Source organism: Tubulanus polymorphus, chromosome 3, assembly GCF_964204645.1.
Source record: "Tubulanus polymorphus chromosome 3, tnTubPoly1.2, whole genome shotgun sequence".
NCBI classification, from domain to species: domain Eukaryota; kingdom Metazoa; phylum Nemertea; class Palaeonemertea; order Tubulaniformes; family Tubulanidae; genus Tubulanus; species Tubulanus polymorphus.
In genome coordinates this window covers 19,682,148-19,754,236 of record NC_134027.1, presented here as the reverse complement: position 1 = coordinate 19,754,236, position 72,089 = coordinate 19,682,148, and the positions used below count along the sequence as shown (strand labels likewise).

At 35.8% G+C, this 72,089-nt stretch overlaps 3 protein-coding genes across 5 annotated transcripts; 1 reads left to right on the top strand and 2 right to left on the bottom strand.

The window, feature by feature from the left end:
- The first annotated feature begins 12,899 nt into the window (after positions 1 to 12,899).
- Positions 12,900 to 13,693, top strand: LOC141902148 (uncharacterized). The gene is made up of 2 exons (XM_074789788.1): positions 12,900 to 13,192; positions 13,297 to 13,693. The coding sequence occupies exons 1-2, from the start codon at positions 12,900 to 12,902 to the stop codon at positions 13,691 to 13,693; spliced, it is 690 nt and encodes a 229-aa protein (XP_074645889.1).
- A 5,282-nt stretch (positions 13,694 to 18,975) lies between these two features.
- LOC141901088 (uncharacterized) lies at positions 18,976 to 19,759 on the bottom strand. Its single transcript, XM_074788165.1, has 2 exons — positions 19,423 to 19,759; positions 18,976 to 19,180 (listed from the first exon to the last, which is right to left on the bottom strand). Exons 1-2 carry the CDS (start codon positions 19,641 to 19,643, stop codon positions 18,976 to 18,978), a joined length of 426 nt encoding a protein of 141 aa, XP_074644266.1. The 5' UTR covers positions 19,644 to 19,759.
- Positions 19,760 to 45,515: 25,756 nt separating this feature from the next.
- On the bottom strand, positions 45,516 to 64,290 carry LOC141901448 (GPI-anchor transamidase component PIGT-like). Of its 3 annotated transcripts, none has more exons than XM_074788677.1 (9): positions 63,939 to 64,290; positions 58,485 to 58,662; positions 53,780 to 54,017; positions 51,954 to 52,128; positions 51,400 to 51,494; positions 50,959 to 51,163; positions 50,477 to 50,629; positions 48,144 to 48,390; positions 45,516 to 47,109 (listed from the first exon to the last, which is right to left on the bottom strand). In XM_074788677.1, exons 1-9 carry the CDS (start codon positions 64,123 to 64,125, stop codon positions 46,836 to 46,838), a joined length of 1,752 nt encoding a protein of 583 aa, XP_074644778.1. In that variant the 5' UTR covers positions 64,126 to 64,290; the 3' UTR covers positions 45,516 to 46,835. The 3 variants fall into 3 exon arrangements, with proteins under 3 accessions (XP_074644778.1, XP_074644779.1, XP_074644780.1); XM_074788678.1 differs by having other exon boundaries at positions 53,780 to 54,011; XM_074788679.1 differs by lacking the exon at positions 45,516 to 47,109 and adding an exon at positions 47,157 to 47,315.
- Positions 64,291 to 72,089: the final 7,799 nt, after the last annotated feature.

The window sequence follows — 72,089 nt, the reverse complement described above, 5'->3', positions numbered from 1 at the left end:
ACTATTCAGAGAAATACTCAGACGAAATCAAAAGCGACAATTTTAGAACCACTTTTTTTGGGCGTACATCGGAGCACCTGATAGATATGGTGACTGGTTCTTGTCCAGATGTCGTCTACCATCGTTAATCATCATGTTTTTTATCCGTTTTATTTTGTAGGGATAAATCGGCCAAAGTTAAATGTATTTACTGTGCGCGAAGAGTCGATAAAGAAAATGTCCACGCGCACAATCGGTATTGTGAAGGCCGGATCCGCGAGGGAAAGGTTTTTGAGTGCGAAAAATGTGGTAAACAGTTCGCCACCAAACTGAAGGCTCGCGGGCACGTCAAATATCACGAAGAGAGAGTGCGTATTCTCGAAGTCGCGGAAGACTCATGGGACCGAGACCCGCCTGCACAAGTCTTGTCCGCGTCGAATGTTAATTTCATATATATGAACATCTCATATATTTTAAAATTTCATATATTTTAAAATAAATTTCATGTTTTAAAAGTGAGAGTAAAATGTAAGCATAATAATCTAGAAAAATAAGATCAAATATAGATTTCGAATAAAAAAAAATCAATTTTTAACATAAAAAGTAATGAGTAATTAACGAGTGAAATAATTCATATTTAAATCATTGAATATTTAAAAACTAATAACATAAGAGATGATTTAAAAACATTAAAACATCATTTTGATTTCAGTAATTATCCTAAAAATCATGAATTGTTTAACAATGATAATAAAAAGGTGCCAGGTAAATTCAAAGATGAATTAGGAGGTGAAGAAATGATAGAATTTACAGGTATTAGATCTAAAATGTATAGTTATAGACCTAAAACTCATGAAGCTTAAAAGTTAAAAGGAATAACCAAAAGTGTAGTAGAAAAAAATATTCATTTCAAAGATTACATCAATTGTTTATTCAATGAAGAAGTTAGAAAACACAAGATGAAATGTTTAAGATCTGAGTACCACGAGATGTTTATTGAAGAAATTGAAAAGGTTAGTCTAAACCCATTCGATGATAAAAGATATATTCTGAATGATGGTATACACACAGTTGCTTATGGTTGAAATTTAGAAGAATATCTAAAATTTAAAAGAGAAGAAGAGAAAGAAAAGGAAATAATGAACAGGATTATAACGTGTTAATCAATTTAACAAGGAACAATTACAAACTATCAATATTACAAATAGAGTTATGAATATATATATATATCAGAAGACATGTTGCAAATGTAAAATAAGTAAGCCATTTACAGATTATTATAAACGTAAGATTGGTAAAGATGGTTTACGTCATAATTGCAAAAGCTGTTATAATCAGAATAATCAACAATATTATAGAGATAATATTGAAGTACGCAACGATAGAATTAAGCAATGGAAGGAAAATAATCCAGAACGCGTTAAAGCGTATCAAAATAAATATCATAAAGAAAGATATCAAGCAGATTTTAATTTTAAAATGAAACAATGTCTAGGTAATAGATTATCACAATTATTCAGTAAAGAAGCGCATTCAGTTACACTATCTAATTTATTGGGGTGTTCAGATGAATTTCTCAAATCATGGATTGTATATCAATTCGACGATAAAATGAATGAAAAAAACTATGGTGAATACTTTCATATTGATCATGTGTTGCCGATTTCTAAATTTAACATGAATGATGAATACAATCAGAAGTTAATATGGAATTGGAGAAATGTAAGGCCTCTTGAAAAGAAGAAATATAATTAAATCTAATAAACTAGACTTTCAGTTATATTTGGATCAATTAGATAAAGCAAAGAAATTCATTGAATTATGGAACAATGATCCAAATAATGAACAATACGTTGAGGAATTTGATATCAAGGATCCGAAATGACTTATCTGGACCGTTATAGTTACTGCTCCTATAGATAGACCAAAGTAGTGAGATATCAAATAGAATGCAAATAAAATATATTAAAAATTACATACCTTCAACTAGCCATTATTTTAATTTTAATTTTATTAAAATTCTAATATTTCTTTTCAAAAAGAGAATATTTTATATTTTGAATAGATTTGAATAGAAATTCTTTAACTTAAACTAACCTAGTCAATTTACTATCAATAACTTAACTAACTAGTACCATTTGAAGAATGAGAATAATATTTCTTTTCACTTTTTCTCTAATATAAATGTCAAGGAAATCGAATAAGAATAATATTGATATTGAAAAAACACTAGATGATTTAGGATTAACCGAAGCTAAAGTTGAAAATGATAATGATAATGTAGCCACTAATTGTGCTCCAGTTATTAATAATATTGATTATGAATACGATTTGGCATGTAAGCACCATCGTGAATTATTGATTGCTGGTGGAAAATCTAAGGATTTCCTGGGGAAAATGATAACTTTTCAAGAATTAGATGCCATGAAACCAGATAAAGTAATAAAACATTTCAAAATATATGAAGAAGCTAGATTAGCTAGAATAAATGATTCTTTAAGTGATGGAATAGTAAAATTTTACTCTAAGTTATGTAACCGGATTATACCAATTGATGATGAAAAATAAATTATATAGTGATTTAAAAAATGATTATTTAGTTATGACAGAACTTCAAAAATGGGTCGGATACGCTTCATTCCAATTAGGAGGAATTATGACATTAATTTCCACCGGAGTTATAACATTTTCTAATATCAAACCTATAGAATATAAAGATAAAAATAAATCAGAAGATATTGACTCGGAACAATAATTAACTAAAATAAATGAGTGAAGATGTTAAGCCTAGATCTGAGAAACAAATTAAATGGGCAAGGGAATTGGGTAAAAGATCGGCAGAATTAAAAAGAGCCAAGAAAAAGAAATTAACTGATATAAATGAATCACAGAAATTATCTGTTATTGATTCAAATAATAATTCATCTAATGCTTCTAATGCTGGAAGTAATAATAAATTATATATTACAATTGGATTAGTAACAGTTATTATATTCTCCGGTGTAATACATGAATATAAGTATAAATCTGATGATAAAGATGATGATAATAATAAACCTTTTATACCAGAAAATAAGTTAAATGATAAAGTCATTGAAAATAAACCAAGATTATTATTAATTGATTAAAAGAAGATGAAAAAAGAACAATATTTAAGAGATTTATATTATAACCCAGAAAGTGAAGTATCATATTCTAACGTTACAGAATTATGGGGTAAAATTAAATCTGATAAGGAAAATGGTAATATAAAATATAGTGAATTGAAATCATGGTTACAAAATCAACCAACATATCAAATCCACAAGAAAATGGATAAAACTTATTTAACAAGAAAAGTTACGAGAGTGAAGTATCATATACTAGTGTTACAGAATTATGGGATAAAATTAAATCTGATAAAGAAAATATAAAATATAGTGAATTATGATAATGGTTACAAAATCAACCAACATATCAAATCCATAAGAAAATGGATAAGAATTATTTAACAAGAAAAGAAATTGTTTCATATATTGATCAACAATGGCAAGCGGATTTAATTGACATGAAGAACTTAGAAGGATACAACAAAGGCTATTTTTGGATAGTAAATGTTATAGATATATTCAGTAGATACGCATGGTCAATACCAATCAAAAATAAAACAGGTATAGAAGTTACTAATGCTTTTAGAAATATATTTAAAGAAGCTATCCCAGATAAGATACAATTTGATGAAGGTAAGGAATTTTATAATAAACATTTTGAAAAATTATTATCTGATAACGATTTAGAGTATTTTTCAACACACTCAGATAAAAAAGCATCTATTATAGAAAGATTTAATAAAACATTGAAAACTAGAATGCGGAAAAATTTTACTGCTAATGAAACATATAAATATATAGATGTATTAGATGATTTAGTGAAAGGTTATAATAATTCTAAACATTCAAGTATTGGTACGAAACCGATACAAGCTAGAAAAGAAGATAATTCAGAAATAGTTTGGAATAATTTATATGGAGCATTTGTTACACATGATTTTTGAGAACCTAAATTTAAAATAGGACAACATGTAAGAATATCTAAATATCGAAAAACATTTTATAAAGGTTATACTCCAAATTTTACCGAAGAAATATTCAAGATTAAACAGATAATATTAACTAAACCTTTTGTTTATAAATTAGAAGATTTAAAAGATGAAGAAGTATTAGGTTATTTCTATGAACAAGAATTATCACTTGTGCCAAATCCAGATGATATAGAATATAAAATAGAAAAAGTATTGAAAACAAAATCTCTTAAAGGAAAAAAGTATTCTCTGGTGAAATATAAAGGGTACGATGATAAATTTAATGAATGGATTTTATCTAGTAAAATTGAAAGAATAAATGAACAAAGATTTATTTATATTTGAACTGCATAATATTTTAGTTACTGGAGTAACCAACAGTGGTAAAACACATTTCATATTAGATTTGTCAGAAACTATTTATAAGAATCATTTGATAATACAATATTATTCTGCCCTACTTATGAAATAAATAAAACGTATAATAGGGATATAGTTAAGATAAAAAAGTTTATTATATTAGATCCTAAAACAGTAAAAGAAAATTTAGATAATTGTATAAACATAGCAATTGATATTTATAAAGGATCAAATACATTATTCATTATTGATGATTGTGCAAATTTACATGATTCAAAAGTTAGAGAAAGTGAGTTATGCTATTTAGCTTTCTCTGGTAGACATTTTGGGATAACAACATGGGTTTTAAATCAAAAATGTAATTCAATTGTTAAAGATTTTAGAGAAAACATAAGATTTTTAGTTTTATTCTATAATAAAGATAGAAAATCGATGCAACAATCTTTGGAAGAAAATCAAATTATACCTACTGAATTACATGATGAATATATGAATAAATTAAAGAATAATTAAGGTTCAAAATTACGTCTGAGACTACAATATCCCTATGAATATAAATTTATAGAATAACTATTCATATATCTAAGTACTAGACGTATGAGTAAGAAACCAAGATTCTTGCTAAGAAAGTAAGAATTCTTGGATTCTTATTCATACGTCTAGTATATAGATATATAAATTAGTTTTTATAAAAATTATAAATATAGATTATTAAATGAAATATATAATAATGTAATGAATAAATTACATATTAAAACTATGTTTATAATTTACGTTTACACAGGGGTACAAATATATATATATATATATAATTTATATTTATAATAATTACAAATATAAATTATTAAATGAAATAAATAAAAATGAATAAATTATATGTTTTCACTCAATAAAAATAAAAATAGATTATGTTATAACTATTTCTATACTTCAATGAATAATTTATATTTTTAATGTTTATAAAAACTTATTTATATATGTATGTACTAGACGTATGAGTAAGAAAGTAAGAATTCTTACTTTCTTGGATTCTTGGATTCTTACGTACGTCTAGTACATAGATATATAAATTAGTTTTATAATAATTATTCTAATTTTGTTTCTAATAAATTTATAAAATCATCTTGGTTTATATCTAATTCATAATAATACTTAGGTAGATTTATTAATTTTAGTTGAGCCATCAGATAATAATAATTAGTATGTATCTTACCTTCTTTTCTTAATTTTTCAAAGTATTCATCAAAATAGATATCAAAATGATATCCAAAATTTTTTGTTAGATAACTTAAATCTATTTTTCTCGAATATAATAATTTATATATTTGTTTAGGATTATCTTCTGCATAAGCTAATAATTTATCAAATAACAACTTATAGAAAATATTTGATATATTTCTTTGGGTTATTCAACAATGGTGTCATACTTTCATTTTTATAAACATTAATTAGATGTAATTTTGATTTATAATAAGTATTTTCATCAACATGTTAAATTTTCTTATTACAATATTGACACGTTTTATTTCTTTCTATTTCTTCTAATTTCTATACAGTGAAAGGTGTGCGAGGCTTGGCTGATGGCTCGGAGTATTCATGCAGTGACACTGAGCGATGTTCATTCAAGGAAAAGCCTTGTGAGGGTGGGGGCATGTTCAAAAACAGCTGTCAAAGTCGAAGCATCGGCTTGGTTAGAAATACCTGAACGAAAATGCTTAGCATGCAACCCACAAGGCTGATAAAATGGAAGAACCGAGATCAACATAACCTGGCATACTTAAAGCGCACTTCATGCTATCAGTAATGGAAATAATCATTCCCAAATGTTGAAATCTGGAAGGTATGGAAGAAGATATTAACTTAAACTATTTAAATCACTTCACCCTTTCAGTACTGGCCATTCTATATGGTATAAGACTGACAATGATTTTTGGGTGATACTAGTGTCTCCAGTTAACTTGTCATTACTCAGAAACTACTCAACCTAAATAAACAAACTATATACCAAATTTGAGATATGAATCAGGGCTACATTATAGAATAATTTTCCATGGTTCAGATTGGTGCGTTGAGGTCATGTGACCAATGTCAGCCATCTTGGATTTGGAAGTACCATGGAAAAATTTCTGGAATCGCAGCCTGGAAAAAAAGTAATCCTCAAAATAGAGCCATTTTCCATAAAGAAAAAGATAACTACTTCTTATCTATGATATGATGACAAAAGAAATCTATTTGAACAAAATGTTTCATAGAAATATGGTACGGAAGTACAGTCATACCTCGATTTAACGCCACCCTTGGGGATTCCTGATTTTGGCGGTAAATAGAGTGTGACGGTATATCGGGGTTTATGTCAAGTCACTTAAATAACTAACCTATTATCTGCACAGTAGGCTACGATGTATATTAATGTGATGAATATAGAAAAAAATCTGAAAAAAAACATCCTTTTACAATTAATAACTTTTTACATAACATCGGGGCACATCATCAGGAAAACATCGTAGGCTAGAATAGGAATCATATCACATGCAACATTTATTGTTCATACTACGATACCAATCGCTGCAGATCGATTTGTAAATAGACACGCCACTGTACGCCGCCTTTAATGCATATATCGCTGTAAATCACTGTCTTATTCCATCGTATGTAAAATAATGGTCAGCCATTTTCTATTGCGATAGATCTTTATTCCTTCCTTTTATCTTTTACCGCTAATTCAATTGGTTTCGGTGTCCGTGCCATCTAATGAAATAGTTTTAATTACCATAACTTACTGGTGGACTAGACTTGCAACAAAGTGAGGTGGTCATGGGATCGATGAACCAGGTCATCGGTATCGTTTTATGGTGGCGTATCATAATATTATTAGAGATCAAGTTACTCAACTTTTACGATGGCAACAAGTCGGGAAATATTGTAATACATTTGTAAAGGATTGTAAGGAGATTAAGTTGGCAGTGGCGGTATGCCAGGGGCGGTAAATCGGGGTTTTTCCTGTACATGTACAAATTGCGTCCTAAATTGTACGATGCAAGAAACAGCGGATTTACTGATGAAAGCATTTCAGGAAGCTACCCAAAAATATGTTTGAAATATTAGATAAAACAAGAAGCAACTTTCACTGCTTCTGTCCCCAAAAACTGCCTCAAATTAAGTAAGTTCGAAACCTATTGAGCGAGCACTTGAACAAAAATGAGTCATACTCATTTTCGTTACGCTGACATCATTTCGACAGGTCGTCCGCTTTGTCTTGCTTGTCTCAACGGTGGACTATCAGTTGTGGGTCAAGGAAAGAAATGAGCAGATTTGTCAACCAGTGAAGCTGAACTGTTTTCACTCTTTAGTGATTGTTTGTTCTTTGGTGTTTCAGCTCTAAAGTCTATCCCAGAGGTTATGACCGCGATGCATCAAAAAGTTGTTATCATAACACATCAGGATCCCTGTGGTTTCTATCGCTCAGTCTTCAGAGGAATTGAGTTCAAGCGACTACTGCTTTCAAGAGTGAATAATATCCCATCAACTGGTCATTTTTGACTTAATCCTTTCTTGAATTTTTAGTTTCATTTTAAGAATTATCATTTCATGTTGCACACAGATTTGATTTGCGTATAAATAATTCATCAAATGATAGATGAAGATTTTCATAGTCACATTCAAAATCTATAGTACATAAGCTTTGTTCGCAGTTTTTTAAAATCACCAAACCATTATGTTTGCTGAGATACTTAATGGTAACACTAATTACTCTTTATTATCCATTGTCTGAGCCCTCTACACATGGATCTAATCACAATCCTTTTAGATTGGGTTTATAGGTGGAACCAGGGTCAGAATTCCTCAGACTCAGCTATGTACTGCTCATAGCAACATTGGAGTCTAAAAAAGGGTTTCTCTTTGTTCCTGTGGATTTATTTTTTTCTTGATCCTTCAATATATGATGCTGGCCCTGCTACACCATCTTTATCTACTGGATTTAAATAACAATAGCAAAAAACACCGATTTACGAGTAAAGAGAGAACAGTGATCCTAAACGTCTGGGACCGGTGTTAGTGAGTGTTCAGTGCAACAGTGCAAAGAAAGAGCATAAAGAAATGGAAAAGTGGCAACACCAGGCAGGCCAAAATCTGAGAAGCTGAAACATTGTACCAAATTAGTTGTGAACGAAATTGTGCTATCTGCAATCTGACAGAAAGTTCACGATTTTTTTCCACGCAAAGGAGCCTCCAAATTTAAATAAAGTGCTCCAGAAAATTAAAAACGATGACACATTACCTAATATATTCAGGACATCACTACATAGAATTTTGCGAGAAATTGGCTTCAAATTAAAAATAAATTGCCCATGGGCAAAGTGTGGTTTACCTTGAAAGCTAGAGGTTGATTGGAATAAGGGCATTGCTTGAAAAATCTTTTTTTTAAATTCGTGACTTCAAAGTTCTGTAACAAAATTTCATTTCTCAAGACAGATACCTCTATCCCCTTGGTTATCAGCGACCGTGCAGAAGATACATTTCCCCTTACTTCAACTCCGGCGATAACCCGCGGCTCCTTAGTCCCGAAATTGTTCCCGGTGGTAAATAGTACCGCCGCTGTATTTATCTCGCCTTTTACACACTAAATAATTATCGAAAGTCATCATGTACGATACCGTTTGAAAGAGGAATATAAAGTCCTGACTCGGTGAAAGCATCTACTAATGTCATCGTTTTTTTAGGCGACACGAGTTGTAGTTTGGTAGATGAACCGATTTCGCCGGTTTGTTTACTTCCGGTCCGGCCACATGATCCGCTCGATAAGCGGAAGAGTTAAAGTTTCTACGATGACGTCTTGTTACTGTCACCATAACATATCACCTTAGTATTTAGTCACATAAATTAAGTTCTTAGATAATTATCATTATTACAAATCTAGAAGATGATTTCGGCACCTTCGTGCCTTAAAGCTAATGAGTATTCGACGGTTGAACCTGCGATCTCGAACGCGGTCACGCATGACGACAGCCTTTCGGGACCTCACTTGTCTTTACGACCGAACTATCTGACACGAATTTCATATCATCGGAAAGTACAAGTTCCAACCTTTTTAATGGTATATTACTTCGATAAGAAGACAACGTAGTTCAGCAGCAAAGCGGCTCGGAAGAATCCTAGGAAGCACATCCGACGGGGCGGCCATTGTTGAGCGACCAGTGAAGCGACGCGGAGTAAAGATGCAACACATCGGAGTCGGCAATATCAGAATATAAGGCGCGCAGTTTTTCTCTTTCAGTTAGTTACTCGGAGAACGTCTTTAAGATGTAAGTCGGTCCGGGACAGCGCCGCCTGGCGGCGTTTCGGGTCTTGTACCCGTTCGTCTCTGTTCCTTCTTTCTGAGTTAGAAATTAAGGGCCTCAGGCCCACAGAATCCCCCTTACTGTAAATACGTTACTAGTCTTGAGTATTACTCTTTGTTAAGCATTAAGCTACGGCAAAATCATAGTACGATTTCCTCACCTATGGCCATAAGCCATTGGGCATTACGTTTACCGTCCATACTTATGTATTATTGACGGGCCCTGTGTTTCTCGTTTGTCCTTAGGATCGTTGAACTATATATAATCCGTCAATACTTATGTATTAGGTATGGATTCTTGATACCAGGCCTTGGGTTCTTGTGTTTCTCCCCGTTTATACTTAAGTATATAGAGACGGGTTTGACCATTACTTGTGCTTATAGCTTTATCAAACTATTATTCTGCCTTCATGTATGTGTGGTATAGGTCCTTAAGACCAGCTTTCAGGCGCGTATCTTTAAGTTTCAATAAATTTTATATAGGTATAATGTTCGCGGTCTATATGTTCGTTGTATAAGTTTGAAGCGTAACAGCATGTGTCAATCGCATTATCTTTTCCCTTTGTAAGTATGTAAGCATTTGTGGAGTATGAACCTGTCTTGTATTTGAGCATGACGTATGTCAGTTTCTGATAGACGAATAAAAGCTGCTGTCGCAGCACGTAATGGTATTAACGATTTAGTAATAGATGTTGGGTAGTAAAACCGTGGAGTTGGTCGGAGCGTCCATGGTCTGTATAGAGGCTTACTCTCAGAAATGGTAGAGTCCAGCGGAACGTAGTGCAATCCCGTTCGGGTGACGGGCGGTTTCTGTTTATTCCGCTATCCAATTTAGGCTCAAGCGAGGAAATTCCACGTCGGGGGTGGGTGACGTGGTGTGTGATACGGTCGATTCGGGTTCATGTATAACTACGAGGTCGTATGTTATTGGGTGAACAGAAGGGTGCGCATCGCTATCTGTAGGTTCTAACATAGGGTTGGGCCCGATCCTTAGTTCCCGGAGGATAGTTTTCGAATCGACCCAGTCGTTACGTTCCTGGATCTATCAGCAATCTACACCCGGGGTTGCGGGAATTGCTTACTCGTGTGCTAGGTCGAGTTAAGCCTGAGAGTCATTTATTATTCTACACACAAACATAACTTCCTGTGGTGGTCGTAGACCCCTTCATAAACATCTTTCCCGTTGTTTACGTGACACAGGCGGACCCTTTGTAGCGGCGCCATTTTACATACATCTATTACATAAGTACACATTTACATATATACACTCTGAGGACATATAAGAGGATCACGCTACCGCTATGATCGACTCTGGTGCGAGTGAGTGCACACACTCGCCCGGTGAGTATTTTCAGGTACTATGTGGATGAAGAAACATGCTAAATTGTTAATGTATTCTAACTACGAAACGCTACAGTTCCACAAGTTTATATTGTATTTTATCTTTTTAGAATTATTTTGTAGTCAAATAAGACCAAAGATATACATTTGGTTACGGTCCACGTCCAAAAATTTTGTAGGGTCGGGTAGGCGCGGCAGGGAAACTATTCTATGTATCACAATATGAAAAAAAATATTCAAAAAGGGCCATCCCAAAATAATTATCTGTTTGCCGTAACACCGACTCAACTTTTCAAGATGAGTCGGTAGGTAGGTAGAATTTTTTTTGCATAAATTTTGGCAAAAAAAAATTAATCATCTATTTTACATGGAAACAATATCGCAGGTTGTGCACGGGAAATTTGTCTATTAGCGTAGATTTCGAGAATAATTCTAAAATTATTCGTCCAGAGCGTCATAGCTGTGTTAAAAATGAAACAGTACATTGAATATGTGCGAGCTTTTACGTTACCAGCTTTAATATAGTCACTATGAAAATGAATGGCAGCTTATTGGAACACTGCCAGTTTCCTGGAAAACTTAAATTAGGCCACATGTCAAGGCATGTTTTCACACGATGCACACTTGAATTCAAACATACGTAGCTCATAGTCGGGTCGGTCGGTCGGCCCTTTTTATCAAAAAAAAAATTTATTACAATGAATCGCAGAAAAAAAGTTTTCACTCGGTCCCTTTGAATTCGGGTCGGTCGGGTTACGGCAAACAGACCATTAATATGGGATGGCCTAAAATTCATATGATGTCACATATCAGTGGCTGAATATTGGGTCTTGGAAACCTTTTCCAATGTTGGCCGCGGAAGTTAAAATACCGGTACAGAAGAAATCGGCTATTAGATCGTTTTAAATCCTGGAATTTACCACTACATTATTCAGACCTCGAACTATACTAGTAGTTTGCTGCTTAATATTTTCAGGTCACAAGAAATTACAATTTATTACTAATTCTATAAAACAGAAAACAGCGCCCATCTTCTGCTGCGATTATTCAGCCTATTTTCATGTCAAACGTGCACACGTTACAGCATCACCTTTAGTAGTGTACTGTCCGAGCTTGTGTGTGTGTGTCGTGTAGCACTCCGCACACGTGGAGGCCTCGTGTAAGTGAATGTTTGATTACACTTCAATGTCAATCAAAACAATTACCAAGTATTAAAATGAAACAATACCTATGGCAGATGTGTGAAATAACTACATCCTCACCAGCAATGAGAATTTGAAATTCGCACGTATACGGCTCCTAAATGAAACGTAAGCCATTCTATGGCTTTCCCATAATTATTTTAGTAGCGCCGGAAATTCTCCGTGTATTCCCCGTATATCCCCGAAACAGCCAATCCCATTCGCTCGTAGAGACGACGCCCCCCAATCGAGGTCATTGCAATTTCATACGCGAGAGCTAAGAATTTTTCCGCCAAAAACAGCTTTTCGTAGAATTTTAACTCAGTTGACCATGTCATCGATGGAGGTTCGCCATGTCTTCAATCGCATCGATTATACGTCGTTTAAACCGAGAACCAATAAAACAAATGCTCACATAAAAAACGTACCGCGATTTTACATGAATTGGCTCAATGCCAACATCATATCGATGACAAAGGTAAACCAAAAAGAAGCAGGTATTCTCTACTGATTGAAAGGATGAAATCGTAAGCTGGCACTATAAATATCTAAGGGACGTATAACAATTCAGGTGTGAAGGTAGAAATATATATTATTTGCACGAGACTTGGTTAAATGCAGGATCAGTTCCAGATAAGATATGGTACGACACAAAAATAATGGACTGTCGTGCAGTTTGAAAGACCCTACTGGAAAAGGACTAATCATTCTACAAGTTGGCAGCACTGATGGATTCGTTGATGTGGCTGATTTAGTGTTTAAATCTGGTGGAAAAAATGCTGAATGCCACCAAGACATGAATGGAGACAATTTTGAGCGCTGGTTCACGGCGAAATTATTACCAAAGCTGCCTCCGAATAGTGTTATCGTTATGGACAATGCCAGCTACCATTTTGTGCAAACTGAGCGAATTCCAGCTAAGAAGACATGCAAGTCTGGCTCAGGTCAAAATCAATTTTTTGGGCTCCTGATATGCCGAAGCCAGTCTTATACAAAAAGATTCTTCAGCGCAAACCACAATATCTATCATCCTATAGAATAGATGTTCTGGCTGATGAAAATCGACACCATGTTTTAAGACTGCCTCCGTACCCCTGCAAACTGAAACCCAATGAGATGATTTGGGCTAAAATCAAATCGTATTATTCATCAAACGATACTACTTTTAAATTGGATGACGTGAAAATTTTGCTGATGGAAGCGATTGATGGTGTTACTGCGGCAGACTGGCTCAAATATATCAATCATGTCATCAAAGTTGAAGATGAAATGATCGTGCTCGAAGGAATCTTAGATACAGTGATTGAGAAGTTTATTATTCATCTTGGAGACAGTGACACAGACCAGTCAGATTCTAATGCAAGTGACTGGGGGGAGTCCTGGGATTACGATTACGATATAAACACTCTTGGAATTCAAGCTTTTGTGGATTAATTTCGTCTCTTCAGAGTCCATGGATACAATATTACTTTTACAAATGTCTAATATATATTCGTGGACTGGATTTACTTATAATCGTTATCTGGAAGAGTCGTGTGATAATATTTTGCTTGAAAACACCGTCTAAAGTCTTAATATTATCTCTCAACTTGGAAATTAGTTCTGATACTTGGTAATGTAAACACTGACTTCAGTATACTGCGAAAATATTCACTCTTGAATGCAACAAGACTTCAAAACTGAAATTTAACAGCTTATTTCTTTATTTTCGTGGGTAAGTTTGGAAAAGTTTTGCTCTTTATTCACTCTTGCCGGTAACCATAGTAACAAGCAGCTGGGACCGGCGATGCTCAGTGTGAGTTTTGCCACTTACAGCTGTTAGTATCAATTAAATTGTTGTTGATACTGGCTCTTTGAGAGTGAAATGCTGCGGTCATAACCACTGGGATAGACTTTAGTACTGAATGACCATATGTCCTATTAAGCACGTACTCTTGTTCATGCCTCATTGTCTTGTGCAATAAAGTTCAGTACAGCATATATTGTCTATCTCTATATCGCTATTTTGTCATCTTCTCTAAAACTTATCATGCTGTGCATAACCACATTTTGGTGCCGTTACCAGGATAGATGATGATACGAATGCTGTTAAAACTTCACCAATCAATCGACGAAACTATGAACAACGGATGATCAACTACACAGCGCAAACAAACCATAAGACAAGAAATCAGCTCTACTCAACAAAATCAGAGGGAAAATCAGCGTATATCGAACGAGGAAATCATCAACTAGCAACGCCAATCTGGAAATCACGAAAGCGGATGCAGATGATTTTAATACCAAAGTGAACAAAAAATAGCCGTGGTTCACTTCAACGTGAGCAAGCCTCATTCCAGTTCCAGACCAAATTCAATCCGCATGCTGACGCCAACGCAACATCACCAGAACACAAAATTACAGAAACTTCAATGACCCAAATTGAACGGAGATATCACGAATCGACGCATTTAAATTGGCAGTACACGACAACAACCAGCCTACGGACAACCAAAACAATTTCAATATCTTCAAGCTCGACTCGATGACGAAGCAAGCAAACGATATCGGGACTATCACTGTTGAACAACAATCACAAACAATCTCTTGAACTCTTGACAAAAGGGTATGGGCAAAATCATAAAATCATAAATGCCCGTATGAGAGCACTTTTGGATACACCAAGGCCAGAATCGAACGTAGATATGCGTTTTAATGATGTACTGGAAAGTCATACTCGGGGTGTGATCTCATTAGGAAAATCAGAGGAATATTACCGCGATTTCTAGGGCTGGTTTCTTTAATCATGATAAAACTGTCGAACCGTCTAAATACACAAATCACTCACTGAATCTACTGTATCGACATTACAAGAACTCAGAACGTTGATAGAAAAAGAGAAAGGTTCATTTTATTGAAAATTTTCCTGTAGATGGACAGTGTTACTGGACGGTGATGAGCTAGTGGATCCGTTTGTCATAAAAATCCCTTGTATAGTTCTACCACATTAAGATGGGATGGTAGATATTTATTGTTTGTTTAAGTACAACCATAGTGAGTCTCTGTCAGTTCATATGATTAATGTGATCTAAAACCTGAAACGGAAAATATTTTGTTAGTCTGATAATGAATGTTTTGTTTGCCAATACTTGTTGTTTATATGTGAATGATGATTGGTAATCACTACATACCATATTCACGATTTCTGGTGCAGTAACATACTGATTGTCATTCCTCCCCCATCCATCATTTTTAGGCAAAATTCTCCCTTGCATGAATGGTAAATGGCGAGGTTGGGAAACACTGAGTGCCTTCAATATTGCCAGTCGACAAGCATTTTTGAAATCTCTTTCTTTCATTTGGCAGGCGACAACATTAAAAGGATCGCTTTCCGTTGGACAGTTTTAAGTAATATCTTTATTCTACAAGGAGAAAAAAACAATTTCATGTTCATTGTCTTCCTCACTCACCACTTCGTATCCACGTAGCCTCAAACAATCTGCGTCACAACACTCCAAAACATTCAACCAATTTTCATTGTTATCAAAAATAGTTTGAAATGGACTGTTAACTCTGGATGAATTCATTTTTGGTTATAATGCTGCAAGAGCGCTTTGAATGATTATTCAGAATGAAATAATAACTGGTCTGTTGATGCAGCAGAGTTTGTCAAGAAAAGAATTCTTTTGAAATAACTTATAATGTATATGAAGAATATGATGACCATGAGGTTCAAAGTAATTATCTGCCTATATGTCTAAGTGCAAATGAAACACAGCACGAGCATCCGGTCAGTCATTAAAAATCTGAAATCAGAATTATGGCCACTATAGCCATTCCTCCAGCTTCGAGGGGCAATCATTGCAATACGCCCAAGAAACGAAGTTTCAAAGAGACAAATGTTCAAACATTCCCATCTCCCTGTACGCCTGTCAAACGAGCCTCTCATTTAATGAGTACACCGATTGATTCGTTCCAATGGAGACAAAACACAGATGTGAGTTCCGCTTGTTTGGCTGCAAAGAAGCTAGTAAAAGCCTCAAAAATGGCCCAGTGATGAAAAAATATATTGGTGAGTACAGTCTACCTCGGATGTAACGTCGTTGGATATACCGTAGATTTACTTATATCGTATTATTTCCCAGGTCCCAATTTTTTGACGCCTTATAAAACGTTACCATTATGAAACCTAAACAATGATAACCATTCAGCGTCATTTTACAAACGACAACCGTAAATCGATGTGCAAAACGTCACAGGTTTATGTGTACACATACAAGCTATTTGGCAAAATATTATTGATAAAGATGTAGAATGGCTCCCTGGGATTATGTAATGACCTCTATTTGAACGTTGAAATGTTATATCGCATTGAATATCACGAGAAGACGTATTGTAATAGTAAAGGATGTATGATTATATCAGGGGCGGCAGGGATAAATAGAAATGATAAGTAAATCGGATTATTCGGTTAAATGGCGGATGTATACACGATTTGGAAGTCTGATATAAAAGTCAGACCCTGACATGGGGATGCTAGTGGAATGACGAAGCTATCTACAATCTGAGTTGGGCCGGCGTGAATTTCATCGGCGGCTACAAGCGGTCTATATAAAAACGTGTAAACATATAATTTCAATATTCAAATGTTTTAGAAAATATGTTCGATATTAGACGTATGCAGGTTTCATGAGATTAGCAATTTATAATAGCATAGCTGTCATATACGGCTCCGCGTCCACTGATGGCATGTGTATAAGATGACAATTAAATTCAATACTTTATTGATCCTTATTACATTGAAATTCCGGGATAAAATTCCAAAAATCAATACATTTACAAATTTTAAAATAAGAAAATACAAGACACACGGGTAATTCATACAGAATAACATGAATAAGTTAATTATATGACAATGTCTACTTCTACCCAGACTCAAGTCTAGGATATCAAGTGACAGCCAGACCGGGCCCCAGGACCGGGCTGGCTGGCTACACGCTATATGCTCAAGTCATGATGAAGCAGGCATCAGAAGAGCTCTTTCTTTAACCATGGAGGCAATGAAGTTGCAGACCAGCTTAGAGGCAAAAGTGAATCGAAGTCACAAGTTGACAATTTTTTTTAAAATTAGACCAGTCGAAGACTGTATCATCTACCCAATCGCCAAATCTCATAATTCCCGAAATTTCTTAAAACTTCGATTTCAAATTTGCAATTCCACATTAGCTTATACCAGAAATTCTACATTTTTTCGCGGGCGTCAAATAATTTATTAAAGTTAATTTTCTTGTTTCCTTCTATTAGGCCTTAAAAAGACCTCGAATATACTGTAATTTTTATATCGTAGATCGCTTATATCGTATAAATTATTTGGTCCCAATTAGTCAAATCACGTAATTATCCTCGCATACAACGAATCGCAAAAATCTAAAAAAATATAACAGTTAAAATCGAAAATGTTAGTACAATGCAATATCCCTACTACTGTACGCACTCGAGCCATGTCGAGTGATCGATATTTTCCATCACAAAACTCACATATAGGCATATCAAGGCGGGTGTGCTGGCCTAGATAGATTTCACGCACGCTAACTGTTACCAGGGCTACCAGGCATACACGCAAGCTATTTGAACTTCATTGGAAGTCAGATAGATGGCATATGGGGGTACTGTATGTTAACCCACTGTGACCTGCCGACACACCCGCAATTCTCAGAGTTCAATGACTGTGTCGTCAAACGACTGTCACACCTCGCATCAGTTGAGTTTTAAAGCACTACAATGGCTTCTATAAAAAGAAAGGTGATTAGTTATCAAGAAAAGAAAAAGGATGTTGCACCGAGGTTTCATAAAACAGCGGGAACAGATCTTTAAAGTCGTTGAATCTCCTGATGATGCTAGAAAGGGAAAAATTAAACGGGCTCGTAAACCTCAATATGAAGATGTTGCTGCCGCTCTGTATTTATGGTTCAAACAGAAATCATCTTTGCCGGACATTAGAATTGATGGTGATGCCTTACTGAGTAAAGCACGAGATTTTGCTTTGGAATTCGGATATACAGAAACCATGTCTGCCTCATGGATTGACAGATTTTAAAAAAGATACGGGATTGATCAAGTTTCAAAGTGTGGAGAATCAGCCGGCGTCAATAACAAAGTAGTTTCTGAGCGGAAAAATGGAAAACTAAAATACTTGCTCGAACGTTATTTGCCCAAAAATATTTATAACGCTTACGAGACCGGGGTATTCTGGCAGATGCTCCCGGAAAATAGGCTGGGCTTCATAGGAGAGAAGCATCACGGGAAAAACAGCCCAAGACACGACTCACTGTTTTCGTCATCGACGGAAGGTGATGCGAACCAGAATAGCACTGATGATTCACAAACAGTTGACAACGAATTCCGAAATTTATGGAGTAGCTTTAGATAAGGAATCCTCTTCCGATGATGAAATTCCGACTCCAGAGCCCAATGCAGTCCCATCAACGAAAGAAGTCAATGCCGCCATCGACATCGTGCGAAGATTCTGTCTAAGTTGCGAAAATATTGACGTCGAATCATACTTGGGGATGGCAATGAAGTTCGAATCGCTCGTAATGACAGAGATACCTAAAAGAGCAAAGCAATCCACTATCACAGACTTTTTTCAAGGCGCGTAATATTTTAATGTATGCCTAATTGAATATGTAAGCTACATGTACTTTATTTCAAGAATAAATTCATGTGCATGTATTACACTATAGATTAATTTTCTCCAAATCTAAATTCTTAATGTTCTTGTTGATTATTTCCTGAATGTTTCCCCTATCTTCAAAATTGTATTCGGCAGTGGATTCGCATGCAAGTTCCATTCCTCCACCTTCACGATCCATTCTTCCACTTCTTGATCTGCGATATGATGTAAACTTCTTTTTTCTGGAAAACACTTCCTCTGTGTAGACGCTGAAATTATAAAAGAAAAGTGGTATTAATAAACATAGTGTGACAGGACCTGTCAGGATCTGTCAATAAAAAATAGACATTACATTATTATCAATTCATGTTAATTGATAATGATAACGTATGTGTCTACATGTTTGACATCTGCAAAAATACTAGAACACATTTGGATCATTAGGGCCTATTGTACCCGACCCCTTGCGCTGATAAAAACCAAAATAAATTTTTTTTAAATAATACCGTACCAGGTGACTTCATCTGTGTATCCGGCTTGTAACATGAGTGCGAAGACTCGACACAGGTTGGCTGGCACTCTTCCGACAATCTTGTCATTTACTGTCTTTACAATCATCGCATCCTTTTCGTGTTTGTTTCCGACTTCAGGATATACAATCAGCTCTGTACCCACAGTTGGTCGACGTCTGTAGATGTGGTAACCCTTGATTGACCAGCAGACTCGCATCATAGCAGACAGTTTTGTTATCCAAAATCCAGCAAAGTAGATTTGCGTAGTAAATTGTTAGCTGCTGGTGCTTGCGCAAGCCAACTTTATGACGTTATCACGCGCTAAATACAGTATAAGCCTGCATTGTATATAATGTATCCACCATACACGTGTGCGCAGCTAGGAGACAAGGGATCAATAATTGACATTTCATTCGTCCTTGTGCCGATTTATGGTAGTTAAACATCGGGGAGTTAAAAGACTTTTGGGAGGTGTATTATCTAATCAAAATTATCGGGTTCAAAATTTCTTCCCTTATGTACCTCGCTAATCGAATTAAATAGGTCCAATCGTGAAAAAATGATTTCAGGAAAATTGTCTGTCTAAACTTAAAACACCAAGGTGCGATTTATATTTTCTTTGTTATTTCATTTCTTATTTCGACCAACTTGTTATTTCATTTCATATTTTATTTCAATGATCATTCAACGCATTGAAGTTTTTTTATGCACACCATAAGAATGCATGGATATCCCTTGGTTTTAAATGACATTCGGATATAACGAAGTTTCTACGGTATATATTATCTGGTCCCAACTGCTAGTTAAATCCGAGGTAGGCTGTATCAGCATTCAAAATTTCAGTGCACAAGGAATGTATCTCAATCTTGTTTCACTTCGTGAAATATTCATAATTCATTATGCGGAATAATAACAAGATAACTCTCCCTATCAGAAAATTTTTCACTCAACAATAAACTAAATGAACCTACAAGAATAGGAAAGAAGAAACGCACCACGCGTGAGAAAACAAAAGAGTTTGTAAATAGTGTAAGTTTCTGTTTTTTACTTGGACGTTAAATTTAGGTGAAAGTCTTTGGCGTGAGGTTCAACCCAGTTTTCTGCTATTTTTTCAAATCGTCAACTTTTGCCTAATTAACTCAATGACTATGTTAAGCCGCTCGCCGTTACCGTTGCACACGGAAAGCCGCTGAAAGCGGCATTCATGACGTCACAAATGTAAACACTGCCTACGTTCAAACTACACGTGATTTTAACCAATCAGAATGCAAGTAAACATTATTATCATAAATTATGTGAGGGAATTCCATGGAAGCCCCGACGCAACGCGTCACAGACACTATTGATCATGGTAAGTACCAGAGGGGAATCCCTGTTAATCAAAATGGCGGAAATTCCGTATGCTGCGCGCGATTTTGAATTTGGATATTCCGGAGTGAATGAGTTAAGAGGTAGAGGGTATTCATTTTACAAAGGCTTTGTATGAAGGGGTTGATCGTCCAAATCTAATCCCTCTTTATGATAATCAACCTTCATCGGTGTATAGGTTACATTGTGTGAAGATCGAAGCCACGCCGTACTATTGTGATTGATTGGGCTGGCATGGTAAATTTTTCTGGAAATCAATATGGAATGATGTAACGGCCATTGTAAAAGCACAGTGCAATATAACGTACGAAGATAATGTATCATACAAACAAATACATACCCAAGGTCAGAGACCCAAGCATAAACACAAGTGTCTTAACACCTGTGGCCATGTCTGAGGTAGTCTAGTGGTTTGGCATTTCACATATTAATTGAATCATACTATTCAAAGTTAATTCATCCAATGTAATAGAAATTTGTAGCCGGTGTAACTATGCAATCCATAATATGATTAAAAGAACTACATCAAATTCAATAGTTAAAAACATGATTTGTTTAAGATCCGAATTTTCAAGGGGACAATATTCGATGAGATATCAACATATGAGCGAATATGAGGAGATTCTTATTACAAACACTTTGAAAATGGTCACTACATGTAGAAGTGACCAGTGACCATTACAAGTCTGAAATGTCATGTCTCTTTAGTTTTTTGATTTGTAAATTTTGTTTCAAAATAATATTTTGGGTTTTTTTTTTTAATTTTCAATCTATATGCATGTATTCCACGGGTTCTTGAGAGTGTAGGATTATAGAAATCAGATGGTCACGTTAACACCATTATTAAAGCAGGTCAGCAGTACCTGAAACAAAAACCCTGCAAAGAGAGACAGGTCATTCAAAATACAATGTATTTACAATCTCTATCGCCAATTTAATCATAAAAGAATAGATTGAAAATTTCATCACTTTATAATACAATATCTATTTGTTGGCATGTACAATAATGTGTTTTGCATTCAAATTATTGCAGCAGAAAGGTCAAGTCTCGCTTTGTGGATGAGGCAACCCACACTGACATCGATGGCCCCAAAAGGTATTGATTATACGCATGACTTATAGAGCAGTTATTTTCTACACGTTATTTCCATGCTCAAGTTCGAATAAAAAGCGATTTAATTTTCCACCATTATTTCAACATGATAAATCTGAAAATTATGTTTGGAATTTTTCAGACAGACAATGGCTCAGCAACTTTATAGGCCTATGTCCATAGAATATTCATACCAAATGTTATTCCTGGGCATGATAAATTTACATCTTTTGATGTTGCAAGCTTATTCACTAATGTTCCTTTAGAACCTACTTTGGACTTTCTTAGGAGAAAGGTACCTACTTTAGATTTTCATTTTGACATACCGGTTGATTGTCTTTTGGACTTAATTGAGCTTTGTACAAAAAACTTATATTTTCAATTTGGTTCTAACTTTTTTGAACAGATTTTTGATATGGCTATGGGGAATCCACTTTCCCCTGTTCTAGCTGGTTTATTTTTGGAACATGTCGAATGTGAAATTCTTCCTCTTTACACCGAAAGTAGACCCAAAATTTGGCGACGTTACGTTGATGATATTCTTTGTTCAGTTTCCCCCAATTTTAATGTGAATGGGTTCTTACATTATTTGAACTCTTTATATCCTACTTTGAACTTCACTTTTGAGTGGGAAGAAAATAACTGCATCCCGTTTCTCGATGTACTCATTCATAATTTCAAAACAAATTTGAAATTCTCTGTATATAGGAAACCGACTAATGCTGAAGCTTATCTTCATTTTTTCTCATTTACTCCTTTGAACATCAAAATTGGAATAGCCCAAGGATTATTTCTTCGAGCTCTACGTATTTGTGATCAAATGTTTTTAGATAAAGAAATCGAACATATAAGAACTGCTCTCAAGAAACTAGCCTATCCAGACAAAATTTTGAACAAAGCTTATTTCAAAGCCCGAATTTCTCACTTTGGACGTAATGACCTGATAACAAAATGCAGAGCTCATAAGAATATTATAATCCCGTATTTACATACTTTGGAACGCTTTAAATCCACATTAAGCACCATCGACACTAGATTAGTCTTTCAGTATAATAACAAAGTCACTAATGTTTTAACCAAAAATAAACCCAAAAGTGAGCTGATTGAGTCCGGGGTCTATAAGATACCATGTAAAGACTGTAATATGATGTACATCGGCGAAACGGGACGTAATCTTAGTCAGCGTATTAAAGGACACAAAATACATATCAGCAACCAAAAGCCTGAGAGTGGAATAGCAAATCATGTCTTTACAACCAAAACTTATTTATCCTTGTAAAGATATTCATAAGAGACACATAGTGGAATCAGCCCTAATATGTAAGCTTTCGAAATCCAATGTATCTACTAATTTAAATACTGGTTTTTCTCCACATAATCAATTATTATCCAGACACATCAACTCTTTATTAGATTTGGGTTAATGTCACTATGTGTCACTCTGTTATCGCTAACCTCTTCAGTCCACTTCACTTAGTTACATAATTTGTTTTTACTCTGAACTGTTTAGAATTGCTGTGGTTTCTACGGTACCCCTTGATGTTTTATTGCTTGGTCTGCTTATCTTTAGTTTCGACACACTGCTTCTATTTTAGATCCTGTGAGTTTATATGCTTTGTTACTTGTTTTTCTGCTCATTCCACCTGATGATGGCTGTTAGTCAACAGCCGAAACGTTGTGGTTTCATTATAATAAATTTGATTGTATAATTTTAAAATTCGAACTGTGGGATTTCTTCATTTATTCATACCAAATTTGGAAATGATCTCATTAAAACTGTAGGACAAGTAGCGATTAGCGCGTAGTGAAAGAATAGAAACTCCACCCCCAGGTGCCCCCTGGAGGACGAATCCAAAAAATGGCTTCGTAACTTTATAGGCCTTGGTCCATAGAACATACCAAATTTGGAATTGATCTGATTAAACATGTAGGACTGATAGCAATTTGAAATAGAAACTCCACCCCCAGGAGCGCCCTGGGGGACAAATCCAAAAAATGGCTCAGTAACTTTATAGGCCTAGGTCCATAAAACATTCATACCAAATTTGGAATTGATATCATTACAACTGTAGGACTGGTAGTCACGATAGGTAAAAACACAATATCCGTGTTGACGCGATGAGGAGAGAATCCCACAATGATAATGAAAAGTCCGAAAATGAAACTTCGAGATAGTAGTTTATTCAACGTTTCGACTATATCCTAATAGTCATCTTCAGGAATAATGAGATACTACAGAAATTATGAGATATATATACAATCCAGGGACAAAGAGACTAATTCAAGTAATCAGAGTTGATACAAACTAAAGGAAAATTAACGTAGAAACAGTTACACGCTAAAATAGATTAAAGGGAAGCAAACTAAGGGGTGATTATAAACAACAATAGTGAGTATAAATATAAATGAAACTTAAAGTCAGTAGTAAAAAGAAAGACAAACTAAGGGGCACTTAAATTAAAACAAAGGTGAATACAAGTTAAGTCAGAGACGAAATTGATGAGAGAACAAATAACAAATAATCAAAGGGGAAACCAAGTGTTGAGTTTAACCAGTTTACAGAGGAATTTTGATATAAGTTTATTATGGGGTGAAAAACCATTGTTAAGGTTTACAACGTTGTTCGAATTTTCAATAATTAATGCAGATTCCAAAATATGTCTTCTAGTTTTATCGCTGCAAGGGTAAACTAATTCAGCATTAGCAAAATCAAAATTGTGTGAAGTCTGAAAAACATGACTAGCAACTCCGCTTTCAGGTTTAAAGTTTTTTACATCTAATTTATGCTCTTTTATGCGTTGATTAAGATTCCGACCTGTTTCTCCTATATATACTTTGTCGCAAACTTTACAAGGTATTTTATAAATTCCACAGTTTAGGGATTCGGTTTTCGGTTTGTTGTTAATCAATATGTTACTAAGTTTATTATTGTATTTAAAGATGAGTTGTTTATTTAGTGACCGAAGAGAAACTTTAGAATTCTCGAGGAAAGGTACATACGGTACAATGATAGGCTGTTTATCGGTAGCCAACGTAGGAGTTCTAAGGTTGTTATTTCTAAAATGCGTAGTACGAGCTTTAAGTAGAGCTTTTTTCAATAGGAAATCGGGGTAGGCAAGTTTTTTGAGAGATTGGTTAATATGGTGAATTTCATCGGGTAGAAATGAGGGGTCGCAAATTCTCAAAGCGCGAAGAAATAATCCTTGAGCTAAACCGAGTTTAATATCCGGAGAAGTAAAAGAGAAGTAATGGAGGTAGGATTCAGCGTTGGTAGGTTTCCTATAAACCGCGAATTTCAAAAAGGATCCACAGTTAAAAATCAAAACATCCAGAAAAGGTATTTTACTATTAGATTCCCATTCATACGTAAAAGCCAGAGACGGGTAAAGGGAGTTTAAATATATAAGAAAGTTATCAACATTGAAGTCAAAGGGAACCAAAGCCAGAACATCGTCAACATATCTGAGCCAGATTTTAGGGTGAATATCAGTGTAAAGAGGCAATATTTCAGATTCAACATGTTCTAGGAATAAATTAGCTAGAATAGGAGTCCGTCGTACAAATAGAGATAAGGACTCCTTTTTTGAATTCAACAATTGTTTTTACGAACAGACATTCGGTATCGCTATGGGAAATCCTCTAAGTCCTATTCTAGCTAATTTATTCCTAGAACATGTTGAATCTGAAATATTGCCTCTTTACACTGATATTCACCCTAAAATCTGGCTCAGATATGTTGACGATGTTCTGGCTTTGGTTCCCTTTGACTTCAATGTTGATAACTTTCTTATATATTTAAACTCCCTTTACCCGTCTCTGGCTTTTACGTATGAATGGGAATCTAATAGTAAAATACCTTTTCTGGATGTTTTGATTTTTAACTGTGGATCCTTTTTGAAATTCGCGGTTTATAGGAAACCTACCAACGCTGAATCCTACCTCCATTACTTCTCTTTTACTTCTCCGGATATTAAACTCGGTTTAGCTCAAGGATTATTTCTTCGCGCTTTGAGAATTTGCGACCCCTCATTTCTACCCGATGAAATTCACCATATTAACCAATCTCTCAAAAAACTTGCCTACCCCGATTTCCTATTGAAAAAAGCTCTACTTAAAGCTCGTACTACGCATTTTAGAAATAACAACCTTAGAACTCCTACGTTGGCTACCGATAAACAGCCTATCATTGTACCGTATGTACCTTTCCTCGAGAATTCTAAAGTTTCTCTTCGGTCACTAAATAAACAACTCATCTTTAAATACAATAATAAACTTAGTAACATATTGATTAACAACAAACCGAAAACCGAATCCCTAAACTGTGGAATTTATAAAATACCTTGTAAAGTTTGCGACAAAGTATATATAGGAGAAACAGGTCGGAATCTTAATCAACGCATAAAAGAGCATAAATTAGATGTAAAAAACTTTAAACCTGAAAGCGGAGTTGCTAGTCATGTTTTTCAGACTTCACACAATTTTGATTTTGCTAATGCTGAATTAGTTTACCCTTGCAGCGATAAAACTAGAAGACATATTTTGGAATCTGCATTAATTATTGAAAATTCGAACAACGTTGTAAACCTTAACAATGGTTTTTCACCCCATAATAAACTTATATCAAAATTCCTCTGTAAACTGGTTAAACTCAACACTTGATTTCCCCTTTGATTATTTGTTATTTGTTCTCTCATCAATTTCGTCTCTGACTTAACTTGTATTCACCTTTGTTTTAATTTAAGTGCCCCTTAGTTTGTCTTTCTTTTTACTACTGACTTTAAGTTTCATTTATATTTATACTCACTATTGTTGTTTATAATCACCCCTTAGTTTGCTTCCCTTTAATCTATTTTAGCGTGTAACTTTTTCTACGTTAATTTTCCTTTAGTTTGTATCAACTCTGATTACTTGAATTAGTCTCTTTGTCCCTGGATTGTATATATATCTCATAATTTCTGTAGTATCTCATTATTCCTGAAGATGACTATTAGGATATAGTCGAAACGTTGAATAAACTACTATCTCGAAGTTTCATTTTCGGACTTTTTATTATCATTGTGGGATTCTCTCCTCAGGACTGGTAGTGATTTGAAGAAATAGAAACTACACCCCCAGGGACGCCCCTGGGGGATAAATCAAAAAATGGCTCCGTAACTTTATAGGCCGTTTGCTGCAGGAAAGGCGCTGAAATCACTTATAACCGCAAAAAAGTATATTCGTTCAGACTGTCAAGCTGCAGTTTTAAATTTAATTACCAAACTGATAGCCAAATGTCCAGCAAAATATCCATTAGTGCATGCTGTAAAAAGTCTCGATTCTAAAGAACTTCTTCACAACAAAAGTGAATCTAGGGAATATTTCGATCGTATCCTCAAGGTCCTTGTTGATTTGAAGAAAGTGAAAATTCAGGATTGCTATGACATAAAATCCCAATATGTATTGTTCTTAGATGAGATTCATGAAAATATCTCTGAATTCCAACTATTTGACCACCTAAGTGATAAATGTCGCATTGATGAATTTACATATCAGCTTATAGCAAAAGATCACAAAAATGTTGAATTATGGTGTGTATGTAGGGATTTGCTCCTGCTATCGCACGGCCAGGCTGGCATTGAGCGAGGATTTTCAATCATAAAAGAGCAATACCGATTGGTGGCATGTTGAACCTTAAATTTTCCAAAAAAACTCATCATGTCGGGTCTGCTTCACGGCAGAGATACAATGCTTATCTGGACGCTGAGAGACAGAGAAAAAAAGTCTTATGAATCAATGAAACGCAAAGCCTAAAGAGATGACATTGATGAACTGATGGTTAAGAGACGTAGGCTGTTATGTGAGGCAGATGCTTTGATAAAATCTGCTGATGAATTCTCAAATAAGGCGGAATCGGTGAAGAGCTTCAAAGCTCTACAAAACTTAGTAGCAAAATCAAACAGTCATAGGGCCACATCGAAAGATAAAGTCAGTGAAGCTGAAAAAATAAATGTTTTGTTGGACGCTTAACTGTTAGAACGGATGAACTCATGAATAATAACAAATCATCTTGTTGGGTGAACCGAAATGTATGATCTTATTACTGTAACAGACAATAGATTTTGATGTAAATGATAATATAAACTTATAATACACAATACATTTTTTAATTGTTTCTTTATATATCAATACAGTCCTTTAGTTTGTGTTGTGGTTTTTCTGCCATCAGTTATCCGGCTAATGTATCCATTTTGAGTAGTTGGTAGTAATGATATTTCTACTGGAAAAGTAAATGCTGGAATTCAGCTCCACCAGAAGTCGACTAAAGAATACGGGAGTATAGCTAGCGACGAGGTAACACAGATCCTTAGTGATATAAACAGCAAACAAAAAAGGGAGAAGCGAAGCGTGGTTTCATGCCCCACATCAATGTGCAAATGTAGATTTTCGAAGACCGAAATGTCCATCAGAATTTTGAATAAGCACGACCATTATGGACGATATCCTTATTGGGCAGGGCGATGGTTTCTGGAACTGCTTCTTGGTTGAAACTTCAAATCTGCACACCAGCTCGCAGACGAATGTTGCCATAGCTTAAGATTCTTAGAACATCTACACGGGAAGTTCACGCTAAGCAATCCATCTAAGAAAATTATAATCTTAATGTCAAATCCTAATTTTATGAGATAAAAAGGTGCCCATAATCATTATCATAATAGGAGATTGTTAACCACTAATTCTTAATTAAACTTATGGGGTCATTAAATAAATTAATAAACTCATGGGTTCAATATACGGGTTCAAAATATGGGTTCAATATATGGGTTCAAAATTATACTTACCGTACAAGAAAGAGGACTAGTAGTCCGAAAAGCGAAAAATGGGCGGGGCACATGATCCCTCAGGTCTGCTGCATGTAAAACAGCGTGGTGTCGTGGAGGATTTCAGTCAAGGGACAGGATAACTAGTAGAAGGGGATATAGTTATTGCTAAGTGCACAGGCTTCCTTCCACTAATCATACGCTTGATTGCAGGAGGAGGAGTTCACTGGAGTAAATTCGTAAAAATAATGTAGGGTAAAATATAAACTGAGAACATATTCTATCTCAGAATTATTGACTCATTCACAATATCAATATATCAATATGAAATAGAAGTATTTTTAGACAAAACAATGATGATGTTTAAGTTTGTTACTTGATGAATACTAATCAAGATCTAAACATATATTGCAATCACATGTAGGTTCATCAAATCCTAGACCAAACTTACTACAGAAGAAAATAGCAGCAAAGCAAATAGCATGTGCTTTAAAGCTTTGCTGTAAATAGAAGCACTGCAACAGCTTCTTGAGAGAAGACATTCTGGAAATTCCTCGAAGCTATTGGTCGAGATCGTGGCGAGAACGTCATCAGTTTATCAAAGATTCATTGGGCAGTATGAAGAGTTATTCAGTGAAAGGTGTGCGAGTGTGTCGGAAGGCTTGGTTGATGACTCGGAGTATTCATGCAGTGACACTGAGCGATGTTCTCTCCGGTAAAATCCTTGTTAAGATCGGTGCACGTTCAAAAAAAGCTGTCAATGTCGAAGCATCGGCTTGGTTAAAAATAGCTGACCGAAAATGCTGAGCATGCCCCCACAAAGGTGAAGCATGGCTTCCATCCGCAACTCGGAAAGTCGACGTCTGAAAATTTTACCGGAAGAAAAGAGATCAACATAACCTGCCATACTTTAAGCGGACTTCAGTAATGGAAACAATCTTTCCCAAATGTTCAAATCTGTAAGGTAAGCGAAGAAGATATTTACTCAAACTAATTAAATCACTTAAGTTAGTTATATCCAGCCAATTTCATCATTAAAGTGCAAACCATTTCACTCATTTGGAAATTCGTAATTGTTGATAAATTCTATATATTTCCTAGGGAAATGCCTTCAAAAAATTTACAACTTGCGTCCTAAATCAGAAGATGCAAGCAACAATGGATCCAGCGATGAAAGATCGTATTAAAAGCTTGAGACAAATTCAATACAACCAGATAACATATGCACATATAAGATAATGCATTTCAGACCCATTGCCTGTCCTGTCTTAGGGCATTGGATTTTGAGGAAAGTTTGTCTCATATGGGATGAATACGCCACATAAGCATGTAATGCCACGCCAGAAAATCATTAAAAGATTAGATGAAACAAGGTGCAACATTCACTGCTTCTGTCCCCAAAAACTGCATCTAATTGAGTAAGTTTGAAACCTATTCGAGCGAGCACTTACAAAAATGAGTCATGCTCAAGTTTTAGGCTGACATCTTGAGTGGAACTTAATGAATAAGTGAACCCTGACCCTCCTTAATACGGGCATGCATTTCTGTTATGTATAAGATTATGGGCAACTAGATATTTTTCCACATTTGGCCAACATTCCAATGGTGGCTGCATTTGAGAAGGAACGTAGGCTTTTGAAAGGCACTGTCATTAGATATACATAAACACGTTTTGTTGAATTTGAGTAATTGATGCTCTATACAGATTTATTCCAGATTCAATGATATCAATGATTGACGTCGACATTCATAGTATGGAATTGAATTTTATTTCGAATTGATAGACGGGCATACATGGTCAGAAGTAATCGTGCGAAAGCTAATGCACAATGCTATATTATCATTAATTATCTATGGGCTGGATCAGAAGAAAACTTACATTCTTTATTTTAACCGGTTCAGTTCCTAAGGTTAGTTTGAGGTCGTCGTTAATTAAAACAACAATCTTTCCAGATGAAATTTACACATTCTTTTAATGGTTAACACTATTTGCAGGAATTTTCCCCTAATGAACTGTTGAAAACTCATGTAACGGGTGCCATATGCTATGCCTTGCAGCGGAGATATTAATCAGGGTTAAGTTGACTTTCAATTTCGAAGATTCAATGCATCCGATATTCTTGTGATGAATTCTTTGAAATACTTTTCAATCCATCCTTCCAAATTTCACCCATAATTCATAGAAACCTATGTTGTCTTCTCAAATGACAAGACAAAGTGTCATCAAACTGTTTTGAAAAAATATCAAACCACAAACATGTATTTACCTGTAAGGATTTATTCATTTACAGACTATAAAACCAATCATAACTTTTTTTGCCTTCAGCTAGCATTTGCTCCAGATTTATTCAAAATCAATCATAACTTTTTTTGCCTTCAGCTAGCATTTGCTCCAGATTTATTCACTACGGAATAATAATGAAGATGTTCAATCAAAAAGTATAGGTAGCAGTCAACAGTCAGCCAGAATTAGTCAAGATCTACGAGTCATTGAATGAAATACAGTCTACCATGGATTGTCATGATGATATTGAAAAGCGTTTTCCAGATGTTACTGAGAGATTGCTTAACCTCTTCGCTACCATGCGTGACATATATTTACGTCGCAAATATATTCATTTACTACAATTGCTGGTGTGGTGAGCCATTGCACCGCTGGTGTGTGGCCGTACTATAGGCTTGTCTGCCTCAACTTAGTTCCAATTTTTACTCATAGAGTGAGGATTAGTAACTCTAACAGCCTCTAATACCGATTTCATTTGAATTAATTGATGACATTGGGCTCGAATCCTGGTGAGGTGGGTTACATTATCTGCGGTAGTGAAGAGGGAGAAGAACAAAGTGAGGAACGACGATGATTACAATACTGTTGACTCCAAAATCAATATGGTTATGAGTAATATACAAAAGCGGATAAAAGATGATGATGAGAAGAGTTCTGTATCGTCATTAAACTCAAGTGGAGGATTCCCTGGTGACCAACTTATACGGATATTGTCCACAAAGTCCCTGTGTTCAAGGGTGTGATCCCAAAAGTTCAACAATGGCTGGAGCTGGTCACGGAAGAAGTGAAAAAGCTAGGATACAAAACTGCAGAAAAGATACATTATATCTCTTGATGGCGAACTGACTTAAAAATTGTGCTAGCCCAATCATATGAAGATGTGCAGAGACATAGGTGTCTCGATACGGTGACATTACAGCGGAAATCAACAAAGTTGTATTCGACAAAGCAAGCATATCCCATACGTCATCGCCGGCGACGGAGGATCTGGATAGTCTTGAGTAGTGTAGTTGGTTTTTTACTAGCTCAGTTAGGCCCAAGTTACCCAAAGTAATCGTGAGAAGATGGGATTCTGAGAGTCAAAAAGACAAGGTGGTCTGATGCCTACATCCTCCCACGGCAAGAATTTGAACCTGATGGCATCGAGATTGCCACGGTATGAAACCCTGCCACACTAGACTGAGTGTGCAGCTACATGCGCAGCTTAGATGATGTAATTATTAGCCAATCAGATATTCCGTTTCATTTTAGCCCAGGTTTTCCCGTTAATAGTTCTTCCGTGAAATTTACCTCAGGGAGTGGGGTCAGAGTTCATCTGAATCTTTTACATCAGTTCTACGTGAAACAGGTGGAAAAGTGAATATTCCATCCTCCAGTGATCGGCCAACTGCTTCCGTGCTACAGAATATCAAACTACGCCGAGATTCAATTCACAATTACAATAACGATGCAATTTTGGCGGTGACTGAAATGACTTTTTCAAACGACTCCTGTCATGACATCCAAAGGTTTTCTACTGATCCAATCGAAACATGGCGTTCATCTGAGGATACATCATTCAAATTTGGTAAATACAATGTGACACCCATCACACATCATCACGTACATTTATCAATGTCTTCAAACAGGGGAGTGTAGAGGCAATATAATCGTATGAGTAAGAAAGTAGGTGTCTGCAGTGTGGAAAATAGCACACACTAGTTGTGTGCTGGTGCCCAAATGGCTCAGATCACAAGGTGGGAGTTTCGTTGGAAAAGTAGGAGCATTTAATCGCTATTATCAAAATATAGGGACTCGTAAGAGATGGTTAGCGTTGTTCAGGAGGGAGTTGAAAAGAAGGAGCCAGACTGAACATACCAAATAGGGTTAGGTTAGAAGCGGGTGGGGTCATGGTTTAGGAACGTCAGAAATGTACAAATTAGTAAGTCCAAGGTTTTTGGTTCAGGGAGAGAGCCGGAGGGAACAGGAGAGAGTTGAGAAGAGAGGGAAAGAAAGCAGAAAGGATGATAGGAAGAAGAATACAGTAACTGTAAGATCATAGTTCATGCTGGTAAATAGTTTGTCCTTTTTGTATACGTGCACTCAACCGGAAATAAAGTTGTGTTGTAAGATGTGAGAGAACCTCAGTCTTTGTGTTTGTTTCATGAAGCGATCTGTCCAAAATGGCCCAAGGTGGAGGACCAAGTTCAACCGGTTATGGGCCCAGGATACAAACTCCTTTGCTCGACGTAGATGAATCGAAATACGAACTTTGGAAGGTAAAATTCCTTGGTTTTATGCGCATTCTGAAATTGCATGACATCATCACGAGCCAGGTCGAGCCCACCAACGTCGAGATCAACAAAGACTGTTATGCAGAATTAATGCAATGTCTAGACGACCATAGTCTATCACTGATCATACGGGATGCTGCTGATAATGGTTGAAAAACATTGAGAACCCTGGATGAGCATAATTTTGGTAAAAGCAAACCGAAAATTATCCCATTGTATCACGTATTAACTTGTCTCAGTAAACGGGATGACGAATCCATTACTGACTATGTTCTTAGAGCAGAAACCACAAGGGCCTTGTGAAACAGTGTCGGAACAGTGCCTGCTAGTTTCGATGGTTTTGAAAGGCCTCCCAGATTCATACAAACCATTTGTAACTGTTATTGTTCAAAAGGAAACTGTTGATTTCGTCGAGTTTAAGTTGGCATTACGGAACTATGACGAGACTGAGCGTCCACATCAGTCCTAACTTGATAAGAATAGTAGTCCCAGCGATGATAACGTATTAAAATTCCAAAACCACGGAAAAGCGAAGTATTATGGTGCCAGGCCGAAGAATCAATACCCTGTTAATCATGGGAGCGAGAACCGCGACTATTTTATAATTGCCAGTAACCTGGTCATTTCGTGAAACAGTGCAGAAATCATAGACCACACCTAAGCTCGAAAGTGAAGTCTGTCAACGATGAGGATGACCGTAAAACATATCACTTCAGTGGGTTATGAAGTAGGACGCAAGGATCCGTTGTTAGTCGATTGCGGCACTACAACACATTTTAACTGACATAAATAAGTTTGTTAGTTGAACATCATATTGAATTAGCCGACAGTAGCCGTATAAACATCCTAGCAACCGGAAGGGGTACTGCGAAAGTTAATATTCGTGATTCGAAAGGCAACGACTGTGAGGTTAACATGAAAAACGTGCTTTTGATACCTTCGTGGAAGCAGAATATCTTTAGCGTCCGAATGGCTGCTAGTCACGGAGCCAGTGTAACCTTTCGTGGTGATTCAGGTGCACTTGTAACCAAGGACGGAACAGTGTTCCCTGTTAGAGAATAAGATCGATTATATTATATGTATAACACAATTGCTGCGTTCAATAAGTCCCATACTTTAGAGGAATGGCATAAGATAATGGGTCATTGTAATATCCATGATATTGTAAAACTTGAGAATTGTGTCGATAATATGAAAATCCGAGTTATTCAGATTTTCAGTGTAAAACCAACACCAAAGGTAAAATGTGTCAGTTCCGTAATAGGCGGCCGGATGTAAAGGCGCAAACGTTTTTGAGTTTGTACACTGTGACTTCACCAGAAAGATTGAGCCTATGTCTAAAACTGGTCATAGTTATGCTATAAGTTTTGTTGATGACTATTCAGGTCTGATTGTACCCTACTTTCTTAAGCACAAAGATGATAGTGTACATGCGTTAGAACGATTTCTTGCTGATATTGCCCGTTATGGCACGGTTAAATGCGTAGTGATGGAGGGGGAGAGTTTATCTCTAACGAATTTATGGCAGTACTTGTGAAAAACAAGATAAAATTTGAGAAATCTGCCTCCCATCAAAATGGGACGTCGGAAAGGAGTTGGAGGTCATTGTTCGATATGGCCAGATGCCTTATCATTGATGCGGGTATTCCAAAAGTATTATGGACTTACGCTGTCCAAGCACTGCATTCATTCGGAATAGATGTTTTAATAATCCTTTTGGTAAAACTGCTTTTGAAGCGGCCACTGAAAAAGGCCAGATTTGAGTATAATGCATATGTTTGGAAGCGTGTGGTACGCATATGTTAAAAATAAGAAAAATCTTGATCCACGCTCTCAAAGAGGTATATTTATTGGGTATGATAAGAAAAGCCCTGCATATTCAGTATTTTTCCCAGATACTGGTACAGTTGGAGCTGTAAGATGTGTTATGTTCACGGTCTGATGTAATTCTAGCGAGAAGGACATGTCTAGAGATAGAGTACATGTACCCAATATTCCTAATCCTACTCATTATGAGTCCCATGAGATGCCCAAACTGATGGGAGTAAAGAAAGGTATCCCACGAAAGAGAGGACGAAGCCTAGGTATTTAGAGGATTATGTGGAAGATTTAGATGAGAATGACGTAGCCAATTGTTGTATAGATTACTACTACGCTGTAAGTACATCCCCTAGCTGTTATAGTGAAGCTATGTCATCTCAAGAGTCAGATAAATGGCAGAGTGCCATGGATGAAGAAATAAGGGCACTTAGGGAAAATGACACACGTTTATCTTATGTACGTATGCTACTGCATACAGCTGTACAGAACAATATGTTTGTACACCAGAAGGATGTCAAATCTGCTTATCCCAATGCTCCATTAGATACAGAGTTGTTTATGTATCAATGTTTGTACACCAGCAGGATGTCAAATCTGCTTATCTCAATGCTCCATTAGATACAGAGTTGTTTATGTATCAACCTGAGGGTTCTTGTTACCGATGAAAATGGAGAGCCATTAGTACATAAACTGAGAAAACCGCTATGTGGATTAAAACAGTCTGGTCGGAACTGGAATAATGTATTGCATGGTTATCTGTTAGACCAAGGTTTCATCCAGTCCCAGGCCGATTATTGTCTATATCCTAGAAACACAAGTGAGTGTAGAATGATTGTTCTAGTTTGGGGTGATGATTTGATAATTGTCTCTAGTTACGTGTATGGATTGAACAAATTCAAGACCTCGATGAGTCAAAGATTCAAGATGAAAGACTTAAGTAAAATCTCTGTGCTTCTAGGTATCCAATTTACCTATGATCCTGACAATTCTGTTGTAACTAAGTGTCAGTCAGATTTTATTGAGAAAATCCTGGTAAAGTTCAAATTGGAAGAACGGAAGATTAAACATACACCATGTGAAGTGTCAGATCTTAAGATATATCGTGACAATTCTGAAAGTTGTATACCTCTGGATAGTGACGATGTAACATTGTATCAGAGAATGGTCGGTAGTCTGATATACATTATGTGTGCAACTCGACGAGATTTGTGCTATATTGTAACTTACCTGTCACAATTCATGAAAAAACCTACTAGTGTTAAGAGAAGAGAAACATGTGGTTATTTGAAAGCAACTAAAGACAGATGTTTAACACTGAGGAGGTCTGATCACTGGATTCTGTGATGCTGATTGGGCATCATCGTGTGACAGGAAGAGTATCAGTGGATACTGTTTTAAGTTGTCTAATGATAGTAGTTATATTTCCTGGAAGAGTAAAAAACAGCCTACTGTTTCCCTTTCTACCTGCGAGGCAGAGACCGACTTACTGTTCACAAATATCGGAATGAATTATTTCGGACTCCCCGACATTAAAGCAGGGCACAGCATAGCGAATGATTACAGTGTAGTCTTAACATGAATGGCCAGCAGAGCCATTCACCTGGAGTTGCGAGTTCTTTAAAACAGATACATACATTAATTCTATAAGGATTTTTAAAGCCAGACATGGTTCGATTGAAAAAAAGCAGGAAAATAATGGAACCAAATTAACCGAAAGCCTGATGTCGGTGCAAAATCAGTTTTTCATTTGGTTCATACCGCATTAGTGGGACCATTCACACAGACTTAGCTGGACCAATTGATCCCATCTCAAAGTTTAGGGTTTCATTTACCGATGACTATTCTGGAGCAGTTTGTGTTTATTTTTTCAAATGCAAAAAAAAAGACAGCAATTGTTACTGAACGCTATTTTGCTGATATGGCTCCTTTTGGGAAAGTTAAAAGAATATGCTCCAACACCGGCAGTGAATTTATTAGCAATGATTTCATATTTGATGAGGAAAAATGGAATACACCATGGAACTAATGCTCCTCATGGTTTAACCAAATTGTCACTTCTGAAAAGCATTGACGTACATTGTTTGAAATAGGTTGTTGTTTACTTTTTGAGAGTTCATAACCCAACGAAATATGGCCTTATGCTTTAAAGGAGCCGACACATATGAGAAACGGCATATATGAGATGATCACAGACTAAAACAGACCCTATTTTAAGGTATGACTGGCAGGAAACTTGATTCAACATTTTAAGATTGTTTGGATCAGAGTGCTTTACTTATCAGCAAAGGAAGACCAAATTAGAATCCAGAGGTCTCAATGAGATGTTTTAATCACAGGTTAAAACAGACCCCATTTTAAGCTATGACTGGCAGGAAACCTAATGATTCGAAATTTAAGATTATTTGGATCAGTGTTTTGCTTATCAGCAAAGGAAGACCAAATTAGAAACCAGAGGTCTCAAAAGGTATTTTTGTCGCATATGATAAAAAAGCCCATCATTTCTTGTGTACTTTCCTAGTACAAATAAGTCATGAGATAAAGGATTGTGAAATTTCGTTCTAAGAAAAGTGCTGAGGTGCAAAATCGACTAAATGAGTTATGAAGATGATTAATTGAATGAGCGTTCACTGAAACCAAATTGTGAACAAACAAGCACCAGAGATGAAACAAGGCAACCTCGGAGAATGAATCACAAACAAGACATCCTCACAGAGAGCGCCAAACACCACACTATTTAAAAGATAATGCACTTGATTCTAATGATAAAATGTTGTCTGACAATATGTTGGGTAATATACCTAAAGTTAATGATGAATACCCTAGTAATTACCAAGTTGCTATCAAATCCCATGATTTAAAACAATGGTAAGAAGCCATGTAGGAAGAAATGGACTCCCTGCAGAGATACGAGACCCTAGTAATTACCAAGATGCAATTAAACCACATGATTCAAAAACGATGGTTAGCCACGCAGGAAGTGATGGAATCCCTGCAGATAAGCGAGACTTTCTCTTCGACAAAACTACCAGCAGGTAGATCAGCAGTCGGGAGATGGGTATTTACAATCAAAACCAAGTGGTTTGGAGCTGTAAACGGCTAGGTTGATTACAAGGAGACATTTTCATTAAAAAAATGGCAAAATTATCTTCAGTTCAGATTTTTATGCAATAGCCGCTCAAAATAACATGAGTGAAATCAAAATAACTTCAGTAAAATCAATGAATGCTTCTATTGACTTTGATCTTTGTCTGGAACTACCAGAGGGTTTTGAAGTTAAATCACAAACAGGAGAAAAATTGTATTGTCAATAGCAGAAATCGATACATGGGCTTAAACAAAGTTAAAAAAATTGACCAATTCACTGCAGGAGCATCTCGCCAAAAACCAGTTCAAACAAAGCCTAGTCGATCCATGTGTGTATACTAAGACTATAGAAAATCAATTGATTATTCTACTGATCTGGGTCGATGATGTATTAATTGCAGCCAATTATGGATCAACGTTGTCCAAAACGAAAAACATGTTGAAATCTAAATTCAATATGAAAAATTTGGGCATATTAGATGATTTCCTGGGTATGGAGTTTGAACAGGATGATGTGTCTATATTTATAAGTCAAAGGTCATACGTTAAAAAACTGCAGAGAAATATGGTATGAGTGATCTTAAGCCAAGGAAAACCCTGTGTGAACAAAAGCTTCAATATAGTAAAAATGATGAAAAATACCGACAGGCTGTAGGTTCATTAGTGTATGCTATGTCATGCACACGCCCTGATATTTGTTGTAAATAACCAATCTTTCTCAGTATTTAGCTAACCCTACGATTGCTCACTGGGTTACAATGAAACATATGTTAAGTTGTATTTGTTTTTATTCATATCTTTAGGTTTTGGTGTTTTTGCTGGTCAAGACTTGAATTTATTGCAGAGTACAGAGGGGAGACAAAGTTAACCAGTGACTCATTCACAGAAAAAGTTGATTATATCTATTTTTTCAATAACGATACAATCCCCTAAAGAATGGTGATGAAGTATGATTTCATCTATGTCTTGTGTCAGTATTGATGCATCACGTAATGACGGCAGTTAGGGAAGACTGATAAATGATGGCTGGAACGGAAAGGAGAATGCAAGACCAAAATAAGTTAGGGATGAACATGGCATACCGCATTTTGCTTTCTTTTGCAATGCACGAGATTTTGTACGACTATGGAGGGTATGATATGCCTTGGAGAAGGGTCAATTTATTGGTACATATAAGAATATAAAAAGCGCCAATTTGAAAGTCTAGTTACCAAATTCTTGATTACTTAATGCAGGTCTAGGGGCCCATCAATGACGTCATCCTGTGTAAAATATTAAATTTTTCACCTATTGCAATTTACACATATAATGTGAATTTGCGGGACAGGACTCAATATATGTGTCGCACAAGGAACTTTTCTTTAAAAAGTAATTCTCTATGTACGTTGAAATGATGAAATGAAGGGACTGAGAACCACTGTAGAGCTACGTAACTGAATACAAAACAACCTCCACACAGTTTTAGACTGGTTTCATAGAGCACTGCACGCCATTCAAACTTTCAAGGTGTATTTCAAAAAGTTTTGAATCAGTTATAAATGAAGAATAGATCTTAGTATTTGATATGAAGATACCTTACGATTTGGATCAAAAGCCCACTGAAAGGCCCACTAGCAGCATAAAACCCTTATGTCAGAGGATGCCTTATCACACAGCTTATTCTCTTAGGACTGAGCTACGGCGCTTGGTTACATATTTTCCTCGTTTTCTTTAAAACTAGGTCAACCACACTGAAATCACAGGCCGATGACAATAGCGAATAAGACTCAAAATTCCCTAAATAGCATTTTATAATAAGTCCATGGCCAAATCCAAAGTTAATCTAACTGACATTTAGGGATAACAGATTAGTGCATTTTCAATCTCTTTGAATTAACTCAAAGCTAAGACAACCTTTTTTTCAAAATGGAAAATACTGGTGATTCAGCAAAAAGGTGATCGAAACGTTTCAAACTCGAAAAACCTGGAGATACCGTGGAAAAGTACATTTTAGAGCAAAATTAAGAAAGTGAAGGATATCATGTTGAAGCAAGCGAATAAAATAGCCAATTTTGCTACTGTAATGGAAAATATGTTGGATCACTGGCTTGCACACAATTCTCCAGATACTGCCAATGTTGATGTAGTGAACTATGTGAACACAAACAAGTGAGACATCGATCAAAATTTAATGGTTACTTGTGAATCTGCAGTTGAAAAGATTGAGATGGCAAGCATACATGGGCGCTTTTGTGACTGCCTGATGCAGTTCAAAAATATGCAAAACACTACTAGGCATGTTGCACGAGTAAATCTTCATTGTCAACAGACTTAAAAAATTCCACTCATTGTCCTCACAAATGGTGATTTCTTGGTAAACGCTGGACTGGTACATGGATTATTGGCTCCAAGGATCATAAACGTAGCCTATCAACTTGTTACAGAAGCCAGTGGTATCGGGAAAATTTCTAGAGATTCAAAAAAATTAGGTAGATGCCATGCAGGAAGAAAATGATTCGAGTTTTAAAATTTTCTCTACTTTTTTTGTCAAGGAAGATAAATGAATGTTGTGCGTGGCGTTATTTAATGTCGTCTCTACCTCAAATGCAGCCAACCAGCCAAAAATTTGAATTTTGAAGTTGGATTTACTAATATTTGGAACCACTCAAGCTCCTCCCACTATGGCTGAGGAAAGGTTCATAAGTCGTTGTTATCAGTGTCTTGACAAACAAACCCATCACGGCCTCATGTGGTTCTCTGCATGATTTAATATGATCCATTAGGCATGGATACTGGATACTAGCCAATGAAATGATCCATACAGCGTCCCATAGTAAAAGTCGTGACATACCTTGGAACTATTTTAATAATTATCTAATGCAATTCATGTAAACTACTATTGCAGAAATAATTTCAAAATTGTAAATAATAATAAGAATAAGATAATCATTGTAAGAATTGTAAGAACATAAATAATAAGATGATTTACTTCCACTAGTGCCATATATGGATGATCAGCAAAATTTGGATACAACCATCGTACACATTTTAGCGCACAGTCTGGTAACATATCTCCCCGATGCCAAACAGCAATTTTCGGAGGATGGTACTTCATCAATATCCCAACAGTTGAAATTTATGAAATGGCGTGTAGATTCTTTTTGTTCTGGGGTATACCATTATACAAAACTTACGCTTCTGTGAGCCATTTCCATTATTTTCTGTTTTATATAATCACTTTCTTCACCGGATCCAGCTAATATATGCATTTACATTAGAAATTTGAGCAATTATCTCACTTGGAAGGGGCATACTTTAACACTGACTATATGCAACCACACTGAAATCACAGGCCGATGATAATAGCGAATAAGACTCAAAATTCCCTAAATAGCATTTTATAATAAGTCCATGGCCAAATCCATAGTTAATCTAACTGACATTTAGGGATAACAGATTAGTGCATTTTCAATCTCTTTGAATTAACTCAAAGCTAAGACAACCTTTTTTTCAAAATGGAAAATACTGGTGATTCAGCAAAAAGGTGATCGAAACGTTTCAAACTCGAAAAACCTGGAGATACCGTGGAAAAGTACATTTTAGAGCAAAATTAAGAAAGTGAAGGATATCATGTTGAAGCAAGCGAATAAAATAGCCAATTTTGCTACTATAATGGAAAATATGTTGGATCACTGGCTTGCACACAATTCTCCAGATACTGCCAATGTTGATGTAGTGAACTATGTAAACACAAACAAGTGAGACATTGATCAAAAATTAATGGTTACTTGTGAATCTGCAGTTGAGAAGATTGAGATGGCAAGCATACATGGGCGCTTTTGTGACTGCCTGATGCAGTTCAAAAATATGCAAAACAATAGGCATGTTGCACGAGTAAATCTTCATTGTCAACAGACTTAAAAAATTCCACTCATTGTCCTCACAAATGGTGATTTCTAAGTAAACGCTGGACTGGTACATGGATTATTTGCTCCAAGGATCATATACATAGCCTATCAACTTGTTACAGAAGGCAGTGGTATCGGGAAAATTTCTAGAGATTCAAAATAATTAGGTAGATGCCATGCAGGAAGAACACGATTCGAGTTTTAAAACAGCTCTTTTAGAAGATATTGCGATGTATGAGGACCCATACACGATCAATATAATGACTGACGCACAGCACAGGTGGCGCAAAGATTCCAAAGACATCTGCGTTGTGGCAGTTCATGAAAAAAAGTCAAAACGTTTTACACTGTGAACATCAAATCAGATGATCTAATGTCTCAGCATCATGAGGGTTTAGGTACAGAGCGCATTTATAATTACATAAGATCAACAAATGACAACGAAGGTTTCTTTGAAGATAGGATTTCATTGCCATGACAATAGTGCATCAGTTAATAAATTCGCGAGAAATCAAGAGGCTACGAACCAAAACGATATGTGGCACGAAATAAAAAAAGGCCTTGAAAAGGATTGAAAGTGTCAGCCATTGTTAAGAAAAACCATGGAAACACTTGGCATGAACAATTCCAAGATAAGGCCAAAGCAATTGGAACCCACATGCAGAGTAGGCAATCAGGGAACTGTCACCTGGATTCAAAAACACCTTGGACAATCCAGTGAATCATTGTAAAAAAGAACATTAAAATTATAGCACAGAATCGCGCTGTTACGAATTATCAATGGTGGTTATTACATCAACAGTGGCAGAAAATCCATTGAGAAATGTTATCCACAGTTCTTATTTGAACAAACTTCCAGCATATTTCATCTACTGTAGGGATTTGTTTTATGTCGAATCCTTCAACAATGTAATGAACTTGTTTCAAGACAAATGCATATCATTCAGCGATGAACAATGTAACATGAGGGCAAATCTTGCTGTTTGCTACTGGAATGAAAACGTTGACCAAGCTTACACCATTATCAGAACTCTGCCAGGAGACAGTAAAAACTGTAGAAAAAACAGAAAAAAACATAAACCGGTAAGAGTTGCACATTTGACTATTCAAACTATTATCGTACTACGGTTATAAGAGTCAGTGTTAAAAATTGTTAAAACTTGATTTCATTTTATTCTTTAATCCTCTAGTCTGATATAATGTGAACAATTTAAATTAGCCATGACAGTTTATTAGTTTGAATTCAAGTGGTAACTAGGGGTCCAGGGACACCATGCCCATTTGGCAAGTGGTTTCAAATGCTCATTAATCTTACAATTTCAATATTCAACGCCCCCTGGTGACCATTAACAAAAACCAATGACCTTGAAACTCTCCACAATCATAGAATATGTCAGCAGCTATCATTTTGTAATTGATTGCGATAACAAAATATGCCTTGTTACCAATTTAATATGGAATTAAGTTATTCTACTATTCAGCGCCCCCTGGTGACCATATTCAAAACCCAATGACCTTGAAACTCACCAAAATCATAGAACATGTCATGAACTACAACTTTGTTATTGATCATGCTAACAAGATATGCCTAGGTACCAATATAATAAGGAAATACTAAGTTATTGTACTATTCAGTGCCCCCTGGTGACCATATAGAATACATAATGTCCTTAAAACTCACTACAATCATAGATGATGTCATGAGCTACAACTATGCAATTGATTGTGGTAACAAATTATGCATTGGTACAAACATAATATTGAAATACTAAGGTATTGTATTATTCAATGCCCCCTGGTGGCCATATACAAAAACCATTGACCTTGAAACTCATCACAATCATAGAACACGTTATAAGATACACTTTTTGGTATCATTGTGGTAACAAAATATGCTTAGGTATCAATATAATGTTGAAAAACTCTTTCCCACCTACGAATGAGTACTAATGACACCAAGATGGCCGCCAATTGCTTCATAATTGGCCGATCAAAAATACCTGTCCCAGGTATAAAACATCCCTTTCCAAAGGATACCCATCAGCAATTGCAATATGAAATGGCAAACCAGTCGGAAGCTACAGGACTCAGAATAAGTCCCAAGAGGCTAAAAACAATCACTACAGCATCACACTGACTCAGCTGTAGTGGGAGGGGCTGACTGTTTACCAACCGGTTATCTACTGCTCATACCAATGGACCTTTAAAAGAGCATGCACAATATTAGATCTAAGGTACCCCAATAGAATATATACTTCAGAATTGTTGGCATTGAATAAAATTGAATTCGAATCCAGTTATACCATTGAATAAAGTGGCATTGGTGTTCCGTTGCGCCATCAAAGAACTTTGTTTTTTACTCAACTGCAAGCTTTATAGGTGAACTACATAAACAAAGTGAAGGATAAATACATAACTAATAAAGGCCAATTAGTAATTGTTACGGTTATTCGGTTGTAACTAACTAAACAACAGTGTCATTTGATTAATTGATTGAGACTTTCACAGAGGTTCGGGCCCCTTAAACCAAAACTTGTAATTGTTTCCTAGTGTGGCATAAGTAAATAGTACCATACCATATGATCAAAAGGCTCTGTATGATGTTTATGTTTGTTATTTGTATTCTATTCACATATCTGTTAAATGTACTGCAATTTCAGATGAATGATTATGACAATCATATAAGAAAATCAATGTATGTGAATTCTATCTTGTTCTTATAGATACATGTTTAAATTAAGATGCTGTAAAAACAAGCATGAAGAGATTGGGAATACAAGTTTTTATCGTGTAAAATTTTCCGCGAATGCCTAAGTTGCCAGTTTTGACAGTTCCCAATGAAAATGCGCCCCCCCTAAATTTCTACGCAGAAAGAATCTGATGTTAATGATAGGAAAACCAATATGCTTCGGCTAACAGAGTTTCCGTGCTGCTGTTTTTGTTTCTTCCGTTAAGGGACATTTTCTCCTAATTCTGAAAAATTCCTCTAAGGAATTGAGAAAAGAAATTCATTTTTCAAGACTTTACAAAGTTCATTTCAATGCAACTATTTGTTTTAATAATAAAATGCATGGCCATAGATGTAGTAGCAATAGCACATAGGCCATACCTACCTTCCTTACAAAGCATAGTGTAATCGCCGAGACAGTAGTCCAACCCACACTATTTTCCATAATGGTATAGTCCATAAACGTTAGCCAATAAACTCTGTATAGGGCGGGTTCTCTCTGCGAGTGATATCTCAATGAATGAATGAATTGCACGAGACACGAACTACTCCGTGGAAGTTTTAATTACAGCCTAGACCACATGTTAACATTAGAATGGCTGAAAACCCTGACTGAACAATATGCAATCCCACCATAAATGCTTGCAAATCATTTCCATCTTGTGCAGCATTCCTGAAGAACTCATCAAAGAATACGACAAAACAGAGAAGTTTATCATAACTTGAATTATACAAAAATGTATTTGAAAATTGACAGAAATTTACAATCATTACACAAAAAATTTGTTAATTGGTTCTACAGGCTGCTGCTATCTCGGAAGCAAATTATTAATGTTTCTGTCATAAAATAATGCCTGAATCCGACCGACGATATACATCGGCACTAAAAAGCTCATCTGACAAGGGCCTACAATTTTAAGTATGAAGATGTAGATGATGTATTGGTTCGCAGAGTTCATCCAGCAGCAACCTGACCTACTGATCAATGGAGACACTTGATGAGTAAGAGCAAAAGCACAGCTCTTTACTAAAGAATTTGTTAATGATGATAAAACTGAGATAACACAAATGTGAACTGAATGATTAAACCGTGCCATGGAATAACCCAGGTCAAGAAATGTTACGATGCGATAGGTGTAAGGTAAGCAGATATTGACAAGTGGGATTTCATGACCAAAACCCTATGACCTATATGAATTCCCATTTCTATGACTAAGATGAAACCAAGTTGTTCTGGCATATGTTACCAGAACAAATAATGATTTTCATTGGAAATCAGATAAACATGATCGAAGTAGTTAATCATTCTTATTGTCCAGGTAATAGCTTTATTGCTATAATAACCATATTAAGCCAACAGTAAGCCAAAGTTTTCATTGAAAATTGGTTTATAATTCCATTCAGGTTCGGCTTGATTTGAGTCCCAAGAGATTCAACTTGAGTCGAGAGTATACTGTTGCTCCACTTCCACTTTCCAAGAACAACCCCCTACAATAGCTGCTATGCCCAGGATACATGAATCTCTAACAGAATGAAGGTTTCAGATGAACCATAAGGTTATGTGATCAGTATCTGAGATTCTAGTCAACTGGATTCTTCAAACTTATGAAAGAGCAGTGCAATAGCTGATATAACCGGCATCAATGAATCAAGGCATTACACAGAAACTGCTGTTCAAGTTGGATCTAGTCAAAACTGTTTTAACAATCTATGCTTCTTGAAACATTTACAGTCTCAAAAGGTCAGACTTCAGCAGTGTCAACTTCAACTACTTAAACTACAGAAACCTTAATCTTTCCAAAATTGGTATCCTGAAAATTTTATAATTAATGAAATGCTTTTCTTTGTCCTTCTTCTTGCCAGATCTTAACCTTTATTTCATGTGTCAGTGGCTTTGGAAAAGTAGGCTGCAGATACAAACACTCCCTAAATTAAGGATCATTCTAGATTTGTGAAACATGACGATATGCTACTCTTACAGTCTAGTGGTTTCCTTGGTCTAATTCCAAAAAACCTGACTCCGTGGGAATGTAATTTTCCACCTATTGAATTGAGACATATGGAATGACATTTCAAATCACGATTGCTTTTCCTTTGATTCAGTCATCTCTTGCTCATTTGGTTTTCCCATCAATTTCTTCTTTAGTTTCGCAAAAAATCCAAGATTATCATTTTCATCAGCAATAGTAAATCTCCTCGTGGTCATATTGTGAACCGAGCCAAATGCGATGGCTACCACTGTACAAACTAAACATATAACGTTGTAAGGCATACTAAAATCTGGTGTTGGTAGTGACACTAGCAAGCTTTCTGTATGTAGACGAACAAAAAAAGTTGAATTGTCCTCAAAACTGAAATGAGAAATAAAAAATCATAATGAAATGAATTCAGACTGTAGCATTATAGGATTTAGTTTGTGGCAAGGGAATATCCACCAGGTAAGGTACGCTAGTCAATGCTGAATTTTCCAGTCATACCAGCCATACGGTCGTACCAATCTATCCTTAAGATGCCATTATCCTCACCCCCCCATTTTTTTCAACGGATTTGCATCGATCTGAGAAATGATAAAAATTGATTGAAAAGGCGAAAAAACTGCCGAACAGCGGAAAATTATCATCCCTGTTATTTAGCCGTGAATAGAATGAATTATCCAAGTCATTAGAAAGGGTCTAAACGCTGTCACAGATTCTTAATTTTGATTGCTTTCTGTTTGTAATTAGGATGCCCAATAGAAGCCATTGTTGTTGTAAAGCCAGCTGCCATCCAACACGGTTGAAATATAAACATCAAGAAAACGTAAAATTAGCAGAAATTCTTCCAATTGTTTCGCCGTGGAAACTATAACACGATCTGAAGTCTTAAAATGTTCAATCAACATAACAAAAGCGCAGTTTTGACAAATAGGAAGAAAAGAATATAAATATCACAGGAGTCAAGGTTGAAAATGCCAAAGGACTGGACTTAGCGGGATTTGTCTATACACATGTGACTCCAAACAACCATTCTTTACCACTCTAAGTTACCAGAGAGGATCTGCTATTTTACATAATTTACATTAATATTCTATTTCAATTGATGTTATAGTTTATAGTTGTCCCTCAGTGAATACCGATAGTATTCATTTCTAAAAAGTCTAAAACCTGTTTGTTAGTGTTTCATCCCACCAGGGGGTGTTTCCTTTGTGTAAATGATGTTCTACACAAGTGTTACCATGAAAGTAAACTTTATAATGTCAAATTGATCTAACAAACCAATGAATACTATGAACTTTTAATTTTTGCCCAAGCAGTTTGCTAAAATGAGGTTCCACTAGACTTTGATCAGGGCAGTAGGCCAAATAATTCAGTAAGGCCCTCTAAATTATTTCGATACATTTATTCACCTGTTTGCCATGATTGAATTATGGATCGACGCTGCCTCGTAGAATCTTCCATCTGGTAATATACAACTTATCACAGCCGAATTGATGTAAAATCCATGATTAGCATCCGGTGGGTATTCAGTCCATTTCAATAAAGCCCTTTCGAATTCGATACTGAATTTTGTGACAGATCGAGGGGGTAAAGTAAATACAACTTCTAGTAGATATGGCTTTTTTCGAGTTTGCCCTGGTTCATAATGAATTCTCGCTGAAATACAAGAAAGATATTCAAAATACCTTATAAGTGTATTGAATCCAGTTAGCAGATCTATTGAAATATACAGAGATATATATATTCAAAGGAATTATCCACTAAAAATTCCTGGAATCATCATTGCAGTTATATCATTATCAAGGTCAATGCAAAATTTAATTTAAATACATAATTCACTGCCTTGGCAATTCATTGCGATTCAAAATATAGGAAACTCGGGTCTAACGACACCATGCCCACTTAATGAAATGCTTGACAACTTCAAATTGCACTATACAAAACCAGCTGCTGAACAAATTCAGTAATCCTTGAAACTCACAGCATTAATAAAACATGCTATGAGTTACAATTTTGCAATAGATTGTGGGTACAAAATATGCACCATTGTATATAGGTACCAATATATGGAAATATCATGTTATTATTACGTTTTCAATGCATCTGGTGAACGAATACAGAAACCAACTAGTCAAGGACAAGGCAAGTGGCAAGTATCATATGAACTGCACAGCAATAATATGGCTAAATTCAACATGTGGTAAAGCAAGCCATATACCAAGTCATCAAAATAAGAGGACCATAAGGTCCATATGGTCGAAAACACTGTTTAGAATTGACTACATAGTAGTGAGTGGATGCATGAGTGTTCTTATTTTAGTTTATTTCAATGTAATGAACTGTTTCAATAATAAAATGCGTGTCTGACAATGTAGTTAGTGTACATGTTATAGTAATAGCGCACTGAAAGGTAAGCCCTTCAAAACTTTTCATAATTCATCACGATTTTGGGAACCTAAATACAACAGGCTATGATAGTCATAGCTAGGATCATGGATACAGGCAAATGACGCGTTACAGTCCATTTTTTATCAGATTATCAGTTATATATGATATAGCATTATGGGACTATATCCATGGCAGTAGAGATAGTATGGTCTTGGACATGTATATGTCTTCAGCGTATTTCAGGTTTCATATAACATGTATTGGAAAACCAATTAATTTCCCTAAGTTAAGCAATTGAAAACCAATTAATTTCCATTAGTTAATTCACTGATTTGTCTATAAGTTTGCTTTAATTAAGGGTCTTACAAACAATAGCACAATACACGCCACTGATGTGCGAGAATGCTGTAAACTTTCATTGCTTAGTGGTGGTACAATATACGTATAGACTCACGCGCATATATAGGCCTACAGATGTATTACATTGCTGCTGTGAGGTGATGATAAAAGGAACAAAACAGTTCAAACTGATAAATGGTAGTAAATATTGACCTCAAATTAATACAGACTGTTTTCTTGATTTTGATTTTGACAATCATTGGAACCATCTTAAGTGATTTTTAGGTCAGATTGCAGCTTAGGCTAGATAATCGGCTTATCGGCCGGTAAATACGGTACGTAAGGTTTGAATCCACGACAATAAACCATAAATTTCTATTCCCCCAGAGGCTATATCAATGATACTGCTTCACATCACAAATATGCTATATATTGCATATATTTTTGTTCTAGAATCACTCTATATGCTCTAGAAAATAATGTATTCTTTTTCAAATTTTCTCGGGGAGGGGCTTGAACCTACGGCACTTGATATTTGTGGATCATAGTATGTACAATGCCATCGGCCTCATTGATTATACATGTGCATTTTGCTTAGCTCTTCCCATTTTTTTGGGTTCTGGATCTGCCCCTGCAGATTGCCCATCACTGAAAAACATTCGAATGAGTATAATGAACTTGTCTGTGAGGAATGTCAAAGGTGTATATAATGTTTGAGGGAAACAACATTTGAAAACAAAGCAAAACAAAGATTCTAAAGTGGACATCGCATAATTTGGATCAGTCCAACCTTCATGAAATCCATCCAGAAGAAACATATAAGTAGAGATCGACCTAAATGACATTCGGATTTGATTAAAATACAGATTAAACTGATCCGGATTAAGCGAGTTTCACTGTTTGCTTAAAACTTAAAACATAAGTTCTGTACAAGATGATCTGCGTCAGATGAATCTTAGAAGGGTCTCATCAGTTAAGACTGAATATAGTCAGCCAGTATTGCCAGCCAACTTACTTGCATTGATTATTTGTCCATTGCTCTCAATTTTCATGGTATGTAAGAATACTTGTATATACCATGGAGCTGATTCCATATAAATTATAGATAACTCCTGATCATTATTATTATAAATCTGTGTAGATATCCCTCCTGTTTCCTGTCCATATCCTAAAGCAAATAGAAAAAATAATACGATAAATTTCATACGTTGTAAGGATAAACCAGGATTGCTAGTATTACCCCTTCTTCCAAATCCAATCTGATCTACATTTCAGTTAAAATCGAGCGCACATCTCTCAATTCTATAAATCAATCGATATTGAGTACCATACACTGAGTAGAAATTCATCCGACATTTTTAGACAGTCCTGACAGTATTTGGAGTCAGAAGCCTTAATATTCAGTTCAGAGTTGAGGGCTTATGAACTGATTCTGACAAGACTAAGCGCTCACGCCATCTGGTGGAATAGCTGGTGTCATAGCTTCCCATAATTTACCTGTAGTAAAACGATGCGCGTATAAAGGAAGTGGTTTAACATCAACGAATTTTACTGCATGGTCAAAATTAGCCCCAAGATTCACTAATCGTTCTCGACCAATAACATCGTGTATGTCATAAACAGCAACTTGTCTAGTGTATCCACCCCTGGTAAATGTTCTTCTTAATGTTGGCTCTACTGTCAAATGATAGGGCGCTGAACTCTGCAAAAAAGGAATATAAAAAAGATCGTTGCAAGGCATAAGTGCAGTATTACATTCTCTCCAGAATTTGTGGATGCTTTCAAAACGCAAATGATACCCGATTTACGTTAAGTAATTCTAAGCTGTTCAACATATCATTCATCAAGTTTGTAGTAAATTGCAGAAATATGCAGTATATAATGCTCAATATCTGAGTTCGATATGATAAAATTCCATTTCCACATATTTCACTTTACCTGATTATTTGTTGCATCGACATAAATGTAACTGGTTTTTGCTAGAGGGCAGGTTGATGCTAACATTCGGCCAAACAACTTTTTGAAAGACCAATCTGAAAAGAATATTACAGTAGGTCAAGCTTAAAGCTCGACCCAGACTAAATAGCCTAACAATAATTTTTTAGGTAAATTCTCATTAGGGTAATGCAATGATGATAGAACAAAACAAAAATGCATGGACAATATCTTCATCAATTAAAGTTATGGACCTGAAATTGACAAATCTAAACTTAAAGATTGAATCATGTACTGTTAATCATAAGGTATATTTCAATTTTCATCTCACATTCCCAAGTTACCAATATTCTATTCTTTCATCATAACCCTAACCCTATGAGGCTAGCTCAGCTTTATAAGCGCTAACCTTATGAGACATGAAATAGCTATAAATTCACAGTCAAAGTTCGACAATATTTACTACACTTAGCCTATAGCATTCAAAGTGGTGAATTATTAGACTTATTAGGTCTATTAGGTAATTCGACTTGAAAATACAAGAAAAGTTTCCTTACCAGCTCGGCCAAAATTTTTAGCAGGAAGATCGAAAACAACAGCCAAACTTTGGACAAGTTCCAATGAAGTTTGTGAACAATTCGTATTGTGACAAACAGATCTTACGTTGATACTTAATGAGTGATATTTACTGTCATACAACTTCACAGCGTTGAATAAAGTTGCTAAACCAACCTGGAAAGAGCAAATTCTCAACAATTTATCATAACTTGAATCAATCCAAGCCTATAGGCTGTAATCTGAGCTGTGATTAACCAGCTCCAGAATCAGGGATTCAGATATGTAGCACAATGATACAACACAGGCTGCGCACCTCATACAGGCCAAAAATACTTTCTCAGACCAGTATATTTTGGAGCAACGCTGAGCCGATATTACTTTAATCTATTACGAAAATCTACCTCACATGTTGTGATTTTAATGAGGCAGAGCAATCATCACCAGTTGCAACCTGCACAAGCTCCTTACAACTGATGATTGTATATTTACCATGCGATCGGTCTCCATTGATCTTGGCACATATTTTGTACCAGTGTTCTAGACGTATTGGCCCCACTCCATGCGGTTGCGCCACCGCGCGGGATTTACGAGAAGCAGCAGAACACAAACATGGCCACTCTCTCAATTTTCAATGATAGAAATCGTGTGTGCATTTCAATTATTTCGGCTGTTAGGGTTTTAAGGCACAATATAAGTTGATGATGTGATATGGCGATGTTAATTAATGATAATTCCGCAGTGAAGCTAGTCACGAACGGTGCCGATTGAGTGTACAGCTGCCAAAAACACTGAAATGTGCGTAGTTGCGTAACTATTTGCAGTGAATTGCAGACGAAACATGAAGCCTTAACGGCCGTTTAAAAAAAAATTATACCAAAAGCAATTGTAAAATAAAAATGAGATAGAACCCAAGTTAAAATTCTGGCCATTTCTAAAACGTTATTACTAATTTTTAGTCAGTGGGGAACGTTTAGTTTTCCAACAATAATGAGGGGTGGTAGGTAGTCATGCAATTCAAGTCATAATTTATTACACGTTACTTCCGTGTTGTTGAAAATCTCGCGAGTCCTGGACCAAACCCCAATGAACAATGTGATCTGTGTGCTAGCCACAAATGCACACAGATCACACTACACTACCCATTACACACTCCAGTACCCACAGCTTTCATATATTCATCCAAATATTTAGTGTCTTTCTTCCTGGATTTGCCTAAATATGAGTTGTTTAAAGCAGGTATTAATCCCAGTGTTCTCCATTAAACTTTTTATGGGACAGATTGTTTCCTATATAAATCTAAATCTCACTACCTAAATTTCCAGCATCCTCTATAATTGCAAGCCTGAAAATATGTTTGTATTACTTTTCCAGCCTGATCAGTATTTTTATGAACGTATCTCACCAATTGTAAAAATTAAAAACTTTTTACCCTGCAGCGCTATTGATATTCAAACCATAATGTATTTTTTCCATCATTGTGCTACGCAAGGAATGGAAAACACTGCTCTCTCTAGAAACTCTGGGCATAAGGTTAAGCATCAGTCACGATCACCCGCAGATGATTTGGCCCGAGACTAACAGGCCTGGACCAGGCCCTAGTCATATTTAGCATGTGTCTAATTTGAAAACTAAATAACTAACTTTTTAACAATTCAATCAAATAACTAGCCACAGACTGAGTTGACGCTAGTGTAAACGATTGGCCCTGTCCTCATCTGAAACAGGCCTTTATTTGACCCAAAAAGACTTTTGTGTGATCGCAACTTCAAAAAGCAAACAATCAAGTAAAATCGGGACCCAGTAAGGTTTGGAAAATTTATTTCACCTTTGACGAACATGGAAGCAGTTTTTTCCATGGCGTTAAATTCTCTGTACAGACGACTTCACGTGGTAGAGCAGCGTAACGAACATGACGAAATAAGCGCTTGTAATTCTTGTGCGTAGCTCCGCGGGGACGAAATGACCACTTCGGTATGACTGTTGATTTAGCGTCCATGAAATTCAAAGATGCGCAAATCTGTCCAGACAATGCGTTATTCAATTCAGTCCATATCTTACTGAGACTGCGATGAAATAAAGAATACATGTCAACAAGGGGCTACTTCTGAAGTCAGAGATTCTTAAATAGAGCATATTCTTAACGTTTGTGGGCATATTTTGATGAATATTCTTGCACAGTGAAGGATTTTCCACCAAATAATAAATGGCAGGCTGGCATATAAAGTTCGTTTTTGTTCATTCATATTTTTGTGTTCTACGTCAAATTTAAGATAAATACATGATTCTTTCCTTGCAGGCTGCTTTGAACATTTTGAACACCTGATTCATTGGTCCACATAATCTGTTAACACCTAAAGGGCCTCTGCTTCTACTTTGCAGTTGTTTTGGCAAAGGTACACCAAAATAGCTAGAATGTCACAGACAACGACTAATACTCCCACATCAGGTGAGTGTAAAATTGTAAATACACCCCAAGCATATGGTCTCTGCGCTAAACCATCCATAAAATTTCAACACATTATCTCAACTATTTGTGATTTAGAGCCCGGAAATGGAAAATACAAAACAGCTTCCGGTGAACTTGACCTTTGATCTACAGGACCTGGAATCATACCGGTATAAGTTACGCTAGTCTCTAGGATAACCCATCCAAAAAATGTCTCCAAATTCCTATGAGTTAAAGCCCGGACATGAAAAATACAAAACAGCTTCTGGTAAACTTGACTTTTTTTACTTACAGGACCCGCAATCATTTACCTGAGGTCAATTGTTGAATTTCAGAAAAATCTGTCAAAAGGTTTAGGTGCTAGGGTACAGAAACCTTTGCGGACAGACAACGAAGTGAATACAGTATGCCCCCCTCATGAAAAGGTGGTCGGATATATTTCATCTGATAGCTGTTGATTCTGTTAAATGGAAATCCATGACTTTCCAGCAGGCAAGCAGCGTATATAATATTTTTGTAGGTATGAAAAGGAAGGTATAGCTCAGAGTCAAAAATTATTAATAATCCCTGAACCCTCCACTTGAATTTCCAGATTATCCTCACTTGCTCTGTTTATTCACGAGTGGTCCCTTGTGCCATTCAAGCAACAACAAAGACATCAAAAATTAAAATTCCCTGAGGGTGACTTTTGCTGAAAATCCAGGATTCTCTGATTTCCCCGATCTTTAAAATCCTGTTTGAAGAAGCAACACCGAAGACAAACAGATCATGCTACCAATTTTACAGAAGAGGAAGAAAATTAAATTGTTGTCCAATGAATTTGTGGGTTTTGTGGGCTGCCCTGTAACTTGACCTGCGTGATCGTTCCTGATTATCTGTGCAGATGAAAACAAAGAGTATCAAGAACATACAAGTCTATTTGGCGGGGATGGTTGCCCATAACTGGGTGCTCTTTTCAAGGGTGCCATTATATGTCTCAAAAATTGTCAGATAAAAAAAATGGCATGTGTGCAATGAATTAAGCATTCATTAAATTCCAAAAAAGGGCGATATGTCGTTAGTGATACCGGATCATGAGGATGCGATAAATCAAGCCTCTTAGATCATCACAAGACAAAGCTAGAAGTCCAGGGACACCATGCTCACTTGGGAAATGGTATGAATTAAACGCTTGACAATTTACCAATTTCAATAGTCAACACTCCCAGTGATCACAGAAACCATTAGCTCAAAGGGTGACTGACATTCTTTTTCTAGCTCTACAGGAATAAGAAACTATTCTGTTCAAAAATATTTAGTCTCCGCGATATTCATGATTTTGATAATTTTTGTCTTTACTTTGATGTATACAAATGGACTACAAAACGTTGACAATCTTTGTCATTCTCGGGCGCTGTAAAGTAAGCATGATCCTACTCTTTAAGAAAAGTGGGGTTCATTTGCAGGTTTATAACAACTTAATTGGAAGGGTCCAATGATGAGCAGCGTTGTGTATTACCAGCATTTACCAATGATGATTTCGTTCATAAGACATGTAGTATGGTACAAAATTTGTAAGAAGTAACTTTATTCAGTCAGTAGTTTATTCATTCAACACCATTTGTAAGGTATTTGTGGAAAAGGAAACATCTTTCAAGTTCAATTCAAATCAGTAAAATCAAATTTCCGTGTTGCGAAGTATACAACTCATATTACATCAGCTTGCCATTTATGTTGCACTTTTGTTTGCCTAGAATGATTGTAAAGTCATGCCTTCTAGGTGATACGAAATTGTTGACATGTCAAAAACAATAGAGGTCATCCTCCTTTTACCATAAACCACAGACCAAGTAAGAAGAAAGTTCTGTAGACTGTAGATTGCGAACAACCGCCTAAGTTGCTTTACACAACCAAATGATAGTGGCAGGCAGCCATCTTGGATGACTTATATATGTCAAAAACGATCCCTCATCCTCCCTCTATCATGAAACCGTAGATCAAGTAATAAGAAAATTGGTCTGAAACTGTAAATAGTAGGATGGGAACAAGCTCCAAAGTTGCCATTTCACACACCAAAATGACTGTGGTGGCCATCTTGGATGACTTATAGGCCTATACGTCAAAAACAATAGGGCTCATCCTCCCTCTATCATAAAACCACAGATAAAGTAATTGGAAAATTGTTCAGATACTGTAGACTGTAGAGCGGAAACAAGCTCCAAAATGGCTATTTTACACATCAAAATGACTGTGACGACCATCTTGGATGACTTATATATGTCAAAAACAATAGGGTTCATCCTCCTCATACCTAAAACAAACATACCTAAGTCACAAGAAAATCAACCAAAAACTTAAGCCCCTAAACAGCGGGAACAACATACAGCGACGACAATATCCCTCGCCTCCTGCGACCAAATTAAAGCATACAAACATACATAGGCCTATGTGCTAACAACACACAAATATATCCCGCACGGTCCAACCTGAAAAATGTCTCTAGTTGAGTCATAAGAAAAATATTCAGCAAAAATTGCAGGCTAAATATCGCTGATTAATATTCGTTGTAATAATCACTAACCAGCCACTACAGACTGGTTTGATCATCAGGTATTCTCTGAGGCTGAGTTTGTATCATTTGTTACAGGCAAGTAACCTTTCAAAAACGAGTCGAGAAATCCAGTTTGACAGGCAGCATTCCATAACTTACAACATTTCCCGTAGGTGGCACTACCAGCTGAAGTTGTGGTACTAGCATGCTGATAATTGTGGTTGAATATAATTGAATTTAATTGACATTACCACATCGCATATCCCAATGTTCCATTAATTGGAAATGATGGAAATTATGTTAGATGCCCAATTCTATAGAAAATAATGACAAAATATCCATCGTGAACAAGAAATGTTATACACAACTAGGGGTCCAGGGACACCATGCCCACTTGGGAAGTGGTTTCCAATGCTCAACGATCTAACAATTTCGATGTTCAACGCCACTTGGTGACCATATACAAAAACCAATGACCTTGAACCTTACCACAATCATAGAACATGTCAGCAGCTATGATTTTGTAATTGATTGTGATAACAAAATATGTCTCGTTACCAATTTAATATGGAAATACTAAGTATTCTACTATTCAACGCCCCCTGGTGACCATATTCAAAACCCAATGACCTTAAAACTCACCATAATCATAGAACATGTCATAAACTACAACTTTGCAATTGATCATGGTAACAAAATATGCCTAGGTACCAATCTAATAAGGAAATACTAAGTTATTCTACTATTCAACGCCCCCTGGTGACCATTTAGAATAACTAATGTCCTTGAAACTCACCACAATCATAGATGATGTCATGAGCAACAACTTTGCAATTAATTATGGTAACAAAATATGCTTAGGTATCAATATAATGTGGAATAATTTTTCCCACCTACCAATGAGAACTGATGATACCAAGATGGCCGCCAATTGCGTCACAATTGGCCGATCAAAAATACCTGGCTCAGGTATAAAACAACCCTTTCCAAGGAATACCCATCAAAAATTGCAATGAGAAATGGCAAACCAGTAGGAAGCTACAGGACTCAGAATTTGGGCCAAAATTGACATTTTTGGGCACTAAAAAGGTCATATGACGGCCATCTTGAGTCCGATCGACCCAATTTTTCTAATGGTGATGGGCCCTGGGTGATTCAAATATATATGAAAGATCAAGGTAATTGATTTAAGCGTCTTCAAAATTTCCCTCAAAAAGTTCAAAAAGTGCTGATTTTGACGAAGAACAATGGCTGCCAGTCGGCCATCTTGAATCTGAGAGGGCCAGTTTTTGGGCTGAAGATGTGTCTAGGGTAGACACATGTATAAACTAAATATCAAGACATTACCTTGAAGCGTCTTCAAAACTTCCCAAAATAACTGGATTCCGTTTACAGACGGACAGACGAAAAGTGAACGCAATAGCCCGCTGGGACTAAAGTCCCAAGTGGGCTAAAAATTAAAACTTTTCCCGATTAGCAGGGAATATCACCTACCATAAAAACTTAACCCCCCATTTTTCCGGATGTGTGGGTACCGTTATGAATATAATTTACCTGGTTGCCGATGGCAAAAACCAAACAAGCAATTCAGCACCAGGTGGTGCACTTTGTATCGGATATCCCCAGTTACCATACCGCCAAGTTCCTTGAGTAAGACTTAAATGTAATTCCTGCACAGAGTACTTGGCTAAAATTTCACCCAGCGACTTCGGGAATAAATGGTAATGGTCATCTGAAAGTAGAAAATATATAAATATCCAGTTTCACCTATTTTAATATGTGGGGCTAAATTGACACAGTAAGTTTGAGCAGAGCTGCAGGTTTGATTTTATCGTAAGTATCATTCGACAGTCAGTTGCATCCACTTTCATAGCAGTGGGGCTTATTATCATATCACTATTTTTCCCATACAGTGTTCTCCACGGGCTGTTTTAGCAGGGCGGGCCGCCCTGCTAAAATTATATGCCGCCATGCTCAAAACTCAGCACCCTGCCTAATGTTTTTACGGCCCTGCTTAAATTGTTTTCATTGTCGTATGCGTAATTTAAGGGAAGCTAAATCACGATGTGCCTACAAAGTTGTGAAATCGGATGCATGAAATGTTCTAGTAGTTGGAACGTAGGCAACTTCTATGATTGGCAGCTCAGTGTTCGGAGCCTACTATCAGTATCTACGAGAGCGCGCTGCATATAGCAGTGTCTCTGATCAATAAAGTTTGTTTAGCGTCTGTAGATCATCAATAAATGTATGTACAAAGGAAGTTTGTGATATTTGGCATCCAGCATTAAAACCATATGTGACTTTTCACGAATTCCAGTGTGGTTTTCTGTCTCAGACACTCTGAGGAGCGTAAAATTAAAAAATTTTCTTGGCAGAGGACCCCAAAACCACCCGCAATGGCTTCGCACCTTCGGCGCTTGCATCGTCGTTGCAGAATAAGTTTAATATTTCTTACTGTGCCCTGCTATAAATTTGACCCATGGAGAACACTACTGTATAATAGTTCTTACTGCATTACATGAATTCAATATTCTCAAGTATTTTACCAGTGATTTTCAATTTTCCTATCACGTTATTAGCAGCTGCCAACCATTTCTAAACTTGCTCCATGCAGTTTGTTCAGTATTTTGTGAGGTCGCCGTGTGTGGAGCCAGCGGCCTTTATCTTTTTAAACGTATCAGTACCAAGACGTTTGTTCTCAGATTTATTGCAGAATAACGAGTGAAAACACAAATACACTATCAAAAACCCCAGAAACTGTATCCCAAGCCCATCGGCGCGGTGGTTCTAAATACCGACCAAAACCGTCCAATACTGACCAAAAGCCGTCCAATACCGAACATAAGTGAAATTAGTACCGACCCAAATTGTAACAACCACAAAAAGAAAACTATGATACCGACCAAAAATAACTTTATTACGGACCAAAAGTAAAATAATACCTGTCTCGGGGTGTGAAAGCAAATGCAACTCTACAAATTTTTCTATGATTATTGTAGGCCTATTAGCTTTGATCGGTCGTAAAAATTTCTAAGTTTTATTACAGTTTTAATTCTTGATTTTCATTCGGCTTTGGGAATGGAAAACTAAATTTGGCCAAGGACGAAGCTCTCAAGTGGCGCCACTAGACGGAACGAATTCATGGTCATGGATGGTGTTTGGGCAAGATTTCCACTGATTTTATCCTAACCGTCAAATGTGACCAATCTTCCGGGAATTTTGGTTGGGAGGATTTTGGTCGGTGTTTGGCAGCTTTTGGTCGGTATTGGACAGCTTTTGGTCTGTATTGGAAGGTTTTGGTCGGTGTTTAGTAGACCTACTACCCCATCGGCGAGTGCCTGTGCTGTCAAATGTATGAAAGCTCTGAGACGACATCTTGAGTTCATGAGTTCTGCGTCATAACTTCCTGAGTTCTCAAGTTCATGAATTCCTGGGTTTGTTTAATGACAAAAAGCCGCCGATACTTAAACATCGAACGTAAACGCGAAGTTCTATGAAAGGCCCGCGTCTCGGACTAAGACGACACTGAATAACCAGCAATTAATGGCATGTTGAAGGGACAATGGCGCCTCCGTTCTGCCTCTGGCAGGTAGTTCGAGTGGCTCCGATTTTCTGTGCGCGGTAGTGAGGGGGGTGACTCCGATTCACCGCCGAATCTCGATGTGTCTGTTCAGGTTTAAAAGATAACAGAGATAACAAACGCTCATTAGTAGACATTTTTAACATCTATTAGTTTTCTATAAACCATCAAGAAAGCAGATGGCTGATGATAGACTAGTTACCGGTCTACCATTAGTTGACTGCCAGTGCAGAATTGGACACAGTCAACCAGTCTAGGTTGATCGATGTGGGACATCATTTTTGTAGTTAGGCTTATTCATGGCGAAAAAGGATTTGACATCATTAAAATATGATTTTTTTAAGGCGCGTAATTTCATAGTGTTGTGCATGCCCAAATAAACTCGAAATCTCATAAACTCAGGAAGTTATGAACTGGGGAGCTCATAAACCCAAGATGTCGTCTCAGGTAGGGATTTCAGGTTGAAAATTTCTGTGTCCTATGTGTCTTTCTAATAGCTTAAAATGAAGAAGGGGATAGCATAAGCATACAGCACTTTACAGAATCAAAATTGGTCAAGCGGTTCAAAAGTTATGAGCAATCCAAGGGTGGAAATTTGGGGTATTTTGTCATTCGATTGCGCAATACACTTTAGTTCATTTCCAATGAAAGTATCAGACAGGAAGTGTCTAGGTTTTGCTGCTTTTTAGCCAGATAAAGGAATTAAATTCAACATTAAAACCAATATAACTCCGAGAATATTTATCTGTTTAAAACCAAACTTGGTCAGTATGTTGTCTATACAAAGTTTGTTTAGATTCATGTAAGTAATTGCACAAATATGTAAATTAGGCTAATATGCATACTAATTATCTAATTAATACCCACTTCTATAACCATTAACGCAATACTAGTTTATTTCTCAAGATAAATGATACTTAAGACATGGAATATCAATTTTGAGATAATATACCGAAGATATCGTGCATCAGGGTGATACCGATTACCACGGTAACCATAAGGTAAGTATCAAGGCGGCCATCTTGAATCTTATTAACTACATCTTTAATGTATTTAGTTGATTCGATATGGCCTTATAGACCTTTATTATTTGAAATAACTAATCTTAGTGGATAAGTTAAATGTTTTAAAGCCTTCTGAAATAAAAGATACTAATAATATCATTATATTTCAGATACTCACTTGCCGCAGAAGAATAGGATAAAGCGTTGAAGAGATCTACGTACTACATGGTTTTCCGAAATTAAATCAAATTGAAATGAATGGAAAATCCTTTGCTCTTCTTTAGAGATCCCTAGGCCCTAACAGATTTACCCATGAAATATCTATATCATGATATCTCAAATTGAGGCTCGAGGAATGGCGGCCATCTTGTTTTGCGGAAAGTCAATTTTACAAAAGTATGTCATGTTTGTTATCTAATTAAAGGTCTCCTTCTAGGCAAGTCATTCGAATGAAAAAGAAAATTGATAATATAATCCTCTAGAATCTATTTGATTAACCATTGGTTGGTGGGTATTTTAGGCCTAGCAGCGGCAGTTATTTAGCGAAAGGGTCGACAATTGGAATTGAAAAACCATGAACAAATGAATAACAACTGCTTTTCAGAGGGACATCCTAGTATTCAAGATGAGATGATTACCTAAAGGTGAAGCAGATAGGAAAAATAAAATTTCTTTTTAGCAAAAAATGAGCTAAAATTTAGACAAAACTTGGATTCTTGTGCAAAACACTCAAAGTTTTTAAATTGGGTAGGACTAACCATTATTCGTCTTATATATTGCCGATTTCGTAATAAAGTATGAGTTTATTGAGTGAAAGTGACGTTTTACTTGCTAAATTGACATTTAGAATGGTAAAAATGAACCAGGAAGTGTTTTGATTGATCAGCTGGCAGCCGGTGTGAGCCCGCAGTGACCCGGATGTAAACAATTTGAAGCGCCTTGCCGACTTTAGGTCAAAATCCGCGAAAGACTACTAAATCAATCTTAAAAGTAATAATTGAAAACAATATATAAAGTATCTTATTTTATCATGTAGTAGAGTGCAAGTTGTTAAAATTATTAATTTTAGCGTATGAGCACTTTGAATTATGTTTACGACTTTTTCCGAGTGATACAGGGCCTACCCATAGTCAGTAACCTGTCTGTGGTTTAGTTTCACAATCGGATATTTTCACAAACCACAGTCAGGAATGGGAAGGTCATTTTTGTATGAAATCTTCGTCAGCCAATTTGACTGACGAGTAATTTGCCTGGCATTTCATTGTCTCTTAAGATATCCGTCTAATTTTTGTTGTAATCGACGCACAACAGATTCGTAGTTTGTCTGATACCTATAACACCTCACCTGACGATCTTAATCCATGTGCAAATCGGCTGTGAAGTGAGAGTAAAAACCCTCAACAGCTGCCATTTTGAAAATTACTGGAGGTGCTGGCACCTGTGGAGTGAGGCCAGGACAACAGCACAAACTAACGAAGCGAAACGACGAAATTGAAAAAAAAATTAAGAAATCAACACTTATTCACATTTTTCTTTTACCAGAATTTATTATTTCATTATTTATTGTTGAAAACATGAAGATTTGAAATATAAGTTGGAAAACCATCAAAAATAAAAATTGTCGTTTCGTCTTGGAAGTTTTATATAAATCCTTGTAGGTCCCCTTGTCTTATCATGCCACATGTGCAATACAGAGAAATGGCGGCTAATGGCGAAATTGGTGGAGAAATTAATTAATTTCTCAAAATAATGTTGATTAACCACTCGAAACATACATAAAATTGGATTATTTCGAAAGGTAGGGCCTACCTGTGTTAGTTTGTGAATTAAGCCATTAATTGTGGACTGAAGTGAATAGAAAGTATATTTTAGAAGTGTTACTTTTTTCAACCGTGTTTTGGTCCTTGTCATCCCTAACGTTGGTATAAGCCCATCCGATTATAAAAAGCTTACCACCAACGATTAGGTGACTAACTAGGCCTACCAAAACTTGCACGCACCGACATGCTCTACTTGAAACATGTTCTTAAAATATTCTGAGGTCAAATATCCAGCCAATCAGCAGCCGGCTCGCGGATTTGACCCAAAAAATTGCATGCGTTTTTCACGTGTTTGAAAAATGCATGAACAAACATGGCCGCCATCTTGTTTCCTAGAAATGAGCCGACGCGCGCTGAACTACGACTTATTGCTCCGTAACTAGGCAAGATACACTCATGAAATTTACACCACATCAAATAACCGGTAAATTGAGTATACTGAGCAAGTTTGGCTTCAATCGGATATAGAATACGTTTTTTATGAGCGATTGAAAATTTGAAGCGTGGAAAACGCTAATTATGACACATTTTGATCACGTGACCTGAAATCCCTATCTCAGGGCTTCCATACAAATGTGAAGAGTCTTACTACTTTAGTACTTACTTTCATGTAGTTCGCCACTTGATGTAGAGTTCCAGATTGTTGAAAATTGAAAGTTCAGATAAAGTTGGCCATTAGGTAAATGTTTGATGAGTAATTCTTCGTGAAATTCGTCGTCGATTGCTCGTGAGGTTGATACAAATACAACTAAAACGATCAATTGAGCGGGAATGCCGTTTGAGGCGGCCATGATTCTCCTTCACCAAGAACCTTAGTGTCTGATGTACCACTGAGTTGGTTACACTAGGATCGTAGAGCGACGGAGATCACTGGTGGAGACAACCACTGCCAGTGCTGGGTGAAGATTCTCCTTGCCAAATTCAAATTCAAAGAATTTCAAAAGCACTTTATTACAGAAGAACAAGACTGGTTGCCGGTATCTATCTTTATCCTCTATGATGAATGATGCTCATCTTCACCCGTCGGCGTCAAGGGATTCGAACCCACTACGCTAAAGCTGTTCGCCGAACCCCTTGACCTCACGAGTCGTTGGAGTCGTTACTAGCCGACCAGAATCCGGTCGTACCAATCACAGCGCTTAACAAACGACTTTAGGCTTCTATTGGTTTTCCCGTTATTATAGACCAATCAGCGAACGTTTTACTGAACAAGGAGGTATTTCGCAAATCGATATATGACGTCATGCGCAACAGCGCCAGTAATCAAATCACGCTTCGTGAGGCCAGGGGGCTGGTGGAAGCGAGTTCGGGAGTGATACCTGACCCCTGGCCTCACGTAGCGTGATTTCATTACTGGCGCTGTTGCGCATGACGTCATATATCGATTTGCGAAATACTTCCTTGTTCGGTTAAACGTTCGCTGATTGGTCCATTTAACGGGAAAACAAACAGAAGTCTACTGTCGGTTTGTTACAAGCGCTGTGATTGGTACGACCGGATTCTGGTCGGCTAGTAACGACTCCAACGACTCGTGAGGTCGCAAGGGGTTCGGGGAACAGCTTTAGCGTAGTGGGTTCGAATCCCTTGACGGGTGAAGATGGTCTTTAGGAATAAATGGGCAGGTGCCTGAGAAATGGGCGGCGAGAAGATGCGAAAAGCTCCCCGAGCTGAGAGCCGCGAAAGCGAAACGGAAAACAAGCTTTCTTTGTACGGGACAAACTCGTTATCCGCGAAAACCGTGACCGCGTACCGATGGACAGCCACTAGGAACCAGCGGAGGGACTATACGCACAATTCGTAGACCGGACTGTTCTTGTATCTCGAAGTTGTTGTTATGTTATTGAATTTGTAAATAGTGTAAACTTATGTGACAGTAATCCAAATGTAAATAGAAATATCGTTGGCCCGCATGTAAATCCTCTAGATACATACCCTGATGTAAATAGTAACAATCATGTACCTGATGTAACTCCTAACATTGTCATTTCTGATGTAAATATACGAAATGTTGACACTTCTGATTTAAATAAGCAAAATTTAACTAGTACAGCAAATGCAGCAATCATAAGTGAAATGTCTTGTATCGAATCATCATTAAAGTTTTCTACGCTGAATGTATGTGGCCTTATAGCTAAACTCGATATCCCAGAATTTAGTGAATTTATTAGCAATAATGACATCACATGTCTCACTGAAACTAACTTAGATGATTTAGACGGTAATTTAGGTTGTAGCTTGCCCGCCTCCCATATCGGTTCCTGAACTTCGCTGAAAAGCTGAATCACTGAAACGCTGAAACGCTGAAATAAAAACGCTTACATTTCAGGGAATTTCCGAAAAACGCCGAAATTTCAGGGAATTCCCGAAAAACGCTGAAATCGTGCTAGGTACCGACAATACACGTTCTGAAATATTTTCCGGGCCGGTGTCCGCTGCCGAGTCCTGAACCGTGTTTTAGTGTCTACCTTCGGTTACAGAGACAATTTACGATTACGATTACGATTAACTTTATTGACCAAATAATACGAGTTATATAGGTATACAAATAATAAAGCAATTACAAAAGAACATATAAAACGTAGGGTATACAGACATGAGAATACAAAAGGAAACACAACAACAACAAATGGACAGTATGTGTGGAGTATACTTCTAGAGGTCCACTTTTTGGACAAATTAATTCGCTTGAAATCCGGATTTTTAATGCATACATATACAGGCAGCATAATGAGGAAAACCCATTCACAAACCGTGCAAGCCAACTTAAACACTATGAGTATGCTCAATATTCCCTGCAAGACGCAAAATATCATATTTGAACGTTCATGTATAAAACATGGAGCAACTTTTCTTTTGTCAACACGTTGATGGGCGACGGACTATGGTATTCTCTGTAGGAGGTAAATTAATTTTGACAGCTAGTTAAATAAATGATGCAGCTTTTTGGCAAAAGGGATCTAACTAAATTTCTTTTTAAATCACTGTGGAATGGAATGGAATGGATTGACGCCAACGGCATGCAGTAGGCCCCTACATATGGGTCATACTAATTAGCGTCAACCAATTAATCTTAATCGGGCAAACCATTCAACAACTAGTTATTTGCTGTGGTGTGATAATAATTAGTTTTTTTTTGAAGAAATGACATACCAACTATTAGAAAAATGTACCGATTCTTATTTTTAGACTACTACTGAATCTATAAAAGGAGGAGTCATAGACAAAGTTGATTTGCTTAGCTGGAGACACTTCTTGTCAAGTACATCATCTTAAGTACTGGGTGTTTTGTAAGTTTAATTTCAGTATTTATTTACTAAGTGCTGTTCCCTCGGACCTCAGTGCTTCAAACTAGGCCCACCCCATAGGCTATATAGTCCAGGGTGTATTAGCCACTATTCTTTTATTTCCTACTTAAATGCACCTTTTTCTATTTTTAGACTCGGACTTAGAATGTGCAAATTTTTTGAGATACTGAGAAATCAGCTGGCACCAGTAAACTTCAACTGCGAAATTTGCAGCAGGATAGCTGAACGACACAATGTTTAGAAATAAAATGGCTATTCGAATGCTATTTCAATAATAACTTGATTCAACCAGAGAGAAATAAGTCAATTGCGGATGTACAGTACACCCACTTTTCTTCCCTGTTTCCTGGTACCAAATTTTTAGTCTTAAGCTAAGCGATATTCTAAGGTATGCTAGTGGATTTCATTAGAATATGAAGCAATGGAACCAGAATTCTAGCCCGAGTTAAACGAACTTTTGATTCTGATATAATGTAAGAACTGATTTCCTATGTGTACTCTTGCAAAATGTGTTGTATTATTTCAAGCTGTTAAATAATATAGTTAGACAAACGTCCAATTATTGAATCTTTCTTGTTGACTCGTTTAATTTTGTGAGTTTAGAGTTCCAGTCAATGCACAATGTGCAGTGCCTAGCCTTCATCTACACTCAAGCCATGCCTGCGTATGGGAAAATGTCGTTCGACTCCTATAAGCCAGACAAATCAATGCATGCAATACATTGCAGATAGTAGTCTCCGGCAAGTTGAAAGAGAAAGTAAACCAGGTTTTACCCCGTACCCTACCCGGGAACAAAGACACTTAAAGACTCCTTCCTCCTTGTAGAAATATGACACCCAATCGTAGCAATGCTAAGTACAATATACTATGACGGTTGAACCTTTATTAACGAATTTCAATGACACCGAAAATAGAATCAAGATAATCATAAGTTCCATGCTAGCACTTTATTTGGGTTATCGGGTTTAGCCTAACTGTACTTTCATTCAGCTACAACTTGTATGAAACTTGGCAATGATAAGTTGCAAGAAATCACCAAACAAAAGAAAAAATATTTTGAATTAATATTACTGTAATTAAGAATTTATTCAAATGAAGTGATAACTTCATTGTTAGATCGTACCGGTATATGCACATAAAACTATGGCAAAAAAACCAGCTAACAATCCACGCAATCCGCAATCGATCAAGTCGAACATGACGACGACCTTAAGGCATGTCTCTGTAACCGAAAGTAGAGCATAAAACACGGTTCAGGACTCGTCAGCGGACACCGGCCCGGAAAACATTTCAAAACGTGTATTGTCGGTACCTAGCACGATTTCAGCGTTTTTCGGGAATTCCCTGAAATTTCGGCGTTTTTCGGAAATTCCCTGAAATTTCAGCGTTCTTATTTCAGCGTTTCAGTGTTTCAGCTTTTTCAGCGAAGTTCAGGAACCGCTCCCATATGGCGCACTTGAAAAATAGGAAAAAGTTTTCAAAAAAAGGATCAGGTGGCGTCGGTATCATATATAGGAAGTTCTTGAAAAATAAAATAAAACCAATTTTGACTGACTCTCAGTTTGTATCTAAGTATTTATTAGATAAAGATTTATTTAATCGCGACAAACATGTACTTTTAGGTGTAATTTATATTCCTCCAGAAAATAGTCGTTATTATTAGTAATTAGAAGATGGCGTTTTCATACCAGAGGTCGAGAGGTCGAGACACCACTCATCACAGCTAGGCTCTAGTGAGAACGGACGATTGCTCTGTGATACACATATACAGTGAGTGCGCGTAACAACAACTGCGCGTGGATAGATCGATACTGTGAGTCGCTACTGAGAACGGTTATTAACGTGTGTGCTATTACTGTAGTACAGTGATTGCGTGTCAACTGTGCCCGGATAAATAGATGCTGTGAGGCTTGGGTGAGAACGGTTAATAGCGAGCTTGTTATATACAAGGGGAAGTAATCCCCACTCATCACCACAAGTAATTTTTTTTCCTTATAAATGGGAGAGAATAAGACAGAACAAATTGATGTTAATGAAAATCAATATTATTGTCCATATTGTAAAAAATACATTGATAAATCTCAAAAATCGCGTCATGAAAAATCTTCAAATCATATAAAAAATTTATAGATTTTGAAACTTCAGAAAATTCCAATGAAAGAAAAGAACGATTAGAAAATATGAATGTGGATGAAATAAAATGTGAAGTTTGTAATGAATATATAGTAAAAAGGAATTATAATAGACATCTCGAATCACAAAAACACCATCAAAATTTGAGTAATAATGTTTTAGGAAAAGATTATTTCGATGATAAACCTCAAAAAGTAAAAAAACCAAATCCATTTCAAATAAACCCTACATGGAAAATGTTAGAAATTATATTGATTCTCTAGAAATAAAAGATACAATTGAAATATTAGAAACATTACGTAGTAAAATTGGTCCTGCAGCTATTATATTTAGATTTTTTAAAGGTACAACAATAGAAGATTATATTAAATTTAATGAAATAGTAGAAAAAATACTAGATTTGATAACAGATGTTGAATATCCAAAAATTAGTATCTCTGGGAAAGTAAGTTTTTTAAAGTCAGAAGAGAAAATGGATTATAATATTCAAACACTCTCAGAAGAAATAATTACAAAAACACAAATAAAAGAGAAGTTAGAAAAAGTATTTAATGAATTTAAACGTCATATTGAAGAAAGATATTTTGAGGGTTCTGGTTTATCATTAAATGAAATTATATTTTTAGATCTAAATGTTTATAATACAAAAAGGAATAAAACATCAAAAAGTAAAACAATGTTTAAAAATGATTCAAACTTTACAACAGGAAAGGATATTAAAGCATCATCTTATATTAAATTACCATTTACAACAAAAGCAGTAATAAATGTTCAAAATGAAGATAATAAATGTTTTCTATGGTCAATTATTAGTTGTTTACACCCCACAGAAGATATTACCCATAGTTTTAGAATAATAAATTACCGGAAATATGAAACATTATATAAAATTGATCAATATCCAGTAACTATAAAAATGATACCCAAAATAGAAAAAATTAATAAGTTAAAAATAAATGTATTCGAATTAATGCAATTACCAAAGACAAAAGGTGAAAATATTAAAGATTATACATTGGAAGCTTTATATTGAACAGAATATTATGATGATGAAAATGCTATAGATTTGTTATATTACAAAAAAGATGAAAATGAACATTGTATGTGGTTAAAACAAATTGATTTATTCTTTAGAACAGAAAGTGATTTTAACAGTCATAAAATTTATCTATGTAGAAAATGTTTATCTAAATTTAGAACTGAGAATGCGTTACTAAAACATAAAGAGTTATGTGATAATAAAGATTTTTGCAAATTAATAATGCCAACAGAAAAAGATTATAAATTGAAATTTACTAATCATAAATTCAAAAATATTGTTCCATTTGTAATTCATTCCATTCGGTGAATAAAGAATTAACTGATCAAGATAGAAAAGAAATATATAACAAAAAGCAATTATTAAAATCAATGGATAAAGGAAATGAATTAAATGAAGACACAACACAAGACCCGCCAATTATAAATACAATTAAAAAAGTTCATCAAAGAGCTGCTGCTTATGGAATTTATATAAAATCAAATTATCCTGAATTATATGAAAGTCAATATATTTCTTTTAGAGGTGAAAATGTAGTTAATGATTTTTGTGACAAAATGATTGAATTAGAAAGTGATTTTGCAAAATTATTAAACAAAAATAAAAGAATAGTTATGGCAAAAGAAGATGAAATTGATTTTAATTATGCAACTCATCGTTGTTATTGTGAAAAACGTTTTTATTCATTTGATAAAAAAGTTAGAGATCATGATCATTTAAATTCAAAATATCGTGGAGCTGCTCATGAAGATTGCAATTTACAAGCTAAGAAAGTTAATTTCGTACCAATATTATTTCATAATTTATCAGGCTATGATACCCATCTATTGATAAAACAATTATCGGGAAAATTGGGTGCAATTAATCAAGAAATAGAAGAATATAATGCTATGAATGGTGTAAATGTAAGAAAATATGATTTTAAACTATTAGCTAAAACATCTGAAAATTATATTTCATTTCAATTTGGTTGCATTAGATTTTTAGATTCTTATAGATTTCTAGCAAGTTCATTAGATAATTTATCAAAAAGTTTAGTTGATAATGATTTTGTTATAACTCGATATTATTATCCAAATGAACAAGATTTTAAAGTATTGAGATATAAAGGTGCAATTCCTTATTCATTTTATAAAACACACAATGATTTTAATGTAACAGAATTATTAAAAGATCAATTTTAAAGATCAATTAAAAGAGGAGTATGTGAAAGATGAAGTGTTTAATAGAACATTAAATATTTGGAACCATTTTAAGATGAAAAATCATGGTGAATTAGTTGATTTATATTTAAAATCAGATGTTATGATATTGGCTGACATATTTGAAAAATTTAGAGAAGTTAATTTAAATCATTTTAATGTTGATCCTTGTTATTGTTATTCAAGTCCTGGTTTAACCTGGCAATGTGGTTAAAAATATACAAATGTAGAATTAGATTTATTAAAAGAACCAGACATGGTTTTATTATTTGAAAAATCAATTAAAGTGGAATTAGTGGTGTTATGGGAGATAGGTATTTTAAAGCAAATGACGAATATAAATTATTATATATTGACGCCAATAATTTATATGGTTGGGCAATGATGCAACCTCACCCATATAAAAATTTTATATTAACAGAAGTTGAAAATGATGATAAAACTGATTGGGAAAGCGCAATTGCGAGTTTAAAAGATGAAGCACCAATTGGTTATTTCTTTGTAGTTGATTTAGAATATCCTGAAAATATAAAGTTTAAAACAAGAAACTTACCTTATTGCCCAGAACATTTAACCGTAGATGATACTTATTTAAGTGAATACCAGAAGAAAATAAAACCGAAAGATCATGTTTTTACAGAAAAATTAATACTTACTCAAAATAATAAATACAAATTTATTGTTCTTTATAGAATGTTAAGATTTTATCTAAAACAAGGAATGAAATTAAAGAAAGTGCATAGATATATTGAATTTAATCAATCGAAGTGGTTAGAAAAATATATAGATTTCAATACTCAACAGATAACCATATAAAAAACAGATTTCGAAAAAGATTTTTTTAAATTAATGAACAATAGTTTTTATGGTAAAACATGTGAAAATATTAGAAATAGAAATGATATTGAATTAGTAAATAATTCTGTAAGATTAAGACATTTACAATCAAGTCATTTCAACATTTGAAGATTATTTAACAGCAGTTAAATTAAAAAGAACGTCAATGAAATTTAATAAACCTATATTCATTGGTTCAACTGTTTTAGAAGTATCAACATTATTAATGTATGATTTTT

What these genes read in the sequence shown, in the direction of transcription:
- LOC141902148 (XM_074789788.1), top strand. Translation starts at nt 12,900, where the DNA reads ATGGTACGACACAAAAATAATGGACTGTCGTGCAGTTTGAAAGACCCT. An exon ending in CCAGCTAAGAAGACATGCAA is followed by an intron (nt 13,193 to 13,296) that starts GTCTGGCTCAGG and finishes ATCATCCTATAG; the next exon opens with AATAGATGTTCTGGCTGATG.
- LOC141901088 (XM_074788165.1), bottom strand. Translation starts at nt 19,643, where the DNA reads ATGATGCGAGTCTGCTGGTCAATCAAGGGTTACCACATCTACAGACGT. An exon ending in TACACAGATGAAGTCACCTG is followed by an intron (nt 19,181 to 19,422) that starts GTACGGTATTAT and finishes TTATAATTTCAG; the next exon opens with CGTCTACACAGAGGAAGTGT.
- LOC141901448 (XM_074788677.1), bottom strand. Translation starts at nt 64,125, where the DNA reads ATGGCCGCCTCAAACGGCATTCCCGCTCAATTGATCGTTTTAGTTGTA. An exon ending in TTTTTGCCATCGGCAACCAG is followed by an intron (nt 54,018 to 58,484) that starts GTAAATTATATT and finishes ATTTCATCGCAG; the next exon opens with TCTCAGTAAGATATGGACTG. An exon ending in TGCTTCCATGTTCGTCAAAG is followed by an intron (nt 52,129 to 53,779) that starts GTGAAATAAATT and finishes TGCTCTTTCCAG; the next exon opens with GTTGGTTTAGCAACTTTATT.